We start from the raw sequence: 72,089 nt of genomic DNA, 5'->3' as shown, positions 1-72,089 counted from the left end.
TGAAAGGTTTACTTTCCTCTTAAAAAAAAAAAAAACTAGTCTACTCAAATTTATGGCTTCTAACTTGTGGTCCTCATCGAATTAAATCTAATTCCTCCATAATATATAAATTAATAATAATGCTATACTTACTTAAGTGAGATACTTAATTTATATCCCGATTGATGTGACAAATGACGTGTTGTTAGTTCAAGTTATAGATAATTATTAAGTCTTATTATTTTTAATTCAAATAAAAATATTTTTTTTATGACAGAGAAGTTGGAATACAATTATACTTATTCCAATTAAATAAGCATAACATCACTCATAAATTGATATGATAGAAGATATTGAATTTATATCCAAATACTATAAAAGGCCTATAGCATTAATTATTAATGGGAATAACATTAGCATACAAATTATAACTCTTTTTTATGCCAAAGACAATTCAGTGTTCATCGGTCAACGAATGTGTATTTGCAAACCTAGCCATTAAAAAAATTTACGTTGCATGAAGGTTTGGTTTTTGTTGCTGTAGGTGTTTCTACGTATGAAATAAAATTACAGTAATCACTAGTAAGCAATATATATGATTCACTACTCTCTAGAAAAAAGATCGATACTGATAAAATAACTAAAAAGTTGATGAAGCAGCACTTCAAGGGAGCATATAAGCCATAACCCACATCTCAAAAGCATCAACAAAAAGGCGAAGAATAAACTCAAGGGGACTTAATTATTTTATACGTACAAAATTGTATCAATATGAGTTTGTTGTACATGAATATGCTGTAGAGACTTTGACATGGAAGCACTTAAAAACAACAAAAATTAAATATTATCTGTCTTGTTATTTTTATTTTATTTTTTAATTATAGTCTGATAACAACTTAATTCTCTTTTCATCCATATAAGTAAAGTTCGAACTGAAGACATTTTGTACCACCCTAGCCCAAAAAAAAAAAAATTATTAATGGAGCATCTTTTGTAAAAGGAATTCAAATGAATAGATATTACTCTCAATAAACCCATTCAAAAGAGCTAGAAATCGATATCCTTAATTAGCAAACATACATTAACCAATTAGCTAGCTACCACCTTAAGGACAATACTCTGAATGAGACTTTGAAAAAACGAGTGGGATTCTTAAAAGAAAATTGTTATAAGATATTTTGAAAATTAAATAAAGAATAAATTAAGAAATGCACATACTTTTTTTTTTCCTTGTTAAAATGCACATGGACGTGAAAATAAGCAATTCATTATAAAACCAGCTGTTATATTGGCTCCTATCTATTGAACAAATTAAAGCCTTTTTAAATTGCTTGGTTGCTTCAATTCTGCAGTTAAAATTTTGATTATTTGCTTGTAAAAGTAAATTGATTATTGAATGTTTAATTTTGAGTAAAAAACCAAATAAAAGAAAAAAAAAAAAGAAAACATGTAAAAAGAAGGTTTTATGTTTACTTAGTGAGTTAGAGATTCAATAATGGTGAAAATTTTTTTTTAAAAAAAAATGAGTTCTACTTGGTATCAACAAAATTACAAGGGATCTCAACAGGAATAACTCCCCGAAAAATAGAAATGATAATATAGGATGATTATGGGCTTGAAGGTTGGTTCTTGCCTACCGTTCAGGGAATCTTCTTGAATTACACATGAAGTCCCTATATCGTTTAATTTTGTTGAAAATATTTCTTGAAATTTTGAAAATCTTCATAAACATCCTTCCCTCACAAGCAAACTTTGATCCCATTATCCTTCAAATTTGCAAAAAATGCAGTTCAATTCATCGCTTTCTTTAAAGAATGTGAATTTACTTCCTTGTAGTTAAGTTGTACAATAATCTTTTTCCTTTCACTTGATAAATGAGGTTGGCCATAAAAACGATTTAATAAATGATTAATTGAGGAATCCTAACATATTGACCCCTAACTTTATAGTTTAGTTCATTCATAGAGAACTGCATTATTTTTTTCCTTTTTCCCCCCTCTAGCTCTTATAAATCATGAACATGAATAAAATTCGTATAAATTTTATAAGTACGTAGTTGTCATATAAATACATGTTCTTGCATGGTTTAATCGAGCTTCTTTCTATATTATCGAATCAATTTGAATATATATTCCACTTAGTTAAAATATTTTTTTTAAGATCAAAATTTGACACAAAAAATTTAAAAAAATAACAGATTACTAGCACCAGTACTGGAAAAACATTGTTTGATTTCATCAAACTCTTATTTTGTTCAATTTTTTTTGAATTATCAATTAATATTGTATGTAGATTAAGTCAATTAAAAGCAGTTACTGAAACCTGAAAATGGAATCAGAGTATTTGCAAATAAAATAAGCAAAAAAAATAATGATCTCGCATGCATTCAAAACTTTAGAAAATTGAAAAATCTTGTACTTTATAGAACTATTTTGAAAATTGAAAATTGAAAAATCTTGTAATTTAAAAGCAGTTACTGAAACCTGTAACTTGTAAATGTAAAATGGCTACAACCATTTAAGGATCCATACTCAACGAACGAGTACTTATCTAATCAGAACTTTTAGGTATGCACTGAAATGATGCGATTGAGAATTTGTAAATTGGTGGTGTAACTGAAGGAGACTGCAGCTCGAAACTTTAGTGGTTCATCTTTGTTTATTACACATAATATTGAGTTTTTTTGATGAAAAAATATTTTAGGGTGGATGACGTTGTCAGAGTTGAATCCTGCACAATTTAGGTGAATTCCGGTAATGTCACATCCGCTGGCACAAGTGTTGTGTACTTCCACTTCAAAAGTTGGAATTCCACTTAGGTGGGGACACATAATTAAGAGTCATATAATTTAATAGAGTACATGTTATTAAGTCGTATGACTTTATAGTAAATTAAACATTGATTCTATTGAACTAATAGTGTGTCTGGATGAAAAGAAAATAAGGATGCACCCACCTGAGGATATACACACATAGAGTGATTTTGAAGACCGAAATTAAGTTCAAGATAAATTTATGGTTTCTTAATTGAGTTTATAACGTTGTAAAAGTTCATTTATGAATAAAAAATTTTCTTTTATATATATATATGAGTCATACCCACATTTGAAAGTTTACGAGGCAAAATGGGAAAGGTGATGTTTTGTACCGAATTTAGAGTTCCCGATTCGATTGATATCTCGTTGTATTGAAGACCTGAAACAAAATTTAAAAACAAAATTTTAAAAGATGAAGCCACCAAAAAAAAAAAAGTACTAACAAGATTCACATAAATAGCCAAATAATTATTGATTCATGTGCTTGTTATTAGCAATTCTAGAAGGAAAACAATTCTAATTATTAATAGATACCCAGTCATTTTGATGAGAAAGAATCAAAATCAATCCAATTGTCAATAATATAGGTGCACTCGAAAACAAAATTCTCATCTTCATAAGAATTTATAATATTTAGACAAACAACTGTAAGGCTTCAAGTTTTCAATCAAACGATTAAAACCGTCACACAAGGCTAAGTTTATTTTGTAAAATATATATTAGAAATTATTTACACATCAAATCGAGCCATTGGTATTACTTTTCGTGATCTATAAAATACTTTTAATATCATCAAAAAAGTAATTTTAAACACAATCTTAAAAGCATAGTTTTTATTAAGTATTTAGAAGTACAACAAAATAAATAATAATAACATTAACAAAAACAATACTAAAGTGAAAGAGTGTACATACCACAAATAAATACAAAAAAGAAAGCGAGAAAGAGAACGAGAGCAACCATTTGAAGCTTATGTATTGCCACTGCCAAAATCTTTAATTTTGCCACAAATTCTTCTAATTAATGGAGCATCTGGTTATGTATTAGAGCCATGCATGTCTGCCACAAATCAATTAATGCATAAATTAATTATAAAATAACTATTTTGAGTCGAAGAAAATTCTCCGTTTAGTTTCTAATATTAAATGCCTAATTTTTTGGTAATCTCATTACCGAAATCAATATGCACGTTTTGGGCAAAGAATATTTTTTTTCCCAGAGAATCTCGGAAGATAATACGGTTATGATCAACGATTTGATCTTTGTATTAAAGGAAACTTTCATAATTTGAAGATTCATATTCTCTTTTGTCTTGTTCTTCTCCTTTTGAGTTAAAATGATCGTTTAGAGAAGAGTGGGGTTATTTGTACTCCAAAAATTACTTTCAAATATTTTATCATTCTGCCTACTCATCTATTAAATTTAAAATTTTAATTTTTACTTTATATGCTCTTTATAAAAAATATCTTAACTTAAACCATTTAAATTAATTCACTCAAAATGCCAAGAAAACTGTTAAGCACCAAAAAAAAAAAAATACACTTAAAACAAATAGAGTCGAGTCACTCTATAAACAAATTCTTTAGCACAATTTTACTTATTAATCTTATTTATTAAAGAGTACCTTAAATATTGATTTTTGCAATCCCAAATTCTTTAAAACCAAGAAGCACGGATTTCTTTGCCTCCAATAACAATTTAGAAAAATAATCATTTCACAGAAGAAGCAGTAAGAAGATGCTGCCACATGTTGTAGCAGTTGATTTGGCTTCAGTTTCACCTTCCTCTCTCCATTCCGATTTTTCTTTTAATCAAAAGGTAAAAATATAACCCCCTTTCAAATACTTCAATTTTTTTTTCTTTGAAAAATTGAATGAGTCTCACAAATCTTGTTGTCACAATACTTTAAAATATTGATTTAGCACCTTATTCAAATCGTGGAAATAAATTTTTTAGGGATTATAGGTTGAACAATATGTGTGCTATATGCGCGTTTAAAGTAATTACATTATATTAGCTTATAAAATAAGAGTGTTCAAATAATTTTTAGAGTGAAAATAGTTAAGAAAGATTTAATTTTATACTTTAATTTCTATGATATTTTTCCATAACATTTAATTTTGCACATTAATTTCTATTTTTTTTCCATGTTCTCTCTTTCTGACGTTTTTTTCCCCCTTTTCTTGTTCCTTCTCCCATCCATCTTACCAGAGAAAATCCTATTTAATTTTGTACTCAATAAAAAATTCCTAAGCATGTTACTAATTTGAATAAACATATTTCAACTGCATTTTGCCCTTGAAAATGCTAAAAATATATAGAAAAAAATATAATTGAACACTATATCAAAAAAATATTTATATATTTTTAAATGTTGTGTTACGTTTATTTATTCTTATTTAAACATTCTTTTTGTTTGGGATGTTATTCCCTAAATCTTCATAACATCCAGATTAAATTACTGAGAAATACGAAAGCGGAAGCATACCTGAATCCATGGTGATTCGTAGTGGTTCTTGAGTATAGGAAATGGACTTCTAATCTTCTCTTTTCTCTTGAGTTTAGAATTCTCTCTGAGAGAATTAGAGAATTTCAGAGGATGATGAGAGATTGGGGACCATAACCCCTTTTTATATAAATATCGTGACTGTTGGTTTTCTTTAGAAAACCCAACAGTCACGTTATTTATGATAATTATTACTTCAGCCCCTCATTAAAGTGATGATTAAATTCTGGTATCTATGCATTTAATCCACAACAATTATACCCTTAACCATTTAATTAACTTCAAATAGATCACTTAATTCTTGGCTTATTAAATAATAGCACACACATTTTATTTATTTCATGTGTGGCCCCAAATATATTAGATTATATAAAATTAATCTAACAATCTCCCACTGGGCCACAAATGAAAACTGAAATGTGTTTAACTTAATGAGCTCATAAAATTACTATTATGTCCTTAGAGTATATCTGAACAATCTAGTTCAATAACCACATCGGTATAGGATCATAGCGGCCTTTGTTACATTAATTGTAACTCAACCATCCATGGTCACATATATCAATATAGTTACATGACATAGATCAATTGTGGATGCATAGCATGGAAATTACATGCAATGTGATCTAAACATGTCTATTCCCAACTGGTCCTAATTTACTTTATTGAGATCTAAACTGAAGTTAGTCTAACAAAGTGTAAGGAACTGAAATACTTTATTTCTGCAGAAAATAATCCGAATAATATAATCAAAATCTAAAAGTCACACTTAGTAATTATACAAACTCCCACTAAATCTGAATATCCTCAAGTAAAATCACACCCATACGAGCAGTGTGCTCATGAAAGACTTTAGGTGGTAATCCTTTAGTGAGCGGATCCGCTATCATGGAGTTTGTCCCAATGTGCTCTATAGATATTTGTCCACTTTGCACACTTTCCTTCACAACAAGGAACTTGATTTCAATGTGTTTTGACTTTGTAGAGCTCCTGTTGTTGTTGGAATATAAAACTGCTGACTTATTGTCACAAAATATCTTGAGCGGTCTTTCTACACCCTCTAGAATGCGCAGCCCAGTGACAAAATTACGCAGCCATATTCCTTGATTGGATGCCTCATAACATGCTACAAACTCTGCTGCCATAGTCGATGAAGCCACAAGTGTCTGCTTGGTAGATCTCCAAGAAATTGCTCCACCAGCCAACAGGTAAATATAGCCTGATGTGGGATCTTCTACTGTCTTGGCATCCAGCAAAATCAGAGTCGGAATACCCAATGATCTCTAACTGATCCGACCTCCTATATGTGAGCATGTACTCCTTTGTTCTCTGTAAGTACCTCATAACCCGTTTGGCTGCTTTCCAATGATCCATCCCGAGATTGCTCAAATATCTGCCCAACATGCCAACTATGAACGCAATATCTGGACGCGTACATACTTGAGCATACATAAGACTCCCTATAGCTGAAGGATAAGGAATCTTTTTCATTTCTTAGATTTCAAGATTGGTCTTAGGGCGTTGACTAAGGCTGAATTTATTTCCTTTGGCGATATGGGTGTCACCTGGTTTACTGTTTTGCATGCCAAACCTCTTCAAAACTTTATCGATATAGTTCCTTTGTTCCAATCCCAGAATACCCCGAGAACGATCTCGATGTATCTCAATTCCTAAAACAAAGGAAGCATCACCAAGATCTTTCATATCAAAATGTTTTGATAGAAAACTCTTGGTGTCGTGCAGTATGCCTATATCATTTGTGGCAAGCAATATGTCATCAACATATAAAACCAGGAATATATGTTTACTCCCATTGAACTTGTGATACACACATTCATCAATAACATTTGTCTCAAAACCATATGAGATAATTATTTGATAAAAATTAAAGTACCACTGACGAGAAGCTTGTTTGAGCCTATAGATGGATTTGGTTAGCTTACAAACCATTTTCTTTGGGTCTCCCAACACAAAGTTTTCTGGTTGTACCATATGAATTGTTTCCTCAATGTCACCATTAAGGAAAGCAGTCTTAACATCCATCTGATGTAACTCAAGATCAAAATGTGCAACAAGTGCCATAATTGTCCTAAAAGAGTCTTTCGTAGAAACCGGAGAGAAAATCTCTTTATAGTCAATTCCTTCCTTTTGAGTAAAGCCTTTAGCTACAAGACGTGCTTTATACCTTTCCACATTACCATTTGAATCCCTTTTGGTTTTAAATATCCATTTACAACCAATGGGCTTCGCACCGGAAGGTAATGAGATAAGTTCCCAAACTTTATTGTCTTGCATTAACTTATACTCTTCATTCATGGCTGCGATCCATTTATGAGAATTGAAGCTTTGCATGGCTTGATGAAAATTGATTGGGTCATCTTCCATCACTCCAGTTTCATCCTCATGTTCCTGAAGAAATACTATATAATCATCCGGAATAACATTTCTCCTTTCTCTTGTGGATCGTCTTAATTGCACAGGCTCTTGAGGTTGTTGAGTTTGTTCTTCAGGAACAATCATCTCATGTTGATTCTGGGGTTGAACAACATTGTCAGATGGTTAAGGATCCGAATTTACTTCATGATCAATGACAAGTATTAAAACTTGTACATTGTCAAAAGCAACAGTGGATCCCTCTTCCTCTTCAAAGACAATGTTTCTTACTGGATTTCTCCCCCTAAACTCAACATCCTCAAAGAATGTAGCAGTTCCCGTCTAAAAAATTAACCTTGTACTGGGATCATAAAACTTAAAACCCCTTGATCGCTCTGCATAGCCAACAAAGTAGCTGCTTACAATTTTGGAATCTAATTTCCTTTCATAAGGTCTATAAGGCCTCACTTCAGCTGGACATCCCCAAATATGTAAATGCTTTAGACTAGGCTTTCGACCCATCCAAAGTTCATAAGGTGTTTTAGCAGCCGCTTTAGTTGGCACTTGATTTAGGATATAAGCTGCTGTTTTTAGTGCTTCACCCCAGAGTGATTCCGGTAAAGTAGAATGACTAATCATACTCCTTACCATATCCTTAAGAGTGCGGTTTCATTTCTCAGATACACCATTCATGCTCGGCGATCCTAGCATAGTATATTAAGGGACAATTCCACATTCCTCTAGGTATTTAGCAAATGGTCCTTGACGTTGTTCACCTGAACCATCATATCTACCGTAGTATTCACCACCACGGTCAGACCTGACATTTTTAATCCTGTTGTTGAGTTGTAACTCAACTTCAGCTTTAAACGTTTTGAACACATCCAAAGACTGTGATTTTTCATGAATCAGGAATATATAGTCATATCTTGAATAGTCGTCTATGAATGTAATGAAATATTGTTGACCATTCCAAGTAGCTGTGGGGAATGGTCCACAGATGTCTGTATGAATTAATTCTAAGACGTCTGAAGTTCTGTAGGCTCCTAATTTCTTACTTTTAGTCTGTTTTCCCTTGATACACTCAATACAAACATCAGGGTCTGTAAAATCAAGAGATCCTAAAATCTCATCAGACACTAATCGCTCAATTCTAACTTTAGAGATGTGACCTAAGCGTTTGTGCTATAATGAGGCCGAATTTTCTTTCTCTAATTTACGCTTTGTACCTCTAGAACTAAAATGCAGGTTTTCATTATAACTTGAAACAATTTCTAGCAAATATAGATTGTTATAAGCATTAAGCAAACCGGTTCCAATAACATTAAAATTGATAGATAAACTAAATTGTCTGTTTACAAATGAACAAGAATAACCAGATTTGTCCAAAACAGAAACTGAAATCAAATTCCGTCTGAAAGACAGAACAATAAAAGTATCTAACAATCCAAATAATAACCAGTTTTCATAAGTAATCTAAAATGTCCAATTGCTTCAACTTCTACCATCTTGCCATTTCCTACATAAATGCATCTTTCAACATCACTTGGCGGCCGATAGCTTAGGCAACCCTGTAGTGAAACACAAATATGAGTAGTAGCACCTGAATCTATCCACCATGTGTTTCTTAGTACTGAAGCTAAATTAATTTCAGAACAAACCAAAGTAAGAAATGTACATTTCTTTACGCGCCATGCGTGAAATTTTTTACATTCCTTCTTCACATGTCCAGGCTTGCCGCAGAAGAAACAACCATGCTTGGCCTTTAGTTTCTTTGGCTTTGGACCCTTAGAAGCAGCAGCTTCACCTTTTTTCTTTCTTTTTCCCTTATCTTTAGAAGTGCTTACCACATGTGCATATTCGATTTTCTCTTACTTCAGTCTCTCTTCTTCTTGCACACAAAAGGAAATCAGTTCATTGAGATTCCACTTCTCTTTCTGACAGTTGTAACTGACTTTGAACTGATTAAATTGTGCTGGGAGAGAGATAAAGACCAAATGCACAACCAAATCATCAGATAGGTCGAGCCCTAATGCCTTAAGCTTAGAAGCAAGATGAGACATCTCCATGATGTACTCCCGAACGTTTCCCTTGCCTTTATACTTCATTGAAATCAAGCTTGCTAAATGCGTACCTATTTCAGTCTTATCGTTTTTTGTAAAACATTTCTGAATTTCGGTAAGAAACTCACTAGCACTTGTAACCTCATCAGTTATAGCACTCTTAAATACTTCTGGAACATCGCACTTCATGATCATAAGACTCATCCTGTTAGATCGATCCCACTTCTCATAGTACAACACATCCTCAGATGTACTATCATCAGTGAGTTCGTCCGGCTTAGGGTGTTTGAATGATAAGTCTAGATCCATGCAGCCTAAGAGAATCATCATATTCTCTTTCCAGTCCTTAAAATTAGTCCCATTTAGAACCGGGACACTATTCATATTTGCAGATATAGAAGTAGCAGACAGAAAAGCTGAATAGAGAACAAAAAATAAATAAATAAATAATGCTCACAACATTAAACAACTCAATTAATAATCTTTAAAAATTTAAAAGCAAATTATAACAATTCAAGATACCTAGCACAACATTAGTAACAAGTCTTTGGACTATAATACTAACTGTAAATGGTACTCTTGTTGCAATGATCAAATTTTGACAATAAATTATGTCAAGTAATGAACCTATCTTTGGATTAGTACATTACTCACATTAAGTTATCTTAATAATCGTCACAAATTTACCATCACAACTGTGTGTGCAATAAGGCCAAATATTAACCTTCCTTTGGGTTGATTAACATCCGCAGGAATTACACAAACACAAACATCTAACACCCCAAATAAACTAATCTACACAAGAGATATCACTATGGTGACTTCTTGCTTTAATTAGCATATCATCAATGTTAGACCAATAATTAACTTATGTTATAAATCATTTTAATTTAAAGATTATAAAACCAAAACCGAAATAATTAATAAAACTGAAACTGTGGCTAATCATAACAATTACAAAAATCCAAGCAAAATGATATTAATGAAATAATATCATTAAAATTGAAACCATGGAAGTAAAGCCACTACATACTTAAAGCGAATTATTGAAAACATAACCAATCCAGATCATAAAGCATGGCCATTCCAACTAAAATCAAATTTCAATTCAACTAAAAAAAATGAAATCGAAACATTAAAAATAATGGCCACCGTAACTGAGAATCAAAGCATGATTTTGAAATTGAATCCATGATTTCACGTGTTCAATCTACCAGTTTCGTTTCGTCATGAGTCCATCAAAACCAATTTTAATTATTCTCGATAATCGAATCATGCATTAACAGTTTGATTCAACTATAACCATTAATCAGAAATTAATAACTCAATAATCTAATCATGGATGGGGCTCTGATACCGCTTGTTATCCCCTAAATCTTCATAACATCCAGATTAAATTACTGAGAAATACGAAAGCAGAAGCATACCTGAATCCATGGTGATTCATAGTGGTTCTTGAGTGTAGGAGATGGACTTCCAATCTTCTCTTTTCTCTTGAGTTTAGAATTCTCTCTGAGAGGATTAGAGAATTTCAAAGGATGATGAGAGATTGGGGACCATAACCCCTTTTTATATAAATATCGTGACTGTTGGTTTTCTTTAGAAAACCCAACAGTCACGTTATTTATGATAATTATCTCTTCAGCCCCTCATTAAAGTGATGATTGAATTCTGGTATCTATGCATTTAATCCACAACAATTATACCCTTAACCATTTAATTAACTTCAAATAGATCACTTAATTCTTGGCTTATTAAATAATAGCACACACATTTTATTTATTTCATGTGTGGCCCTAAATATATTAGATTAATATAAAATTAATCTAACACGGGAATCATACAATGAGTACAACATAGCCAACAAAATACTCTGGAAACTATACCACAAAATACCCAAAAAATGTAGCTTCATTGTAAAATTCATTGAAATTATATCCTGACATCAACCAAGGGGAAAACAAAGTACCTATATTAGAAAGTTATTTTTGCCTAAAGCTATATATTTGTGCATTTGCTTCCCAAAAGTACCACGCAAACAGCATGCGTATATTACAATTTCAAGAATGTACGCAAAAGTATACGCAAAAGCATGTGTCAAGAATGCTTTCACATGAAATCATTTGACCTCTTTGATCATCGTACAATCAGTTATCCCCTGATTTATCATCTTCCTTCTCTGAAACGTTTTCCTTACCTCACCGTCATCTTCATCTTCCTCATCCTCATCTTCATTCGCCAAACAGTATCCTTGGCTGACCGTACACTTGCCGTACAATTTCAGCAGCATCGGCCATTGTATATCTTTCCTTGGTTGATCCTTTGTTACCCTGGAACTGAAGTTGAATTTGCATAAAACTTTGTTCAAAATGTCAAAAGAGCCATTGACATTGTCAAAAATGACCGCACCTAACCTGAAGATCATGTAAAGCTCCATAAACTGTCTGTGCCTGCATTGTTCATAGTAAAATCTTTTAGTTGGTCTGAGACTTACAAATTAATAATAAGGGATATGCAATCTGATCATCTCCATACCAACAATGAAATGCTTTAGCATTTTGTACAATCTCAAGCATAATAAGATATAATGCACATCCGTTACAAAACAAACACCAATGTCATAGACATACTTATGAGTCCAAAGAGTCCACCTTTGCAAATGTAGAAGAAAGAAAAATTTAGGGCCAACTCTCAATGCAATAAAGAACTGAAATATAGAAGCTTATGCAAATAATAAAAATCTGAAATTAACAAACTGCAAAGTGAAAGAAATTACTTGTACAGTTTACTTATTAGGTAGATATAACTACTAAAAAACCAAAGTTACCAAAACAATTAAGGTTGCTATTTCATACCAAAGAAACTCACATCCCGAAACTCATTGCCAACCAAAGCCATTGTTCGTTGAAAGGCTTCATTCTTCCTCTCGGCATCAGGTTCTATCGATCCAAATTCAATTAGTTTCCCCACCAAACAAATCTGAATAAAGATACGGGGACCGACGGTGACCAATGTAAACAGATGTGGTTATAGGCAATAACATATATCAAATTTGTCAAATCATTTGGTGTTAGAATGCCTACTGTTGAATTCAAGTTTTCTTTACACAAAGTCAGCAGCCAAAAGATTATAAGATAGAATGCACTGAAGAAGGATTGCTTTAAATACCTCGTTTTCTTTGTTCACTTTAATTCAGTGGCAGACTGCGATTGAGATACCAACCAGTCTCACAAATTGATTATAGGAATATTTAGAGACTACCATATATACTCCATTAGTAGAGAAAAGCTTGCAAGAAACGATATTTCGCACGGTGCCTTTGAAGAAGAGAACACGTGGCATCAGCCACTTGTTGTTTGATGAACGACAATCACCATCCTCAGCCGTGATAATTGAAATGCAAAGTTGAAAGTGATAGAAGCTCCATAAATAAAGTTTCTAAAGTGTTACTTCAATCAGTTTCTGTTATGAAACTGAATGGAAATTCAGCTTCATAAGTTACTTTATTAAGTGATGAATTTATGCGCACAAAATATACCATAAAAAGGTTGCACGAAAATGGAAACATAATCTAAGGTATGTCTGAATTTATAAGTAATAATTTAACTCCGAGAGTAATCAAACTATATTAATTACGAGCAACTTTCATGTGGTGCACCCTGTGGAAGTTACTTACCTCTATGGCCAAAGCAAACTATTTGATTCTATTAGAGATAGATGCCTTCACTTGCTCCTCTCTCTTTAATGACATCTATGTCCGGTGTCAAATTTGTATCAGAGCTTTGGGTTCTCAAAATTTATGGCTCAACGACATTGGCGTAATGCAAGAGTTGCAGAGCCTCCTGTTCGTGAGAGGGACTTGGGTGATATAGAAAGGGATGATCTTAAAAGACAAGTAGAATAGCTTCAGCAACAATTACAACACCTTGAAGGAACTCAAGAAGCTGCTCCTAATGGTAGTTTGGAAGAAGAAGGCTCAATCAATGACGGGGTAGATTATAATCCCTTCCATCAGGAACAAAGCTCCAATAGTGAATTTTCTTCTCGTTCTCGAATTCATAGGCATCGCGATTCTTATCAGCCTTTCGACTTCAAGGTCGAAATTCCTGAATTTGAAGGAAGAATGCAACCAGAAGAGTTTGTTGATTGGCTTAATACTGTTGAACGCATTTTTTAATACAGAGATGTGCCTAAAGATCGCAAAGTGAAACTCATTGCCATTAAACTTAAAAAGTATGCTTCTTTATGGTGGGAAAATCTTAAGAAGCAAAGGGAACGAGAGGGACGGAGAAAAATTGTTACTTGGGAGAAAATGAAAAAAGTGCTTAAGAGAAAAGTTTTGCCCGATAACTACACGCAAGATATCTACCTTAAGTTCCACAACTTCAAGCAAAAGGAATTGTCAGTGGAAGACTATACAGCAGAGTTCGACAACCTAATGATGAAGTGTGATTTGGTGGAGGCGGAATAGCACACGATCGCACGCTATCTGAGTGATTTAAAACTTGAGATTGGTAATGTGGTCCAGCTCCAACCATATTAGACTTATAGTGATGTATGCAGACTTGCTCTTAAGGTGGAAAAACAACAAAAAGATGCTCGTGGTGGGGGTATTCGGTTCACAATTCGTGATGTCAATCGAGGGAGTGGCTCTGTTTCTAAGCATAATTCTAGTTCGAATTCTACTGCAAAGAAAATTACGAGGAATTATATCGGGAAGGATCTAAACAACGAGCAAGTGGTTCGAATGCTAGTTCTCGTCAATGTTTTAAATGCCATGGTTATGGGCGCATTGCTTCTGAGTGTCCTAATCGTAGGGTGGTTGCCCTTGTTGAAGAGGAAAAAGATGATGAGGATGCGGAAGATCATGAAAATCCTATTGTCGAAAAGGATGTTGAAGATGGAGAAGTTACATATGTTGATAATGGAAACTCTCTAGTTATTCAAAAGAGTTTGAGTATTGTTTGTGAAGATGGAGAAGATTGGCTGAGAAAGAATATCTTTCACACCAGATGCACTTGTCATGGAAAGATATGTAATGTCATTATTGATAGTGGCAGTTTTGAGAATGTGGTAGCAACAAAAATGGTGAAGAAGTTGAAGCTCAAAACGGAGCAGCATCTTCAGCCTTATAAACTTTCTTGGCTTAAAAAAGGAAATGAGATAGAGGTAAACACACGATGCTTTATTTCATTTTCTATTGGGAATAAATATAAAGATGAAGTTTGGTGCGATGTTGTCCCTATGGATGCATGTCATTTGGTTTTGGGTCGTCCTTGGCAGTACGAAAGAAGGGTTGTTCATAATGGTTATAGGAATACTTATACTTTCATTAAAGATGGACGTAAAGTCATTTTGGGTCCTTCAAAGGTAGAGAAAAGTTCTAAACCTATCAGAGGAGTGGAAAATAATTTGTTGACTGTTTCAGATTGTAAAAAAGAATTGGAAATGGGCAGTGAAGTTTATGTGCTGGTGGTGTTTGAGGAAAATGAAGATAGTAATGAGTCGTCTTTGATTATGAAGTATTTTCTTGAAGAATTCTCAGGTGTTGTTCCAGAAGAATTACCACATGGCCTTCCTCCCATGAAGGACATTCAACATTGCATTGATCTTATTCCGGGTTCTGTACTACCAAATAAAGCGGCTTATCGAATGAATCCAAAGGATCACGAAGAATTACAGAGGCAAGTTGAAGAGCTTATAAGGAAAGGGTTGGTGAGAGAAAGAAAAAGTCCTTGTGTTGTTCCTGCCTTATTGGTACCAAAGAAATATGGGTCTTGGCATATGTGTGTTGACAGCAGAGCAGTGAATAAGATAACGATTAATTATCGTTTCCCTATTCCACACCTTGACAATCTTCTAGACCAGCTCTATGGTGCTACAATTTTTTCTAAGATCGATCTTCGAAGTGGCTATCATCAAATCAAAATAAGACCTGGTGACGAATGGAAAACGGCCTTCAAAACGAGCGATGGACTTTATGAATTGATGGTTATGCCATTTGGTCTATCAAATGCCCCAAGCACTTTCATGCGGCTGATGAACCACATTTTTAAGCCTCTGATTGGTAGATCTATTGTTGTGTATTTTGATGACATCCTTGTGTACAGCCAAGATGAAAAACAACACTTGGAGCATCTTCGCCAAGTCTTCGAGATTTTGAGAAATCAAAAGCTTCATGTCAACTTGAAAAAATGCAGGTTCTTCACTAATAGCCTTGTCTTTTTGGGTTATGTTGTATCGAAAGATGGAATTAAAATGGATACAAGCAAGGTGGTGGAGGCATTTTTTGAGCTGGCCAATTCCTAAGTGGCTACATGACATCCGAAGTTTTCATGGTCTTGCTTCTTTTTATCGATGATTTATTAAAGGGTTCAGTACAATTGTTGCTCCAGTAACTGAATGCTTAAAAAGAGAAGGTTTCAAATGGACTAAAGAGGCACAAGAGAGTTTTGAAATCATTAAGAGAAAGGTGACTAAAACGCCTATTCTTTCACTTTCAGATTTCGGCAAGGTGTTTGAAGTTGAGTGTGATGCCTCTAATACGGGAATTGGTGCTGTACTCAGCCAAGAAAGGAAACCAGTCGCTTTCTTTAGTGAAAAATTGAATGACTCCCGTAAAAAATACTCAACTTATGACGAAGAATTGTATGCTATTTGCCGAGTTTTGAACCATTGGAGTCAATATTTTCTTTCAAGGCCATTTATTCTCTTCTCCGACCATGAGGCACTAAAGTTTATCAATAGTTAGCAGAAGCTTAGTAGAAAACATGCCGGATAGGTGGCGTTTCTTCAAGCTTATAATTTTACCATCAAGCATAAATCGGGTGCTCAGAATGTTGTTGCTGATGCTTTAAGTCGAAAACATTCCTTGCTTTCTTTTATGCAAGTGAAGGTTGTAGGCTTTGAAATTTTAAAAGTGCTATACAAGGATGATTCTTTCTTTGGCAGGATTTGGAGAGAATGTGAGAATGGATCATACGAACAGTACCAATTGCATGATGGCTTTCTTTTCAAGGGGAATCGTTTATGTATTCCTCAGTGTTCTTTGCGGGAATCTATTATCATGGAGGCACATGGCAATACTGTTGGAGGTCACTTTGGAAGGGATAAGACGTTAGCTTGCTTGCAAGGTAATTTCTATTGGCCAAAGATGGATAAAGATGTTGTGCATCATGTGCAGAGGTGTATAACCTGTCATATTGCCAAAGCTCATGGTCAAAGCACAAGCCTATGCAATCTTTTACCAGTCCCTGAAGCTCCTTGGGAAAATGTTAGTCTAGACTTTGTTGTTGGGTTGCCAAGAACTCAAAGAAACAAAGACTTTGTCATGGTGGTGGTTGATTGATTCTCAAAAATGGCTCATTTTGTTCCGTGTAACAAGACATTAGATGCCTCTCATGTGGCTGATTTGTACTTCAAGGAGATTGTGAAGCTACTTGGAATTCTGAAAACCATTGTCTCTGATCGTGATTCAAAGTTTTTGAGTCACTTTTGGCGTACTCTTTGGAAGAAGTTGGGAACCACACTTAAATTCAGCTCTTCTCATCATCCTCAAACTGACGGTCAGACTGAAGTGACGAATCGAAGCTTGGGAAATCTCTTGAGAAGTTATGTGGGCAAGAACATTCGTCAATGGGATCTTATTTTGCCTCAGATTGAATTTGCTTACAATCACTTCATACATCAAACTATTGGTCTAAGTCCCTTTGAAGTAGTTTATCGCAAGAATCCAATCAGTCCTTTGGATTTGGCTCCACTTTTGACTGATCATCAATTTAGTGGAGAGGCTGAATAACGCTCTAAAAGTATCAAGAAGATGCATGAACAGGTTCGAGATAGAATATTGAAGCAAAATGAGAAGTATAAAATCTGCAGACAAGCATCGAAAACATGCTAAGTTTCAATAAGGAGATTTGGTTTGGGTTCATTTTAAAAAAGATCGTTTTCCACCTGGGAAGTATGCTAAGCTTAGGCCAAGGGCTGATGGACCATTTAAAGTGTTGCAACGCATTGGTGATAATGTTTATAAGATTGAGCTACCAGATGGCTATGGTGTTTCGTCAACATTCAACATATCAGACTTGTCTCCTTATCATGAAGAAAATGATCAAAACTCGAGGTCGAATTTTTTTCAACTAGGGAGATTAACGAAGGGGCGTTGGTAATGGTCCAGAAAGCTAGTTCATTTCAGGGAGTGAGCCCGAGAGAAGATTGTCACTTGGGTACAAAGTACTACGATTGAGTCAATTCACGGAATAGTCCTCTTCAACCCATTAATAGCTTAATCGAGAGTCTCGAAATGTCTCAAGTAGTCAAGTTCCCAAGCTTAGGTTAGATTTCCTAGTGAAAAATGTTGGAAAAGGGTGATAAGGTTTCAAGCTTGAATAGACGGCCAATGTCATTTGGAATAGCTTTTCAGGCGATGATCAATTATAAAATGGGAAAAAATGTATACATTGTAGGCTTATAGTATTTAAGTAATCTCACGTGCGACACTCGTATGACGCTGAGTAAGATGATTCATTACATAGAACTCTATCAAATTTATTGAATTCTACAAACTCACTACTATTTTAGTAGTGAAATTGTTAAAATCAAGATCAAGAACCAACAATTGAAGATTCAAAAATTAAAAGCATAGATGTGACTATAAACTAGAACCGGCCGAATAAGATTAGTACGCTTCTAAAAACACATCATCACTAGTTGTAGAAAGAAAATTACAATTGAGATCAATCTCCACAAGTGACTCTGCATTAGAAAATTATCTTGGGATGGAACCAGACAAAAGTTGTTACTATGGTGGGATTCTGCCAACGAAATAGTTATTACAAAAGTCCATTTGGTTAAACTTTCCAAGCGAAGAAGCCAATGGCCCAAAAAGCTATCTCATTTCAATAAAAAAATGTCAACATTAAAATTTATTTCAAGGTCAAGTGGAATGATCCCACAAAAAAAAAAATTAAATTCAAATTAAGGACTTGAAGACCTCTGAGATTCCCAATTCCTTTACATATAGGCCCCCATAGCAAATTGTTACTAAGAATGACCCTCTGCAGCAACAATGTTACCAATCTTCCCAAGAAGAGAACCTCTTAACAAATTACTAGATGCATAAAGCACCATCAGGTTCTCTGAGTTTTACTCTCCCATTTGCATTATACCTTTGAGATTACTGGACTGGAGATCAAGATACATCAATGGCTGGAATTGAACTAAAGAGATTACTATTATTAGAGAGAACTGACTGAGTAAGATTAATCCACTGGTCCAACAAATCTTCAATGGTACCTAACAGCAAATTCCTAATAAGATCAATCTCTAAAATTGACTCTGAATTAGAGAAGTCTCTTGTTACGCAACCAAACAACTTGGTTGTTGTTCAAACTGATATACTTCGACCTTGATTAACTTTTAACCTCTAGTGGGGGGATTCTACCAACTTGTTACTAAAAAGCCAAAGCGAGACCAATTGGTTCCACTTTCTAAGCCCAGAAGGCAAACAACGAGAAAGCTATTCAATTTAGCAGAATAACTCATCGAAAAAGTAAAACTAAGAGAAGATTTCTACTTAGGTCTAAGAAATGCAACTGAGAGGATTCACACAGTCGACGCAAAATAGTCATTTTCGACCCATTTTTAGATAAATCACTTGCCCTGAGATGTTTCAATTTCTCAAGCATACGTGTGAATAAAAATTATAATACAGCACCAAATATAATATAATTAAAAATTAATATAATATAGTATAACACCAAATATTATATAGTATTATTATAATACAGTGTTAATATAATATAATGTAATACATTATATCTATATTAAAATAATATAATACAGTATAATATAATATATAATATATTGTGTCAAACACACCCATAATAAAAAAGAAAAAGCCATAAGATATGATTTATCATTTGTTGGGGAGCTTAAGTGCATTTTTTTATTGTTGCAAGTTCATTACCAACAGCATTGTCAATACTATTTACTTTGCCGTACATGTTTTTGTGAGTGTAGCATTATCGAACACTAATTTAGATGGCAAAGAACCATTTTTTTTTTTTTTGTAGAAAACTTGTGATAATTTTTTATAACCAAACCGATAATAGAGCTGGACAGTGGAGGGCTTCGAAAGGTGAACAATACGGCAAAGTAAATAGTTGGGTCCGCCCATGTTTGGGGTACATTTAAATTTTTTATTTAATTCTTTTAGCAGGGTTTGAGGTATATTTAAAAGAAAAATTAATGGTCCAGAAGAGATTGAAGTCCCTCCTGAGCCTTAGGTGGGTCTGCCTATGTTTGGTACCCCTTGTTACATGAGGTTGCATTGTATTCCATGTTTGAGGCGCCAAATTGCTGTATTAGGTTGAATTATAATGCTGCAACTTGGCGCCAAAAGTCGGGCTTAACTAATGCCTTCCATTGTTTTAACTTTGTAATAATAACAAATAAATATAATTTTTTAATTTAGTATAATATAATAAAATATTTTTTATTTTTACATTATAATTATTAATATAAATTAATAAATTAATAATTTATTATTCAATAATATTATATTATATTATATTAAAAATATAACTAAATAACGTTTATTTAATTATATTATAATAATTAACATATAAAATTGATTAATCTTTAATAAGTTAATAAGGCTAATAATAAATACTTAAATAATATATGAAAGTAAAAATATAACAAACTATTGGATTAAATAGTTATATATAGTAATTAATGTATAAAAATCGATTACTACTCAACAATTTAATACAACTACTAATAAGTACTTAAGTAATAAAAATTATTACATTATTTAATTGTATTACAATAATTAAATCAATTTTTTAAAATAATTTAATATAACTAATAATAAATGTTTAACTATGAATAAATTTGAACAATATTAATTGAAAACTAATAATATAGTAGTTGCTGGATTTTTTTAGCACAATTCATTTGTTAGTGAATATACTACCACAATTGTATCACTTTATTATTTTTCAGTTATCTTGTGGTACATTTAAACTTTTATTCGATCATCCTAAAATGATTTTTGAACTAATTTTATAGATTTTAACTAATTATTTATGGTTTTATATTATTTAGAGATTATTTGATTAAATTATTTGCTTTAATCTTTATTTCACAGGTTGTATATTTAGAAAATACTGAAAAATATAAGCTTTAATTTTTAAGGCTATAAGCTTTAATTTTTATGAAGAATTATGATTTTTTAAAACATTTTTATTAAAAAAATAAATTTCTATTTCTTATTTTTCTAAGTAGTAATAAATATTATTTTCTAAATATATAATTTAAATTAATTACAAAAAAATTAATATAATATAGTGCAGCACTAATATAGTAAATTAAAAATTAATGCAGTATAGTGTAGCACCAAATATTATATAACATTATTATAATATAATGTTGATACAATACAATATAATATAATATGTTTGTATTAAAATAATATAATACAATATAATATAATACAGTGTGCTAAATACACTCATAATGAAAAGGAAAAAGGCATAAGATATGATTTGTCATTTGTTGGGGAGCTTAAGTGTATTTTTTTTGCTGTTGCAAGTTCACTGCCAGCAGCATTGTCAATACTACTTACTTTGCCGTACATGTTTTTGTGAGTGTGGCATTATCGAACACAAATTTAGACGGCAAAGAACCATTTTTTTTTTTGTAGAAAACTTGTGATGATTTTTCATAACCAAAACGGTAATAGAGCTGGACGGTGGAGGGCTTCGAAAGGTAAACAGTAGGGCAAAGGCATGGGCGTCAACTTTTGCTTTTTGAACCCATTAGAAGCACTTTTTATTAGCTTTTGCTTTTCTCCTTTAAGCACTGAAATAAGAGAAGCAAAAACAAAATCCCACCAAAAGCCAACGTACAAGAATCAATTCCACCAACCACATGGAACAGCAAGACTTAAGAATAAAAGAATAACCACACTCCAACAAAGATTTGGAGAATAAAATAAGGTGGGGCATGTTAGATGGCTTTGGTTCGTGTGACCGTCTCTCTCTCTCTCTCTATTTGTTTAGTTTATTTCATTTTTTTAATCAATTATTATCTTTGCTTCTGCTTAATCCATACATGTGTGTACACATCTCTCTAGGATAAAAAGAACGATGATTTTGATTTTGTTTGTTGGTTTTGGAGTTTTGGATTTGAAATCTCTGCTTTTGCTTTTTAGTGTGCTTACATAGTCCTTATAAGATAATTTCGCCCTACCCTTTACCCTTTTTGATAATTTTTAAATCATTTCTCTTACTTTTGAATTCTGAAAGTGATTAATTCTAATTATTGACCATCGTCCACTTGTTAAAGTATAAAAATACCATTTTTTTTAATATTTTTGTTGACTAAAGATTTCAACTCTAAAAAAATACTTTTTAAATTAACAAAAATAATAAAATAAAAATGAGGCAGTCCTTAAAATTCAAAAAACAAAATTGCCTTGGCCACACGCGGCCATGGATTTGACTCCCAGGTTGCCATGGCCGCACGCGGCCAAGGCTTTGGTTCTAAGCCACCGGGCTTTAAGTCTTTAATGAACCTATCAAGATGCAGACGCGCACCAGGAAAAAGGTTAAAAAAAAACTCATTGCTTTGACAAGGAATCTTAGTCTCTTCAAATATATCGGACCCAATCTTAGGCTCAGATACTCCCAAACTTTAAGGAGATTAGGCTCAAAAAAGTTCCTTAATTCATCGGTTATGGGTTTTAAGAAACATAGTTGCGCTAATTAAGAGCATCGAGAGCTAACTCGAATGGGTGAAAGGCCATGAACTGAAGGATTTTACTGAAGCAGTTCATATCAGAAATAGAGCTTCGAACAGCTTTCGTGCTTTGCCCCATTTGGTCGAGACCAAAAGCCAAAAACAGAGAGTATATTAGAAGCCGTCTCGTACAACAAATACAGAGCTATTGAAGCGGCTTGAATTATGAAACACTCAATGGAATAACTAAAACCAAAGCAATATGCTCGCCAGGTGTTGCAGTTACCATGGATTTAGTTCCCATGGCAGCGCATGACCATGGATGGATTTGGCTACCATGCCGCGCGTGACCATGGATTTGGCTACCATGGCTGTGCGTGGCCATGGGTTTGGTTTCTATGGCCACGTACGGTTAAGGGTTTGGTTGCCTTGGCTGCGCGTGGCTATGGGTTTGATTGTGTTGCTAGCGTACGGCCATAGATGGGACTGGGAGAGCAGCCAAAGGTTCGGTATTTATGGGTGCAAAATGGTATTTTTTTCATTTTTTATTTTAGAAAACTTAGAAATATTTAGGCCATTGAAAATTGGCCTATAAAGAGGTTTGATTTTTTTTTGGTTAATTGACTATTTTGAGAATATATAAATACCATTTTACCTTTTGACATTAAAAATAACTGAGATAATAATTTTTAGGGAGTAACTTGACGTATTTAAAAGTGAAGGGACAATTTTGAGATTGTCAATTCACGAGAGGTACGTGGAAATTAGTCCTTACTACTTATGTGTCTTTTAAACTTTACTTTTCTTTTTACCTTAGTTTTGTCAATGCTCATCCACATATAACATATGAATTTTAACCTTCAAGAAAATACTTTTATTTTATTTTCCCTTGATCTTTTTTTTATTTTGTTTTACCTTGAGCCGCATCAAGAAAAATAATTTTGCTTAACTAATCTGTATATTAAATAATACTATGATAGAAAACAAAAAAAAATTATTAATATCCTAAAATAAATATAGAATTTATGATTAAATTAGTTCAATAGAATTTACTCTAATTATTTTCAATACGATTACTCTGTTTCAGTTGAGGGCTGACTTTTTTCTTTGTTTAATTAAATTAAATGAATAATATTTTTTGTTTAATGATAGTTTAATATTGAATTACAAATTTTATGTTATTTTAACATGTGTTTGCTTTTTTCTATAATTTTATAACATCAATTTACTGCTCTTATATTAATTTACTTATTTAATATTCTATATACTAATTTATGTAATTTATAAAATTTATATTTATCTCAGTATTAATGCCATAATTTTAGTCATGGAACGGTAGAATTTTCCTTATTTTAAACATGATGTTTATATGCTGGATGGATCGTCTTCAAATGCAAGTCGTTTTCGTCTATATGCATAAATTAATGAATTTGTTCCCTTGTCTCGGTGCTTATATGTTGGATATATGTTCTTTCAGAATTGCGAGATTGAACATTGATTAAATGAGAAATAGAAAATTCACAATCTGACTTCGGTCTTGCTTGGTATTAAGGTGATTTTTTTAAAATTATTCTTGTTAAAAAAATTTGATTATGAAGTAAAAATTAATAATGTGTAGTAAATGTATTTTTAAATAATAATTTTTTAAAAATAGTAAAGATATTATAGATTTTTAATCATACAAGTTGTAGATCAAATTAGCTTAGTTTTCAAGTTATAGTAGCTAATATTTACCAAGTATACTCTAAATTATAGTTGTCTAACCTCAATATCAAGTAAGCTTTAATTGAGCCAAATCAAGTTGGAATTTCTAATTCGCCTCAGCTCTATTTGAAGTTTTAGTCAGATTGTAGTTTCAAATATCCCAACTCAATTGAACTATTTTGAATTCAATTTTACTCTAGACATCAGAGATGTCTAATAGGCTAGCTACACGTGGCATAGCATGAGCATGACACACATCCAAATAGCAACATAAGACACGAGTATATTTTGATAGGACACATGGCATGGCAGGTAGACACACGACTGAATTAGGGTAAGAATTTTAGGTACATGAACCTTAAAAGGACTGTATTAGTAGAAATATGCTAAAGCACGTTTTACTAGTAGGCTAACACATGGTTCACAAGGCATCAATAACATGCTGGTCAAAGTATATTAAAGTAAAACGTTATTTATGAAAATAAATTTAAAATTTTATAATTTTACAAATAACTTCAAATTGAATCTTTTAATGTATTTTATTAGCATAAGTTTTTCAAATTTATTTAATTCTCTATTTCATAAAAAATACTCTAATTGTTTTATGTTTATAATCTATTGATGATATCATGATTTTAATAAATAAAATTATATATACCATGATTTTATATATGTATGCATTAATATTATTTTGGACTATGATCTATGATTGATGATCCTATGGAGGTTCAAGTTAACAATTAAGTTAACCCTTTAAAAATTTATTATTATTTTTGTTGTTGTTTATTATAAAAAAGAATTCTAATACTGTAATATCTAAATTAATAATTAGTATTATATTCTCTTACTATTATTAGTTATTATTATTGAATATAGACTTTAATTTTAAAATAATTATACTGAATTTGACTAAAGATATGTTGACTTAAAAAAAATACATGGATTAAAAAAAAAGGCACTAACAGTTTGATGTCTCCATAAAAAATATATATATATATTTTACTTTTTTTCATACGAGCCTACTATGTCTAAACAAAAAATTTGGACATAGCATGACACGAATCACATGATTGATCATGCCGTGCCAACCCACATATCCTCATAGGCCTTCCTTTACCAACATGACCCTTGACCATCTCTAATTTAAACCAATCCAAACCGATCTACACCTACTCCATTGCATGTAATTATCTCATGAGTCATGACAATATATAAGTATACGGCGACATACACATAAAGCTCTGGCTACACTTCATTACGGTACGCTTCCAAGTTCCAAAGGCTGCTAGTGCTGCCATACTACAGTGATTATCCAATGAAGTTTCTTTTTCTATGAATACAAGTAAAATTGACTTAAAAAATTTCTTGCAACTTTTCTTTTTAGCTTATAGTAGTAAGCTATCTATAACTATCAAAGTCTAGTCTTTTCGTTCATATTGTCTACAGGAGGCATAACCACTCGTACAAGCGATTGTGACAGGCTCCACTTGACATTTGACAAGTGCATCTATAAGGCACAAAATTTTGTTAATTAATTAATATTAAAAATTTAAATTTTGTAAGTAAAAAAAATAACAAATAAAATCATATTAGGCTGTTATATAATATGATTTATAATAATTACAAATCACGTGTCCGAACATTTCAAGAGTCATATGGAGCATTTACGCCCGTATTTATGCATGTTAGTTTATTTCTTTGTTATAAGAAATAAGAAGAGTAAAATACTCCTTTTTTTAATTTTATTTATTAAAAGATAAAGAATCGTTAAATTTAAATTTATTTTTTTAATTCTAGAGTAAAATATTCATTGACAATAAATTAAATTTAATATAGTACATACTCCATTTTAACCTTTGTATTTTTAAATCTAAGGTTTCTTTCTCTTATTAAAAATATAGGAAATTTATCATTGATCCAACATTAAAATCAATTCATTTTTTTGTTTTTTAATATAATATAATTTAATTGTAAAATTGTCAATGAAAAAATTGAAATAATAGTTCTTTATAAGTAATCATTTAAATTACAATAGTCCCCTTCTCTTTGGCATAATTATTATATGAGCAGTTCTATTATTTTTGTTTGCCATGGGTACTTCTGTCATTTTATCATATAACACACTATTTGGCGCCAAAATGCAGCACCTTAGCCAACGGCGGCGTTTCAAGCTTGCAGGAGTGATGTTTATGGTAAAAGAGAGAGAATGAGTGTTTGCTTTGTACTCTCATTTTATCTGCTGTTTGTGTTGTAGTCTAATTTTCTCTATTATATTTTCACCTCTTCAACGTTTTCTTTTACCATCTGCAACTTCCATTTTGCTCCCTGGAAATGGCTAAGCTCCTGCTCTGTCTCATGGTTTTTTCTTTAAGTTTTGGAACTTTTACCGCCATTGATGAGCCAAAACAAGAAAGAAGAAGTCTTGTTCATTTCAAAAACTCCCTTCAAAATCCTCAAGTCCTTTCTGGATGGAACAAAACGACTCGACACTGTGACTGGTTTGGAGTGAAATGTAGACACAGCCGAGTCGTCTCCCTAGTTATCCAAACTCAGTCACTCAAAGGCCCTGTCTCTCCTTTCCTCTATAATCTTTCGAGCCTCAGAATCCTTGACCTCTCCAAAAACCTTCTCTTTGGTCAACTCTCTCCTCAAGTCTCCAACCTTAAACGTCTGAAAATGCTGTCTTTGGGTGAAAACCAGCTGTCCGGTTCTGTCCCGAGTCAACTCGGTTTGCTGACTCGGCTCGAAACTCTCTCGCTTCGTTCCAACTCTTTCACCGGGGAAATGCCATCTGAGCTTGGGGACATAAAACAGCTCAAGTCCCTCGATTTTTCCGGCAATGGCTTGAATGGAACATTTCCGAGTCGACTCGGTGACTTGACTCAGTTGCAGGACTTGGGCCTCAGTGACAATCTTCTCTCAGGTTCACTCCCTGTAAGTCTCTTCACAAATTTACAGTCTTTGAGTTATCTGGATGTTTCAAATAACTTACTGTCTGGTAACATTCCCCCTGAAATTGGCAACTTGAAAAAGCTTAGTGACCTTTATCTTGGCATAAACCAATTCACCGGGTCCATACCAGCTGAGCTTGGTAACTGTAGGAATTTGAAAGCAGTGGTGCTTTCTCTCAATGCATTATCTGGGTCGTTGCCTGAGCAGCTGGCCGAGCTACAAATTTTTACGTTTTCTGCTGGAATGAACCAACTTTCTGGACCATTGCCTTCTTGGCTGGGGAAGTGGAACCAAATGGACTCCCTCTGGCTGTATAATAACCAGTTTGTTGGCCGAATCCCACCAGAGATTGGAAATTGTTCTATGTTGAAGTGCATTAGTTTGAGCAATAACAAGCTTTCTGGTCCCATACCAAGAGAATTGTGTGATTCAGGATCCCTTGTGGAGATTAATCTTGATGGGAATATGCTTTCAGGAACTATTGAAGATGTTTTTGACAGGTGTACCAATCTGAGTGAGTTGGTACTCGTAAATAATCGCATATCTGGTTCCATACCGGAGTATATCTCGGAGCTGCCATTGAAGGTTCTTGATCTTCAATATAACAATTTCACTGGTGTAATACCAGTGAGTCTGTGGAACTCGGAGAACTTGATGGAGTTTAATGCAGCCAGTAATCTGTTAGAGGGTTCTCTTTCCTGGGAGATAGGTAATGCAGTTGCTTTGGAAGAGCTTGATCTTAGTAGCAATATGTTAACAGGGCAAATACCTAAGAAAATTGGGAATCTCACAAATATTCAAATTCTTAAGTTGAATTCAAATTTTTTTGATGGGATTATTCCAATGGAATTTGGAGACTGCATTTCACTTAACACATTGGACCTGGGAAACAACAATCTCAATGGGTCAATTCCAGAGAAGATTGCAGACCTGACTCAGCTGCAATTCTTAGATCTCTCTCATAATAATTTATCTGGGCCGATTCCTTCAAAGCCTTCATCCTATTTCCGTGAGGTCAGTATACCTTATTTAAGTTATAGCCAGAATCATGGAAAGTTTGATCTTTCATACAATACGTTGTCTGGTCCAATACCTGAAGAACTGGGGAGCTGTGTGGTTTTAGTATATCTTCTACTTAGCAATAACATGCTCTCTGGTAAGATTCCTGTATCACTCTCGAGACTAACAAACCTTACAACCTTGGACTTGTCTGAAAATCTGTTAACAGGCTCCATTCCACCAGAATTTGGTGACTCTCTCAAGCTTCAAGGCTTGTATTTGGGATACAACCAGCTTACGGGTTCCATCCCTGGAAGCCTAGGTCGTTTGAATGGTTTGATAAAGCTGAATTTGACAGCCAATAAGTTATCTGGCTCAGTGCCAACTAATTTTGGAAACTTGAATGGGCTTACGCACCTGGATTTAAGCTATAATGAGCTTGACGGTGAGCTTCCTTCGTCTTTGTCACACATTCTGGGAATTGAGGGGCTTTATGTTCAGTCCAACAAGCTTTCGGGTCCAGTGGATAAACTCTTTTTAAATTCAGTGGCCTGGAAGATTGCAATAATGAACTTGAGTAATAATTTCTTTGATGGGGGTTTGCCACAGTCTTTGAGTACCCTTTCATACTTAATGAGAATGGATTTTCATCTAAATAAGTTGACAGGAGAGATTCCTTCTGACCTTGGTAATCTTGTGCATCTGGAATACCTGGATTTTTCAAGGAACATGCTAGGTGGACATATTCCAGAGAAGATGTGTAGTTTGCCGAATCTGTTATACCTGAATTTGGCAGATAATAGATTGGAAGGTGAGGTGCCGAGAAGTGGTATTTGTCAGAACCTCTCAATAATGTCACTCACTGGGAACAAAGATCTCTGTGGGAAAATTATGGGTTCAGATTGCAAGATTTTGACCTTTGGTAAATTGGCCCTGGTTGGAATTGTTGTTGGCTCTGTTCTTGTCATTGCAATTATCGTCTCTGTGCTGTGGTGGTGGATTCAAAGAAGCAACAGGCAAAGTGATCCTGAGGAAACTAGAGAAAGCAAGCGAAATAGTATCTCTGATCAAAATAGAAAGAGTATCTCAGATCGCAGCAGCAGTGCGTTAATGGAGCATTTGAGCATCAATTTAGCCATGTTTGAACCAAGTCTCCAGAAATTAACTTATGATCAGATTGTTGCAGGCACCAACAAATTCTGCGAGGAAAATGTTATTGGAGGTGGTGGCTTTGGAACTGTATTCAAAGGTACTATGCCTGACGGGAAAACAGTGGCAGTCAAGAAGTTAAGCCAGGCTACAGGACAGGGTGACCGAGAATTTGCTGCTGAAATGGAAACCTTGGGCATGGTAAAGCACCAGAATCTTGTGGAGTTGCTTGGTTACTGCTCAGTTGATGAGGAGAAGCTACTTGTCTATGAGTACATGGTCAAGGGAAGCTTAGATGATTGGCTAAGAAATCAGGCTGCATCTCTTGATTGGGGTAAACGCTGCAAAATTGCAGGTGGTGCTGCTCGTGGGCTAGCATTTCTTCATCATGGCTTCCAACCTCATATTATCCACAGGGATATCAAAGCTAGCAACATCTTGCTTAATGATGATTTTGAAGCAAAAATTTCAGACTTTGGACTTGCTCGACTGATCAGCGATTGTGAGAGTCATGTTAGCACTGTTGTAGCGGGCACAATTGGCTATGTTCCCCCGGAGTATGGGGGAACTGGGAAGGCTACTGAAAGGGGTGATGTATATAGCTTTGGTGTCATCCTACTTGAATTAGTGACCGGAAAACAACCCACAGGACCTGAGTTTGAAGATAAAGATGGCGAGAATTTGGTCGATTGGGTGCTGCATATGATGAAGAATGAACAGGCTGATGAGGTTCTGGACCCTGCAGTGCTTAATGCAAATTCAAAGCCAACGATGCTTAAAATGTTGCAGATTGCCACTGGTTGCATCTCTAATGATCCTACTGTCAGGCCTACCATGCTTCATGTACTGGAGTTGATTGAAAATATCATAATGGATGAACCTCCAGAGGAGATTAAAATAGAAAGGGGAGAATCCTCTGGCACTAAGGATATATAGCTGAGGTAAGGTTGTGAGGGTTCCTGCAGCTAACCTAAACAAAATTTAGCTTCAAAATTTCTTGATTGTCAATCAAATTTGTTGCTTGGGAGCTTCGGCATTTTTGCAATTCCTCTGAAAGCTACAAAAGAAAGCTACTCACATATATTCCTTTTATCTGGCCATGTGCTGGAGTTTGCTTTTTAATAATGGATTTCTCTAAAGTTGTTCATTGGTACTTCGTGTTTTTTTTTTTTTTTTTCATGGCCTAGTTCTCTCACTGCTAACATGTGGGATTTTCATCTTCAAAAAATGCTGATGCTAGTTGGACTATTTGCTAAACGCTTTTAAAGCCTACTAATTTGAACTTAATTATAAATTATCTCAACAAAAGAATCCCTTAAAATAAACACTATTTGCTAAATCTTTTTATGCTGTTAAATCATGCAGGTTGCACATATGGATGTTATTTCGCCTCTAACAGAGTTGCATTCTGCTTTCGGTGGAGTGGATTGAACCTTAATATAAGCAAGTGGGAGGAAATGCAACAATTTCAAGTCCAAATGGACTATCTAAGTCAATAAAGGTAACTCTGAAAATATTTAACTTTGGGAATGTGGACTACTAATGTTGATGGAAATGTTACTATTACTCTTTTAGTGCAGCCAACTTGAGAAATGGCCATTAATGGTTTTGTTTATTCTGGCTCATCCTAGCCTGAATTGTGACACGATCAAATCAGGTGGAAGAAACATTTGTAATCAACATCAGGCAAGATCACATAAACCTGTTATGTCATATGGCCGATCAGATTTGTTAAACCAATGATATAGTTCTATCATAAGTGTATCACTTGTTGATTGATTCAATTGGAGAACTTCAAGTTACATATGCTTTGCAAATATTTCATTTCAGCATTTAGGATAAGATTTTTGATACTGTAGACTAATGCGTAACCATTGGGAGAATAGTAAACTGTATAAGATGAGCACGAAGATAACTGCACCCCCAGCAACAGCATACCTGGTAATTAAGACTATATATGGCAGCTTGCTCCTAGACTGACTTTATAGATGCTTTAGGTATTAATGGTGGTGACCTCAGTTCTGGGAGTAAAAGAAATTTAGGGTTGATTCAGGAGTAGGCAGAATATCAAGAAGAAGGAATGAACTTTTTATTAGAGAAGTATTGAAGGGTATTTCTTTATTAATTTTTTCAATTACTTGGTGGCCTTTTCATTTTATACATGTTTTATAGTGGAGTTGGGTTGGTAAATCAGTATTTCTTTCTCTTCATCTATTTTATTGTTGAGCTAGTGTGTGTGATTGGGTGATGATAAAAGTTAAATGATTCATTTTACTCGGTCACAAACAATTAGTCTATCAGGGATCTTACTAGTCATTATTACATTTTCAATGTTCTTGAACTAATGTTTAAAGTTATTTAGGCAAGATTCATTTTTACTAAGTGCAGACGATCAGGTACTTTTTGACTGTGGGGCAGTACATACAGATGCATCAACTCTAGACCACCTTGCCTAATTGGGGACTAATGAGGGGGAGCACTCGTTAGGGGGAGTCTGGAAGACAATGGATGGCTTCAGTTTATTCTGATGTTATTATCATTATATTTATCTGGATCTTCGAAATTTCTCAGAATGGAGAAAGTTGCTAAATTCAGACTCAGTTAGAAACTGTGCGGATGGACTGTACATGGGTAAATCATCTTTAGAGGTTATTTTCTGGTAGGCATTTATATTTTAGTGAGGCATAATTTGAGTTTTTTCTATTTCTATACATATTGAGTAAAACAAGACAGGACCTTGCTGCAGGGTGCATGAATTTATTGTACTTGGTTATTCTTGTTGTTTCCACTTATTCCCTTTAGATGCTGCTCCATCACTGGAGTCAATGGCTCTGTTCACAAACCATATCATCAAAAGATGTGTATTTCTTTTTGATAGTATGCTTCGTAACAGCTAATCGCTAGCTATTGATTCAATAAACATGTCTTTTAAGTTTTTAAGTTTTGAATCTCCTCTCATTTTTCATTGCAGGTGCAGTATGGAGAAGGCAGAAGCTAAGTGGTATGATCACAACTCTTCCAAAATTGGTAAGATTTTAAAAAAAGACCATTCTTTTACATTTAAATGTGTTAGTAGGTCAGGTTCATGTTTGTGTTCACCTATAGACATATGCCACTCATAATACCATTCTTTTGCTAGACCATTTTTCGTACATTATGAAATCGTGTACTGACAATTCCTGAGAATGCAAGAGTGCAAGGGTTCCCCGACTGCTATCAAATTTTGTTTCGAGCCTGTCAATGAGAGGTAGATGAAAAATGGGAACTCCTGTCAACATTCTTTGACTGCTGTAAGCAATTTCTGGTTTTCATTGGGATAAGTTTCCATTTTTCAGGAATAGAGAAGTAGGCAATGTTGTAGCAGTTCTTGTTGGTATTGCAATGGGACACACTTTGGTCTAGCTTGCAAGGAATAGTTGCTGCTGCTGATTAGTCTTTCAAGTTTCCAATTGGCTTCATAGCCATCTTCGACACTTTTAGTGGCTGCTGGGTTGTTTTGTGAATTGCAGAAAATGAGTGAGTGATACATCATTAAACAGAATCTTTAGAATCTGGCAGATCATGTTTGTAATTTTATTTCTTTTTTATTATCAGAAAACAAGAGTGACTCATTTCTTGGTTTTTATATTCTTAGATCAGATGTATAGAAAACTGATTAAATGATTGATGAAAGAACCGAAAAAATTAGAAAAAAAAAAATCCTGAACTTTTGTTTACAAGTGTTAAATGCAGCTTGAACACCTCACAAAATGCCAGAGCTTGAACGAGGAGCTGAAGCAAGTAAATGATAAACATCTCAGGAAAGAAGAAATGAGTTTGATTGTAGACTCCCATTTTTTTTCAAGCTAATTTTAATTATGAACTTGAATAGTAACTATGTAGGAACTTAGGAAAGTCATTGATTTGATTAACCCATATTATGCAACAAATATCAGAGACTCTGAGGCTCAAATTTGGGTAATAAGATACAAAGGAATAAAGGCATGCATTGCTCAAAATGTGGGTATTTTTGAATTTCTTAGAAGCTTGATGCTTGAAAAAGCCACAAAGTACGTTTGCTGATAATCATTTGATGCTTTTTTGGTAACACATATATTACCTCTTTGGTTCACAAAACATCATCTTAACATGTATGCTGTTCTCTCCACTCTTCAGGGCTTGTTTGGTCCATCAAGCTATAATTATTGGGATTTCAGTTAAGTAGTGAACCTTTATGTGTGGATGCCAGGAGTTTGTATAATTAAAACCCACGGTGACTTTGTTTGATCAGAAAAGCCTACTAAGTCTTTATCACATATCCCTTTACTTGTACTTGAAATCCATTTTCAGCTGTTATTAGCCTCCAGGGTCAAGTTATGATAATTTTGTGTCTTCTGTTGTGTTATGGGAATAATTATTGATTGGGTGAATTGCAGCGTTGATGAGCAGCACAAAGAGGCTGAGCAGCTTCGAGATTTGACATCAGCTCGGAATGTCGAAACACTAAAGCTGAAGATAATGAAACTAAGGAGAAGGAGATCCTTAAAAGAGAACTCTCTTCTTCTCAAGAGGGCTAGAATACAGGTATGTGAAGCTCGAGTCATTGTTTGATTCTTCTGCAGCTATTTGATCTCAAAACACATGGTAATTCTTCTTCATCTTCCGTTATCGTTTTTTCTAATTAGGGTTTAGATTATCAAACTAGTAAATTATCCTTCATTAAATTAAGCAGAAGTTTCTTTTTCTTTTTCTTTTTCCATCAAATTGTAATTGTCCTTCTTTAAATTTGTTTAGGTACCGAATTTGGCATTTCTTTTCCCAACTTTTCTTAGTGTCTGAGGTGAGTCCACTTCTCCACTCTGCATTTTCATATTTTTCGCGTCTGTTTGGTTGTTGAGAAAAGAAAAACAATTGAGCGAATTGAGTTTTACTTGTGTATCAGTAGCATCTCTCCATCTACATATTATATGTTTCAGTAATTAATAATGTTACATAGTTTTGAAGAATTTTGAGCAATATGCGTGTTTTCTTTTCACTGATGAAGCTGAATGGAAACACTTTGATGGATGTAGCCTTCGAAAGAACAATCTTTGGTTGGCAATGAGTCTCTGGATGTGAGTTTCTATGATATAAAATATCAAATTTAATTGTTTTGGTACCTTTGGTTTTTTAATAGTTATATCTAGGTAATAAATAAACTGGACAAGTAATTTCTTTCACTTCGCATTTGCTAATTTCAGATTTTTATTATTTGTATAATCTTTTATATTTCAGTTCTTAATTGTATTGGGAGTTAGCTCTAACTTTTTCTTTCTTCTATTTGATGTGCATGGTGTTGGTTTAGGTTCTTTGTCCGATATGGATGATTCGACTGCTACATTTGCAGAGGTGGACTCTTTAGACTTGTGAGTATGTCTATGACATTGATGCTTGTTTTATAACGAATATGCATTGCATCTTATAACGCTTGAGATTGTACAAAATGCTAATAAAACATTTCATTGTTGGTCTGGAGATGATCAGATTGCATATCCCTTGTCTCAGATGAACTAAAAGATATACCATGAACAATGCAGGCACAGATAGTTTATGGAGCTTTACATGATCTTCAGTTTAGGTGCAATCGTTCTTGACAATGTCAGCGGCACCTTTGACATTTGGAACAAGTTTTATGCCAATTCAACCTCAGGTCCAGGGTAAAAAACGATCAGCCTAGGAAAGATATAAAATGGCCGATGCTGCTGAAATTGTTAGGCAGGTTTACGATCAGCCAAGGATATTGTTTTGCCAAGGAAAGACATACAGATATGTATACTTTTACCCAAAAATAATTTTCTAATAGAGGTATTTTTTTCTTACTTTTGGTTAATGCCAGTATATAATTTCAACGAATTTTTCAATGAAGCTACATTTTGGGTATTTTGTGGTACAGTTTCCATAGTATTTTGTTGATTATGTTGTACTCCTTGTATGATTCTGAAACAAAAGGACGACTAAATAGTAACAAATAGAAGTAACGCAAAATTTAAAAATCCATATATTTTTGGCATTTTCAAGGGCAAAATGCAGTTGAGATATGTTTATACAATTAAGTAACATGCTTAATAATTTTTTATTAGTTACAAAACTACATAGGATTTTCTTTGGTAAGATGGATGGGAGAAACAACAGGAAAAGAAAATAATGTTAAAAAGAGAGAATATGGAAAAAAAATGAAATTAATGTGCAAAATTAAATGAATCTTTCTTTGATATATTCTTTTCATTAGGTTATATCATTACCATTTGTACGGTGGTGTGGATATTTGAACTCACCAAAATACTCTTTAATACTCATTTGCTCAATAAACCCACTATTAAAATCCAAAAATTAAGATTTTATTATATGCACACACCTAAATACCAATTACACTCCTCACATTATATTATTCTACTAAATAAACTCAAAAAATAATTAAGAGATACTTGACTTTATTATGGAGTATCCTAGAAGAGAATTCTACTCTAAGACTGAAGAATATAGGCCTTCAATTGGTTGGTTTTCCTGTTTGTTATTAGTTGAATCGAATTAAATATTTTTCAAGTTGTGTTCGAAACTAAACACAAAGCAAATATGTTTGATATTCTATTAAAAAACAAATTACACTTTAAGACTTAAAAATATAGATGGTTGATTATTGACATATTTTCAAATAATTTAAAATGAATTTAAAGAATAATTTTTTTATTAAATTATGTTAGTTTGTCTATATTTGTAATTTACATTCTAGGTACTTTAGTAATAAGATATTTTATAAAAAATTAGTTTGTAAAATATTTGAGTGGGTTCAAATATCTCATCCTTCTAATAGATGATCTTAATTAATGAGAGAACAAAAAGATTAAAAAAAATGCATGAATCTTAATTCATCGGCAGCAGCATTAGACTATGAAAGTTTCCGTTAATACAAAATCAAATCATCGATCATAATTATTGTCTACCGAGATTTTCTGGAAAATAAAAATAAAAATATTCTTTGCCCAAAACATGCACATTAATTTCGGTAATGAGATTACCAAATAAATAGGCATTTAATATTAGAAAATAAAAGGAGAATTTTCTTTTGACTCAAGAGGAATTTAATATTAGAAACTAAACGGAGAATTTTCTTTGACTCAACGTAGTTATTTTATAATTAATGCTTTAATTGACTTGTCGCATATATGCATGGCTATATACATAACCAGATGCTCTCTAGTTGTATGAATTTGTGGCAAAATTAAAGATTTTGGCAGTATGGCACTACAAAAGCTTCAAATGGTTGCCCTCGTTCTCTTTCTCGCTTTCTTTTTTGAATTTATTTGCGGTATGTTCTCTCTTTCACTTTAGTATTGTTTTTGTTAATGTTATTGTTATTTATTTTGTCATACTTTTGAATACTTATTAAAATTTACCCTTTTAAGATTGTGTTTAAAATTGTTTTTTTTACGTAATTAAAAGTGTTTTTATAGATCATGAAAAGTAATACCAATGGCTTGATTTGATGTGCGTATAATTTCTCTATATATATTACAAAATAAACTTTGCTTTGTGTGACGGTTTTAATAGTTTGATTGAAAACTTGAAGCTTTACAATTATTTGTCTAAATATTTTAAATTCTTATATATGAAGATGAGAATTTTGTTTTTGAGTGCACCCATATTGACAATTGGATTGATTTTGAGTGCACCCATTTTGATTGTTTCAGGTATACAATCAAACGAGATTTCAATCGAATCGGAAACACTGAATTCAATCCAAAACATCACCTTTCCCATTTTGCCTCGCAAACTCTTAGACGCTGGTATGAATCATATATGTATATATATTAAATTTTTTCAATTCAAAATTAAAATTTGAAACAAAAATTATGATGTCGTAAACAGATTTTACAATGTTATAAACTCATTTATGGTATTGTAAATCCTTCTTAAATTTTAGTTCAAGACTCTATATAGAGAGAGATAAAGGGAGAGAAATTATAAGGTTCTGGCGCCCTTATATATGTATTTTTTTATGTGAACAAGCTTTTAACCCATATGACTTTATAGTTAATTGAACAATAATTTTATTAAATCATATGACTTAATAATATGTCCACATTTAAAAAAATAGGAGGTCTGCACTCATGGGCGGACCCAATTAAGGCTCAGGAGGGGCTTCAGTCCCCTGGGCCATTAAATTTTCTTTCAAATGTACTCAAGCCCCTTTTGAAAAAGTTAGATAAAAAAATTTGGACACATATTTTATATGTTAAAAGATTTGTAGTTAAATGGTAAACGTGTTATTTGATGGTTTCAAAAGTTTGGTTCAAATTCCGTTAGCCACATTATTTTATTTTTTAAATATTTTGTGGAAACTACTTCGAAAAATAATATTTTCACATATTTAAAATACTACTTCGAAAAATGATATTTTCACGCATTTAAAAATAATAATTTATTACTATTATTAGTTAGAATTTAAAAAACATTAATAAAATTTGAGTTTATAAGATTTAAAATGTATTCAAGTGAACATTAAAAAAAATCTAAGTTAAATAAATTTTTTTAAGCTAAGCCCTCCTTATTTTAGTTTCTGGATCTGTCATTGCCAGCACTCAGAATGAATATATATATATATATATATGTATGTATGTATGTATATGTACATATAAAATAACTTTAGCAATATTTTTGTAACATCTTACAATACTATATTATACGGCTATACGTTGATTGTTAGAATGCTGATATTCGTATTTTAAAATGAGTGAAGTAATGCGCATCTCAAAGTTAATAATAATCTTTATATGCAGGAAAGTGTTCAAATAGCGATATTCAGATTTTAGAACAACAAATTTCGGCCCAGCCAAGTGGAATACCAACTTTTGAAGTGGACGTACACAACACTTGTGCCAGAGGATGCGAAATTACCAGAATTCACCTAAATTGTGTTGGATTCAGCTCTGACAGCGTCATTGATCCTAAAATATTTTTTCACCCAAAAAACTCAAAAATATGTGTCATAAACAACGACGAACCACTAAAGTTTCGAGCTGCAGTGTCCTTCACTTACACCACCAACTTCATGTACAAATTCTCAATCGCATCATTTCAGTGCATACCTGAATGATGTGATTAGGTGGGATAATTTTTAAAAACCTTCCTTGAGTTTTGGACTTATTGTAAGTAGATGACGAGAATCTGTTTATTTGTAAAAAATCCCCTACCGTCAGTTAATTTTAACATTGACCGTTAGTTGACTGTGCAAAGACAATATTGCCCTTAACAACAGTTTATAGACTGACATAACTAAAAAAAAAAAACTAAAATTGTTGGCGCGAAAAGCACAAATCTTAGTTTTTGACAATTTTATCCTTGTCATTTCTAAAGATTTACAATATCATAGATAAAGATTATGACTATTTCATTTTCAAGTTTTTAATTTTATCTTTCTTATAGGAACTTTAAGGAAATATCAATAATTTAAAGAGGATTTTTCAAGTTTTTAATTTTATCTTTCTTGTAGGAACTTTAAGAAAATATCAATAATTTAAAGAGGGTAAAATAGCCAACAATTTTAGTTTTTGTTTTAGTTATTTCCGTCTACAAACTGTTGTTAAGGGTAATATTGTTTTTGCACAGTCAACTAACGGTCAATGTTAAAATTAATTGACGGTAGAAAATTTTTTACAAATAAATAGATTCTCTCCATCTACTTGCAACAAGCCCAAACCTCAGGGGAAGTTTTTAAAAATTACCCTGATTAGGTGAGTACTTATTTGTTGGGTAGGCTCAAAATAGAAGTATGGGTCCTTAAATGGCGGTTGAAATTTTACAAGTTACTTTGCCGTGGCAATAAGATTTTTCAATTTTATAGAGTTTTGAATGCATGCGAGATTATTATTGTTGCTTATTCTATTTGCAAATATTCTAATTTAATTAATTTCTCAGTTCCATTTCAGGTTTCTGTAACTGCTTGTAATTGGCTTAACCCACATAAAATATTAATTGACAATTCAAAAAAAAAAATTGAACAAAATAACAGTTTGATGAGAACAAAAAATAATCGGCAAAATGTTTTTAAAAGGATCCAAATTGTTTTTAGAAGGATTTTTACTTAAACATTTTAAGAGATAAGATAGACTTCATATCTTGTGAATTATAGATTTCATATCTTGTGAATCTGAACGCTCTCAACTCAATATCCAACATGTTATTAAGAAAAGAGGAGCTTCAAATACCTTTGATCTTCCTTTTAAGGAGTGTTGAGGTATATGCATGCTTCTCCTTAGCCCCCTAGAGCACCCTTGGGCTCCCTTAAACACACAGCTTTCTAACTGATCCGGGTTCACCGCCCCCTATCATTAAATAAATTATAATGTCCCTCGATCCACACCACTAGAGTGAGCAAAAAATAGGCCGAAACATTGATTATTATAACTTATTTATATATGATTGATTAAGCCTAAATATATAGAACTTACAAATATACATCAAATTCAAAATAAAACTATAAGCATCCCATAGAATTTTTTTCGACTGAGTTGGAATGCAATATAAAGCAAGAAGAGTGTGTGAGCAAAAAGATCTACTTGGATAAGTTGACATGTTTTTCTCTCTCTTAAAATAACTTGTTTTTTTATTTTTACTCATAAGTTCGTGAGCAATATAGAAGACACGTTGACGTTGGTCTTGGACCTGAACAAGTTATCTTTAGTTCAAATAAAAGATGACAAATTATTATACAAGCAAATAAAAATTTTTCCATGATCAACTCTCTTATTATTATACAAGCAATTTACTATATGATTATATTTCTTTTTCTTGAATAGCACTTGTAATAATTCAATTTGATTTTTCTTTCAACGACGTTTATAGCATGATTCAGTCATGATAATTACAATGATTTTTTCCATGAGTGAATTTCAAAAATCTTTATGACACTCCTTTTGAATTCTATTCCTCAAAATACCCCATCTTTATTTATAAAATATGAACCCATAAATTAAGATCAATGGCTTTGTCACTAAATTTCATCCTAAAAAGAATATTTATTTTAAGTTTTTGTTTATAAATTCATACAAATCCTAAAATTTTAAATTATTTTTTTTCGCTACACAATTTCTATCTCCATAATTCTTAATTCTTAAAAGTTTCTAAAAAAATTCAATTAAAATTTAAAATATAAATATAAATTATGAAATGGAGATCTGGGTGTAGGAAGTTATTAAAATTAAATGTTTAATTGAATTTCATTGAAAAAAAAAGAGAATTAATTTATCTTTAATTATTTAAGTCATTTTAATTGAAGAATGGTTTGATAAGTAATTTAGAGGAGCATCAGAAGCCTACTCGTTTTTGTTTGTTTGTGTCCTCTTGGACATTGGTACCAAAGAAGCACAGGACATGAGGCAATTGTTGGAGACGAAGATGACCAGCTTGCTTAACTATGAAAAGGCCCAATAAGAAAGCGCAGGTGGAAAAGGACAAGCCCAATATTGCTTCTACTATTGACTCACAGCAAATATGGAATCTTCTTGAGCAAGACTTAACAAACGCACATTTATTAAATTTTATTTCTTTGATTTTATTCTTCCAAAATAATTGATAAAAAAGTAGCTAGGCTGAGAAAATATTGAATGTAAATTTAAAATAATAATAAATATCGTCATAAATTTACTGATTATATTTTCTAACTAAATAAGGTTATTTTTAAGTTTATATAATATATATGGGGATATATATGAAATTGTATGAAAGATAAATTTTTCTACGATTAAATTTTAAAATATATTTTAGGATTAAGTGATTTTACTAAAGAAATTTAAAAAAATTACTAAATATCATAATTAGCTTTATATTTCTTAAAATTACTTTTAAGTCTCCCAATAGTCAAAATAAGTTTTTAATTGTTGAAATAAATGGATAATATAAAATGCTTCTACTGGAAATAAATTTTTGTTGTTATTGTAGTTGTTATAAAACTTCATTTCTTGCCACATGCATTATACACTCATAAATCTCAACTTATAATGATTAAGGTGGAGTACAAAAACAAAAGCCTTTAGGACAAATTTGTTTGTTTTCATCTTTACAGCAAAACCCATTTTTAGATCGAAAATCCCTAATATAATTAGAATATTGAGTACGAGTAGGTGGGATCAATAATTCATGATTATGGAAAAATGAAATAAAAAGTGAACTACGGTAGCAATTAACACACACACACACACACATATATATATATAAAGAGAGAGAGAGAGAATATTTGAGCCATTGACTAACCATATGTAACAATCTAGAGGACGACTTAATTTAAATGAGACTTTCCGTTTGTTGTAAGAAAGAAATTATCACTACTACGAAATGAGTGTATAATCACGGTTTTAAACAACATAAGATAGCGGTTTTAAAACCATCATCTTAGGCCGCAACATTAAAAGAGATATGAACCATCATAAAAAATCTATTTATAATGACCAGTAATATCATTAATTTCATTAACCGTAGTCATTATTTGCCAATCTCCATTGGTTTTCAACAACGGTCATTAAAAAGTGACATTTAATGACAGTTATTAAAACTGTCATTAAAAAGTGACATTTAATGATGGTTATTTAGAAAACCGTCATTAAATATACATTTATAACAATAATTTGTTACAAAAACCATGGTTATTTACCTTATGTACATAATTTTTAATAACAGTTGTTGTAAATGTGTACTTTAATGACAGTTTATTGTAAGAATAGTCATATGAAACAACATTTAATGACAGTTCTTTTCAAATAGGAAAATTCTTGGTGTAGAGAAGTACGAGACAAAGACGAGAGAAACAATGAATAAAGGGGTAGAGAGAGAGTGAGTGGGTAGAGAGAGAGAGAGCAAAATTCTCTCGTCTTTTTCTCATGCTTCTCTCTCTCTAGCACTACTCTTTCAAATAATCGTCATCTTTGTTGTTGATTATTAAAAAAATAAATAAATAAATGTGGCAATTTTAAAACCATTTCAAGCCCCTATTTTAATTTTAATTTCCTATTAAATGCTTTACAATTATTTTTTAACAAATGTTTCATATACAAAAAGATAACTCTATGAAAAGCTTTAACAATAATCAAACTTTAACAATGTATACCAGTTAGTTTTACATAAAAAATTCCCACAACTCTTTAACATCTACTAATGAATTTATTAGCAACCAACAAGATTGGCACACATCTAATTTCTCATCAAGTCTTTAATTTCAAACAAATCTCACCACTGTCAGCAATCCACACCATTCTTACAAAGAATAAAGAAATTGTAAATATTTGGAATTGTAAAGGGCGAAAATGTCAAAAAAATAAAGTCAGTGGTTTACGCATCATAAGTTTCAGCCCTTGCACTTTAGTTGTGTCAGTCTATAAATTATTATTGGGGGTAATATTATCTTTTCAAAGTCAACAATTAATTAATGAAAATTTTAACTGACGGTAAGGAGTCTTTTACAAATAAAATAATTTTCACCATCCACTTACAACGGCCTCAAACCTCATGGAGGTTTTAAAAAATTACTAGGCAGGCAGAACCACAAGACAAAGGCTGCCATGTGGAACAATTAAGGAATAAAGCTAGCACTAGTCTCCAAGCACACAAATGTCACCGCAACCAAGAATACCAAAAATAACCTCAATTAAGGGGTGGGCCAATGAATAATGGCCAAGTGTTTGGATTTATCAAAATGATCCGTAGGCACACTCCAATAAAGTTCACGGGTAATTCCAAAATGGGTAAAAACTTTCCTTACTCATTTCTTCAACTTGTCATCTTCTAACTCTGGACTTTCACCATTGAAAGAACTTTAGGGTTTTTACAACGCTGAGGCCATTAAAATTACTACCCAACACTTGACTTGAGCATTAGAGTATGGTCATTGGCCACTGTTGGCTCTAACTCTAACCTCAGTTTACTCCATTTTTCCATGTTTCAAGGAGTTTGATGGTTCAAAGATTTAATCTTTGTTTCTCCCTCACTCACACTCCTCCCAATACTAAAACTAGCCTAGTTATCCTGCTGCCTCTTGTGAGAACATACCATAAACTTAGCACGGCAGCTTCAATTTCCTTTTCAAACAAATTTATTTGTTTTAACCAGATCCTCCCAAAATCTAGTTAAAACAAGTATTCCAATTTTTTCTTTCAAGTTAAATGTTTGCTAAGTCAATCAAGAAATTAATACCATTGGTCTCTCTTATCATATGGATAGTCTTTTGAATATCTTAATTTAGAATTTATGCACAGAAGGAAATAGGATCGAAGGATGGATGTGCTTTCGTTGGATCTCAGTATTAAAACTTTAAATTAAACAATTAATGGATCGGTTTTTTCCAAATTTTAAAATAAGTTACCAGCTTTGAAATTAAGTAGATTTGCTTTGGATCATACAATGTTCAAACAAATTTGAACGCGGTTAGTCAATTTTAATAACTAATTGATACGTGGCGTTGTTAGACCAGATCGATGCTACACAAAGTGAAGCCTTTGGACCCAGATCTGACTTAGAACAGATCAATAGCCCGCACGTTCGGGTTTCCAGCCGATATACCAAATCAGTTTTAGTTTACCAAATAGAGTTAAGTTGCTTTAAACGTGGTTGATTCTTTTTATTTGGCTATTATCAGATTTAGATTAGGTTCTTTTAAAGGTTTGGGTACATACACCGTACCAGATCCGGATCCCGGAAATGGTGCTCTGAAGGAATGGAGGGAGAAGAGAAGATTTACAACTGAGGATGGAGATCCGGTCTCTTTGCCTCAGAGGAATGTAGAATTTATATGGCAGATCTGATACAGATCAGTCTGCAAGCATGCTTTGAAAAAAAAAGTGCTTTGAAAATAAATTGCTGGAATTTAAATATGCATAAAATTAAATTGCAGAAAAGTAAATGCTTTAAAATAAATTGCGAAAATTTAAATTACATTAAACTTTAAAAATTTAAAGGACTGAATTTAAACATACATCTTTGCTTTCTGGCTTTACAAATTTTCAAATCTTTCCAGAAGGGAAGATTGAAAAACGGGAAGATTGAAGGTAAAGAACTAGTCTGATCACCCAAAGCTCTTGTGATAGAACTATTGTGTAAGCAGAAAACTTCTTTGGAACCCTTCGGAGAGGGAGAGAGGTTTTAGAGAGAAGGAAGAGAGAAGAAGAGAGAGAAGCTTTGAAGAGAGAAATGAAAACCTGAGGAGTCTAAGTCTTCCTCTCGGTTTATATACAAAATCTTTAAACTGTTCACTGTAGCGGGATTTTAAGTGCACAGTAAACTCTGGAAAGTTGCACTGTTCACTGTAGCGGGATTTTAAGTGCACAGTAACAATTGGATCGTAGCTTTGAATAGTAGACTCTTTGTAGAAAAATACAATACGGGTGAAGAGACATGTGCGCTCTCACTTGTGTCCAGGGGACCACCCGAAAATACATCTTTTTTTTTTTTTTTTTTTTTTTTTAAAGTAAATAATCAAATAATTATTTACAATGCTTTATCGGAGAGAAAATGCCGAAACAGTCATCTTCATTATCGTCTCCGAGAGAAATGAAAGGCTCTTCATCATCATCAACATCTTCATCTTCATCTTCAGAGGAATCTGCAGCTGAGGACTTTGATCGAGAGGCGAGGAGCTGTTCCATGGCTTTGAAATACTCATCTTCCGTTTTGGCGCTTGCCAAAAGAGACTGGGCTTTGGATTTTTGGGTTAGGAAGGTCTGTTGGGCTTTAGAGGCTTCCAAGGTTGGTTGTAGGAGGTTTTTAGAGGAGAGCCAATCTTTGATCATGTTGACAGTTAATTTGGACTGTTCATCAAATTTTGACCACCATTTGACTTTAAAGGTTCTTTGAAGGATGACTTGGGAATCTTGGTTGTGGAAACGTAGGTTCCACGAACAAACCCAAGGAAGAAAGAAATTTGCACAAAAGCAAAGAAAGGGGGGAAATCTTTTTTCTGAGACAGAGGGTAAATAATGGGCTTTGAAGAGGTTTAGGCAATTTGTAGCGTTTGGTGATAAGATTTGTGGAATTGGGCCAAAATGATTCCACCAATGTTGAAACCAATTTGGAAGGCTTTGAACGGTTATCTTTGTGTTGAAGAAAAATAACCAAGAGTGGGATTTTTTAGGGTTTTGGATAAAGAAGGTGTTATACCATGCTTGTTGGTAATCCCAGTAGGAAAAAGTCCGACAATGTGGTAAACGGGTTTCAAAATTTAGAGGGAAGGTTTTACAATTGTGGAGTAGGTCACCCCACTGATTTGGGCTCAATACTTTGAGGATTGTGGCCGTTGAATAAGCCGGTTCTGGATGGGCTTTGTCAAGAAAGAAATGTTTGAATTTAACTGATTCAGTTATTTCCAAAATGCTTTGATAATAAGACTGGGGTTTTGTCAAATCCCATGGTTTGAAAAACCAGCCTTTGGGAAAAAACTTTGAAATGCTTTGAAAAGGATCAGAATGGTAAAATCCATCTTCTAGAGAAAGAATGTTTTGAAAATGGGTTTTATCAAACCAATCGGAGGTTTTCTTTGAAGGTGTTGGCTGAGAAAGCACAATTTGGGAGGATGAGCTTTCAGCAGAGACAACAACATTTTGGGAAGAGGGTTTTGAAATTTCAATTTCTTTTTGGGGAGAAATTTGGCTCTGAGAAAGGTTTTGGAGGGCGAGCATGAGCTCAGGTGATTTTGTAATGGAACTCATCCATTGCTTTACTTGGTCATCAGAAGAAATAGATTTGTATTGGGCTCCATGTTCTTCAACCATTTCAATCCAAGATTTAATGGGCATGGCAGAAGAAAGTAATTTTTCTTTAGAAGGGGTTGACTGGGGTTCTTTGGAAGGTTCATGGGAACCAGTGACTTTGAGAACTGCTTTACCTTTATTCTTCTTTGGCGGCATTATCTGTTTTGAAGAAATTCCCGAGTTAGAAAATCAGGAACAGAATTTTTGTCACCTTTAATAAATTCAATATCAAAATCAAAAATACTTAAAATAGCTTGCCAACGTGCAAAAATTTGTTTTGATGCAATGTTTTGAACATCTTTTTCTAAAACATGTTTTGCAGCTTTGCAGTCAATTCTAAGTAAAAATTTTTGATTTAATAAATCACTTTGAAATTTTGTAATGCATAAAACAATGGAAAGGATTTCTTTTTTGATAGTAGAATAGTTTTTCTGGCAGTCATTCCAATGAGCAGAAACATATTGAACTATCTGTTCTTTATCATTATCCTTTTGTTTCAAAATTCCTCCATAACCTATGTCAGATGCATCGGTTTCAACAATTTTAGGTAATGCAGGATTTGCAAGAAATAAACAAGGAATGTTTTTTACAGATTGCTTTATTAATCTAACCACTTTGGTATGCTCTTCTGTCCATGCAACAGGATTCTTTTTTAACCTATCATGCAAAGGTTTAGACATCCTATTGATATTAGGGCAGAAATCAAGAACATAATTTAAACTACCAAGAAATCTTTGTAATTGGGTTTTGTCAAGAATTTTGTCTGGGAATTTATCCGCAAACAAAAGTGATCTCTCAATAGGGGTAATAGTGCCTTTGGAAATATGGTGACCAAGGAACCTGACTTTTGTTTGAAATAATGAAATCTTTGTACTTGAAAGAGCCAGGCCAGCCTTTTTTGTAACAAGATGAAAAGTCTTTAAATGTTTGAAGTGTTGATCAATACTTTGAGAAAAAATCAACACATCATCGATATAAACTATACAAAACTCGGAGTAGGGGTTATAAATGTCATTCATGATTCTTTGAAATTCCGAGGGTGCATTCTTTAAACCAAAGGGCATAACAGTCCATTCGTACTGTCCAAATGGAACAGTAAAAGCAGTTTTATAACGGTCTTTTGGATGAATTTGAATTTGCCAAAAACCAGACTTCATGTCAAATTTTGAAAAAATGAAAGCTGAACAGAGTTTTTGGAGCAAATCCTTTTTGTTAGGTATTGGGTACCTAATCCATTTTAAAGCTTTATTTAAGGGTTTGTAATTTATCACAAGTCTAGGTACGCCTCTTTCAATTTCAGAATTTTTATTAACATAAAAAGCGGCGCAAGACCAAGGTGATCTGGATTTTACAATGAGCTTTTTGTTAATAAGATCATTTATCTCATCTTTACAATGCTGTTCCAATTCCATATTCATTTGGATTGGACGAGCTTTGGTGGGTATTTGTTTTTCATCAAACGACTTTTCATAAGGCAAATCTACCAAATGTTGTTTCCTATCCCAAAAAGCAGATGGTAAATCGGCACATATTTCTCTTTCAATAAGGCTTTTGAAATCGGAAATTTTTCTTTGTATAAAATTACTTTGGAGTTGACTTTCAATTCTACGAAAATTTAAATCCTTTTTTAAACAAAATAAATCATCTTGTTTGGATTTAAGAATGGCATTAATTTTCTTTTGGTAAACAGAACAAGCTTTGACAATGTTTAGGTTTCTAGTTTTCGGTTTCTCAATAAACGGGAAAACAAGGTCTTTAGATTTTGCTTTAAAATATATACCATCATAGTTGACAGCATAAGGGGTAATAAGATTTATAAAAGGGGTTCCTAAAATGATAGCATGGTGAATATCATTTGTAAGAACAAAAGAAGTTTTAAATTCAATTTTATCATTGTAAACCGAGGCTTCAACTTTGGAACTAACATTCAATTTTGAATTATTAGCGACAGAAAGTCTTTCTTTTGTTTTTTCATGAAATCTTTTGGGGACGATATCTTCCCTAATGCAATTTAAATCAGCGCCAGTGTCAAAAAGGGCAATGGCGTCCATAGCAAAATCATCAGAAAAGATGAGAGTGACTTTAATTAAATACTTTCTTGTGGTGATTTGCTTTAAAACAAATAGAAAATCATTGGGTACAGACTCTATGTTTTCTACTTTAATATCCTCACCATCATCAGGATTGGATTCATTGTCTGAATTTTCTTGCAATTGTTTTTGTAAAAGAAGTTGGATAGTCTCAGAATCACTTTTTTGTTTTTCTTTTAAATCTCTGATTTCACATTTGATTTCTTTTATCTCTTTCTGAAGATCTTGGATATTAGGAACTGCCTTTTTTGTTTTCTTTTTATCCAAAATTTGAGTAAGATCATAAGAATTCTTCTTAATAATTGGAACCTTAGAAATCTCAGTTGAGGTTCCGGCTTTGTCAGAATCCATGGTTTTCAAAAGTTTATCAAGATATTCTTTTTGAAGTTTTGGATCTGAAATATGCTTTACAAGTTCAAGAAAAATTTCTTGGTCTTTAGTCAAAACATTGATTTTCTTTAAATAGGAATCCGAATCAGAATCGCTACTGCTAGATGCAGAGGTATCTGAGTCAAATAACTCATCGACCTGAAGAGGATCACTGTCTCCTGACATGGAAGACTCAGAGTCAGAAGACTCTACAAGAAGAGGGGCTATTTTGGAAAGGATGTCCTCATTGAGGTCAAGCTCTTGGAGTCTCTTGTTCATTCTACAAAACTTTGCAGTATGACCTTTCATACCACATTTGAAACAAGTGGCATCTTTGAAGTTGAATGAGGTTTTAGGTTTGGCTTTAAACTCTTTCTTTTTAGAGAAACTATGTTTCTTATAAGGCCTCGAAGGTTTCTTATAAGGAAGTTTTCTAAACTCGTGAAAGGGTTTCCTATGGCTTTTAGATTTGTAATATTTCTTGTAAGGTTTTGAAGAACACTTACCATTACAATCTTTGGAAGTAGAAGCTTTAAAGGGGTCATAATTGAATTGTTTACAAAAACCGCCTAATTCTTGCTTAGATCTCCTAAGCTCCTGCTTCAGACGTTTCTGTAATTTCAAATCTTGACAGATCTTTAAACCTTCTTTATTGACAAAACTGACTAGTTCACCATAAGTGAGCTCGTCATAAGAAATACGATTGTCATAGAGAGCTTTGATGGAATTTCTAACCTTTTCTCCCAATAGGGTAGGTAAACCTGCAAGGAATTTTTCCTTCCAAGTTACATGATTTGCATCATCTCTAAGGAAGAGTCTAGTAAAGAAAGTGGTTTTGTATTCTTGGAAATCACTGAGTTTCCTACATCTTAAGTTGTGTAGTAACTCGGCGTTTTTGTCTCTAAGGTGAGAAGGGTCACCTATGAAGTGAAGGGAAATGGTTAAAATCAGGGTAGCAACTGCATCCTGAATAGGGTTATTAAACTCATCAAGAATGGGAGCACCATTCTCATCAGTTTGGATGGCATTAAAAATGTCTAATTGCTGCAATTTAGTGAGAAGATGATCCCACCATCCTTTGAGTTGACCAGTAAAACCGGCAATTAGGATTTCTGCAATGGCTTTGTCAGAAGTTCCTGATTGGGTTTTATAGGCATTGGCTGCCATGGTCATTTGCTGCAATACACCTAAAATGTTATACTCTGACATTCCATCTATATTCCACTCATAGACAGAGGATGCATTATATCGAGCTTGATTTAATGCACTAGGCCTGTTGTCTATAGTCAAATCAGGTGGAGATTTGGAAGTAGGGATAGCAAGTTCCCAATGGATTTTATTGGCTTTAGAAACAGGTTCTTCGGTAAAGGCTTCTAAGTCAGAAGAGGCAATAGAAACCTGGTCTTGTTCTAATACTCCAATCTTGCTAGATTGAGGAGTATCAGGAGCTATTTGAACCTTACTAGATGAGGAAGAAGCAGCTTCTATCCTATCTAGTTGTTCTCTAATGGCTTTGGCAAAATCCGATTTTGATTCATGGACAAGCTTTTGGCTAATTTTCGAAACTTGGAAGGGTTTGAAAATAGGTTCCTTAAGCTTTTTATCAGAATCTGATTTTGAAGGGATAGGCTTTTGACTAGGAGAAACAGATATGGTTGACTGTTGAAATTGGTTTTCTATTCTAGTCAACTGTTTTCCTATAGTATTTAAGTTAGTACTGCAGAAATTATTCTGCTGAATAATACTACTTAAATTACTATCAGTATCATTTGGTTTAGGGATTTTATAAGGTGAAGCTCTAATGTCTATAGGAGGTTCGCCGTGGTCAACGGTTATACTCCGGAGAGGTGGATGCTCAGAATCGATTGTTCTATTACTATCGGAGAGTTTCCACTCAGTGGTCTTTTTCCTAATAGTAATAGGGTTTGACTCTTTGAAAGGGTAAGAAATGTTGTTATTAGAGGAATATATTTCGAACCAATCAAAAAAAAATATATGAACTTTATGAAGATCCACAAATTCATAATAAGATTGTTGGATTTCTTTTCTTTGGTTTAAAAAGTGTTTAAAAAACCAAAGTCTTTTTTCTTTGTTTAAATCAGAATAGAAATCATTATGTAAAAGAGTTTTATCCAATTCAAATTCTTTTTCGATGACATTAATGACATTTTCTGTGACAGCAGAAAATGTAGGGGATGTTGGAGGAGAAGGTTCCTTCTCTTCCTGACTTTGAATATGTTGACTGCTAGTGTAGATTGGATGTGGAACACTAGTGGTGTAATCAACTGATCGGATGGAGGTACTAGGTACATCTGAAGTAGAGAACCTAGGTTGACTTTGAAAAGGAAGATTTATTACTGAAGGGACTTTTGTAAATTTCTTTTCTAAGGAAGGAATACTTGAGCATGAAGCTTTATCAGAAAATCTGGATGAGGTAGATCTTCTGAACGATAGTTTGACTTTACCATCGGAATACTGAGTCACATTTTGCAACTCTGTATTGGGCTCGAGTTGTTTCGGAATCGCTGGTGGAGCGGCTCCTTCAAGGATCCATTCCTCTGGAAGATTTACATCTTTCCATTGGATTGGTTTGGGAATGACTGTGTTTGCTTTGGACAGATCAGTCTGCAAGAGAAGGGTTTCATCTCTTTTTGACTGGTATTTATGCTGTGTGCTAAATGCAGAAATCATGGCTTTGTAAGAAATTTTAAAAATTAATGCAACTGGGATGGATCCCTTAATCATATTATAATTATGGGTTTTAATTTGTAAAATCATGCTTTTTAAAATATTTTTGTCTTTAAGAGAAATTGTTATATTTGGATAACAATCAAAAGATATGGGACCTTTACATAGACTAGATTCAATACTACTTAGTAAAGAATCATCAAAAGAGATGAATCGACCATCTCTAAGGACAGCAAGGATAGAAGTATCCAAGCCTTCTTTGGTCAAAGGTTTTATTCCTACTTGGATTAAACCAATGTGAATATATTTGAAATTCTTTTCTTTTAATTTCTTTAAAGATTTCTCTGAAAACAAATAAATTGTTTCAAAAGGCTCTGAAAGAGTTATATCACGTTCTTCAGTTTTTATAATATAATCATGTTTTAAAAGATCGAGCATTTTTGTTTTGTAAATCTTTTCTTTGGAAATTTTTGGAAGTTCCCAACAATCAATTGCTTTATCAAAGTTCTCAATAATGAATTCCTCTGAACTCACAACATGCTTTGAATCACTAGTCTTCCCGGAAGAAGAGCTAGAAAAGGATGATGTTCTACAGTGTATAGGGTCCATGAGTAGAAACCTATGGTCTATCTATGGCTTTGTCAGAATGGCTACAGGTATGGGTTTACAGCCCTAAACGGATGTCCTTATCCTATGGCGGGACTTACTACCAGTAAAAATTCACCAAACAACAAAACTTCAAAATAAAACACAAGTTTTTTTTTTAAACACGAAACTATAAACTGCTTTACACTATCCTCCCCTTGGCTCTGATACCAGAAGGAAATATTCTTATATATATATTCTTATCAGAGATCTTCTTCTTTATGGTTCACCAATGGTGAAATTTTTTTAAATCAATGAGATATATCCAGTATTTAACGAAAATTGCAATGATCTCAGCAAGAATATTAGAATAACCCCCAAATAATAAAAAGGATGATTGTGGGCTTGAAGGCTGGTTCTTGCAACAAGTTGGGCTGGGTTATGCTCAGTCCACTGTCATGGAAGTGCTTCAAAGTAACATCCCTTGGAGAAGTTGGTTAAAGAATGTTTTGTGAGTTCTAGTTGACATTGTTAATTTTGTAGAAACTGTCTTGTAAGATATTAAAAATCTTCATAAAGCTTTTATAGACTTGTCATAGACCTTCCCTCACAATCAGACTCTGACCCCATTATATGACATATGGTAGTAAAATTCATTTTTACAAATGATAATTCTATTCATCCCTTTCTTTATATTTTCTAAAAGAAGATCTAATCATTTTTTTTTCCAATTTTACTCCCATATTTATGGGGAGATTCAAACATCTAATTATAGGCGATGATGATGATGAGAGAAAAAGAAAAAGAAAATAAAAATAACTAATATTAAAAAAATTTTTAGTAACAATAATTTAAAAAATAAATAGTATAATTAAAATGTGGAAGTAGATAAAACGATAAATTGGGGTTGTCAAATGTTATTTCTCAATTGGGCTATTTCTAATCCAATTTCGAAGCCCAGAACTGATTTTCGGGCTTGAATTGCCACTGTTGATAAGAAAATTACAAAAATGTCTTTTCCTTATTACTCTAATTACAGTTTTCTTGTACAATTTTTGAATGAATAAATCATATATCTTTAACTCCAAAAAAGTCTTATACATTCGAATTAATTGTAGTAAAAAGTGCACAAAATTGCTAATTTTTAATTTTCTTTTAAAAGGTGATATGTGAGAAAATAATAAGAAAGTTTATTATTTAAGTTTATACAAAAAAATTAAAAATGGATGAGGACATTGACAAAGGTGAGAATTTATTAGTAGAATCATATTGATTAGAATATAAAGTACTTGTGAGGATACAAAAAAATGTGAAAAACTTTGATAACTTGGCATGATTACAAGAGTCATTGGTGTAAGGAATTAGAGAAGAAAACTTATATGAGCCTCCAACGGCATTCATCCCATTAGCAATTATGCGGTGAATAAAATTTGATTGCTTGCTGCACTATAGTTTGTAAAACATATGAAAAAATTGATCTTATTAAGATGAGAATTTATTAGTAGAATTACATTGATTAGAATATAAAGTACTTGTGCGGATACAACAAATGTGAATAATGTTGACAACTTGTCATGATTACAAGAGTCATTGATTAGAATACAAAGTACTTGTGAGGATTGAAAAAGGAAAATTCTATATTGCAATTAATTAAATATCCCAGATTTTGTATTATTGAATCCATTTATTGTCTTAAGGCTCTCTCTCTCTCTCTCTCTCTCTCTCTCTCTCTCTCTCTCTCTCTCTCTCTCTCTCTCTATATATATATATATATATATTAACTCATCTCGTGTCATTGAGTTTTTGACTTTCTTTGTTTATTGCTACCATTGAAAAAAAAATTGATTCAATCAATCGACTTATTAATAATTGACCAACTTAATTTTATTTAATTGATCAATTTAATTTTCTTTCAGTAACATTTTTAGCATGATTCATTCGTGATATATATTTGCAACATTTTTTTTCTTATGTGTCCTTTGCTTCAATCCACTCATAATAAATCTTAAAATCATTGACCATCGTGATTTAACTATTATACTCTTTACTCAAAAAAAAAAAACTATTATACTCTGAAAACAATTTGAATAGAAATAACACTATGGATAATTCAATTTTACGGGTATTATCAGTTAACAATTTTGATCGTTTGCTTGTAAAAGTAAAATATGCATTTGTATATCTTGCTTTGCAATAAGAAAAAATGTTAAAAGGTACCCCAATTTTTTCTTTCAAGTTTCATGTTAATTATATGGTTGCTAAGTGAATTAAGAAATTAACATTATTGGCCTCTCTTGGAATATGGATGTCTTTTGAATTATCTTAATCTTAATTTAGAATTTATTCACACACACTATTAATAATTAGTTCTTTTTTTTTGTGATCAGTTATCTTCTTCCTTATGGTTCACCAATGGTGAAAAAATTTTAAATCAATGAGATAATCATTATATTAAAAAAAATATATTACGAGGGATCTCAACAAGAATATTAGAATAACTCCAAAATAATAAAAAGGATGTTTGTGGCTTGAAGACTGGGTTTCGCCACAAGTTGGACTAGTATATGCTCAGTCCATGGCCATAACATCCAATGAAAAGTTGATTAAATAATATTTTGTGAGTTCTAGTTGATGCTGTTAATTTTGTAGAAAATATTTCTTAAGATATTAAAAATCTTCATAAAGCTTTTATAGACCTTCCCTCACATGGTCCTTCTCGAAAAACTAGAACTCACAGTCAGACTTTGGCCTCATTATATGACATGTTAGTAAAATTTATTTTTGCAAATGATAATATTTGGAAATTGATGGATGAAGTAGACACGTAATTAAAGTGAAATTGTGAAATTAAAAAGTAATAAAACACAAAATTACACACGGATGTTAGAAATTATATGGTTCGGTTTTTAATTTATGTCTACAGGTGAAAACAAAAAAAAAATATTTTATTAGTAAAAAAAAATTACAGATATTATAATATTTTAACTTACTACCTAAAACTTTAATACACCCAAACTTTCAAATCACTAGTCTCTAAATGAAGAAGAAAACTTAAGAATTGGATGATACAAATGAGGGGATAACCCCTCCATTTATAACCATTAAATAGCTATTGTGCATGAAATATTTTATTAATTGTTTGTATTTTCCCTCTTCGGTGCGGCATCTTCTCTTTCTTCTTCCTCTTTGTTTTCCTTCCTTTTTGCGGTGGGGCACTAACGGTGCCCACCGCTAACCTTTTTGACAAATAATTCTATTCATCCCGGTCTTTATATTTTCTAAAAGAAGATCATATATATATCACTTATGTGGAGATTCAAACCTTCTAATTATAGGCGATTATGATGAGAGAGAAAGAAAAAGAAAATAAAAATAATTAATATTATAAGAATTTTTAATTACAGTAATTTAAAAATAAATAGTATAATTAAAAAGTGGAAGTAGATAAAACGATCAATTCAGGGTATCAAATGTTATTACTCCATTAGGCCATTTTTATTCTAGTTTCAATGCATAGAACAGATTTTGAGTTTCTTTTTCTTATTTTTCTTAATTACTAATGTTCACGATAAAATATACCAAAATATCTTTTTCTTATTCTTCAATTTCTTTCACTCAACTCTAACCACATTTTTCTTGTACAAAAATTTCAATGAATAAATCATAAGTAAAAAGTCATTTACATTTGAATTAATTATAGTTAAAAGTGGACAAAATTGCCAATCTGTAATTTTTTTTTTAAAGGTGATATGTGAAAAAATAATAAGAAAAAAAGTTTATTGTTTAAGCTTACACAGAAAATTAAAAATTGATGAGGACATTGATAAAGGTGAGAATTTATTAGTAGAATCACATTTATTAGAATATATATATATACACCACACTACTTGTGAGGATACAAAAAATGTGAAAAATGTTGGCAACTTGTCTTGAGTACAAGAGTCTTTGGTGTAAAGAGTTAGAGAAGAAAACCTATATGAGCCTCAAACAACATTCACCACATTGCCAATTACGTGGTGAATAAAATTGGATTGTTTGCTGCATTATAATTTGTAAATATATCAAAAATTTATCTGATAGGGCTAAGGAATCAATTATAAAATTAACAACATTGTATTCATTAAAAATTTCATAGCCTTAGATAATGTGATTTACTACGTGGGATTTATGAGTATACATTAGATAATTGACCGATCAATTATGTATTTATGAATTCAGCTAATAATTATTTCTTTACTCAAATCTTTCGTTTTATTCAAATGGAGAATGCATATCAGGAATGATCATCCAAAATGTGCTTTCAAATTGCAAAGAACAACATGTGAGTTACTGCTATTTATATTTTGATAATCTCATTAGATCATTCACGCCCAATAGTATTCTTGGACCAATGGGCTAAAAGCTCGTTTAGTCTCTATATTTTGAAGTTAGTGTCCGTTTAGTCCTTATATTTTTTAAAATATCTCAAAACATCCATACTATTAAATTATTGACACTCTTGTCATTCATTTTTGACTTATTTTTACAATATTACTCTATTACAATAACATTTTTTAGACATTATTAGAAAGAAAAACTTAAATTACCAGCTTAACACCAAAAAATAAAATAAAAACAAAAAATATATATATTAATTTTTGTGGAACACTCTGCTCAGGAGTTAAAATATTAATTTTTCTAAAATAATTGATAATTTAATTTTTTACAAAATTAATTTTTTTGGACACACATGAGTTTCAAGAAAAATTAATATATATCTTATTTTATTTTATTTTACTTTTGGGTTTAATTTGATAATCTAACTTTTTATTAATATCTAAAAAGAAACGCTACTGTAAGAGTATAATATTATAAAATCAAGCTAAAAAGAATAAAAAATAATGGCAAAAGTGTCAATATTTAACAATAGGGACGTTTTGAGGTATTTTTAAAAATATAGGGACTAAATAGGCACTAACCTTATAATATGGGGACTAAACTAGCTTTTACCCTGGACCAATGTTTAAGCTAATAGTTGGACTATTGACACCCCTCTAATCTCCTCATAAAATCACTTTTTAGTTATATTCATTTTATTTTCGAAAATGCCCCTTTTTTTATAAACACTTTTCTAAGTTCTCAATTTTCATTTGATTTGTTTACTGATAAAACTCAAAGTATTATTGTACTATTTTTTTCAATTTTATTATTACCCTACACACAAATTAAAAAAAGTGATATGGGTAATAAGTTTTTTAGTGTTAATCATTGGCTGAAATAACACATATTTCAAATTATAATTTCAAAGTAATTTGAAGTATAAAAATATTTAATCAATAAGGAATCAAAAGAGAAGACTAGATTATCCTAAATTTGTATAATTTATTTTAGTTAGATAGGAAGTAACATATATAATTTTTTTTAAAGGATTGATTATGAATTAAGTAATTTGTTGGAAAAAAATTTATATGTGTTTAATTTTCAATTGTTTTTAATTGTAATTTTATTTAAAGGGGGATTTTGTAAGAATAATGCAGGGGTGCCAATAGCTCGACTCTTAAGCTAATGTCCCTCTTATGGACAGGTAATCGTTTGGGCTTGCTTGAAGAGGGGGCTGCTGAGTCAAAGAAAGCCTGTTGGTCCATAGTGTGAATTAGTGGAGGCCCTCTCACATCAATACTAAGAGACAACTTGAGTTACTTTCAGAGAGAGAGAGAGAGAGAGAGAGAGAGAGACCCGAAAACCTAGTATATCGTGGGTCACCTTGGTGGTTCCCACTCTCTTCAAGCGTAGATATTCTTGTAGTCAAAAGAGTTCTTGTTATTCAAGGAACATGTGGAGATCTATGCTCCAAAGTATTTGAGAAATCCCTATAGTCCCTATTCCTTAAGAAAAGTAACACCACTTTGTTGGCTTTCAAAATTAACCACCAATGCCCTGATAATTTATGGTGCGTTTATTTTTCGGATTGGAGAATCAAAATCTGAAATCGGAATGATTGACGATGTTTACTTCACAAAAATGAAACAGGAATCAAAATCAGAATAGTGAGCCCCACCACTATTTGGGAATGGGGAATGAGAGATTGATTCTCATAGGGAGGTGGGAATCAATCTCTTATTCTTTGGAGTTCCCATTTTGCCCCCATTAACATTCAAATATTCCTAAAATACCCCTCTTTTAAATAAAAATAAAATATCTAAAATAAAAAAGTCAAATATATAATTATAATTAATTAGTTATTATATTATATTAATTAATATATTCATACATTATTAACAATAATTATTAATAATTATAATTTTTGAATAAATAATCACAATAATTAATACATTATTATTATTATAATTAATTAATTACTATACTATTATAATAATAAGTATTAATATAATTATTATAATTAATTCATATATTATCATTAATTAATTGATATAATTATTTCTATTAATTAATATAAATAATAATTATTAATAATGTATTTCTGCTACTCCTTGCTTGATCACTCTCTAATTTGTAAAAGGTACATTTTTTAGTTTTACTTATTTTATTTTATTTTTGGCTAGAATTTCATTAATAAATGGCCGATTGCTTTATTACGCAGAATTTTGAGCTGATAATATTGATTTTTGAAGTGGGCATGGTATCGGATCTGATTCCCTTGCTTGGTTGTATCAATAATTTTAATTTGCTTGTAATTGCAGACTTGTGCCAAAAACAAAGGGGGTTTATTTCTTCAAGTCTTCACATCATGCGGCTAGTGTAATAGATTGCCTGTTATTGCCCTTCTATTGGTGAGTTTTATTTGAATTTTAGAAAATTTTGGTTGATTTTGTTGGTTAAATGTTTCTGGATATTTGTTACTTTTCCACTTTAGCTTTATAGAATTGCTAGTTTTTCTGCTTAAAAATTCATGAATTTGACTTTTGAAGGTGTTGTGCTTAGAAGCTTCTGATTGAAATTTAAGGATTTTTACCAATGTGATTGTGTTTGTTGACTACTTATTGATTATTTTTATGTTTTCGTGGTATTGGTATTTGTTGAACTTATATTTTAGGTCAAATTTAGTGGATTCTGCTGGTTTATATGGAATTTAGAGGGAGTGAATGTGGTAGAGCAGAGTTAAGCTGAGTTGTGATGACTAGTTGACTACAATGTGATTAAAGAATTCTGCGTTTCAGTTAAATGGCAATCTGAATTTGGCGTTAAAATTTTAATTTGTGATTTGTTTAAATGGATTTTTCATTTAAACGGCAAACCATGGTTATCAAAATTAGATGGCTGGTTATATTAATCGGAATAGTATTAAAAAGTCCTTGTTTTATAAGAGTTTATGGGTGATGTCCATGGCTGACAAGATAACTAAAAGTTAATTTTTCATTAATATTCATAAAAATATATAACCACTTACACCTTTATAAATAAAAAAATAGTAATTATGGTAATTGTTTCAAACTTTCAATTGGGTGGCATGCACGTAGCTGTTATTCATCCATTTGCAGAGCACATAACGTACTTTGCACTATATGCAATACGAATGATTACGACACTGCAGTGAATATATAATTTTGGCTTGAAAACATTAAAAGTCATAATTGAATATAGTCCATTTCTATGTAATTGTTAACATTTTGACCTGTCCTAATATATAGTTTGTTTTAAAGTCTGTACTTTTTTTTTTAATTTTTAATTTTGATGCAGCTGCATGTGTGCTTTCTATTTTTCTATTTCTGGGGATGTGATGATATTTCTATTTACATATTTGTCTATAGATTCAATAAAGAATAAGATTATTGATTGTAGGTTCAACATTCAATACGTTGGGTTCTTTGTCCACACCGCACTTAATGGATAATGATGGCAATCACTCTCAAGGTGATTCAGCCGCTAGTGTTATACATGGTATGTTGCGACGTAGAAGAAGGTTTAGGTCAATCGTGCAGGAGCATTTTGAGAAAAAAAAATAATGGGATTGATAAGGTTGTGTGCATTTATTGCAATAATGCATTGGTAGCAAGGAGTACTGATGGAACAAAACACTTGCATGATCATTTGAAGAGATGTTAAGTGAAAAGGGAAATGGACGCCACTGAATCCCCACCGACAAAGAAAGCTACGGCAAAGAAAGCCCTTGTACAATCATTTATGTTGCACGATCATTTCTACGTACTCTTTGTGGAGGTATATGATTTACATTTACATTTTTATCTTTTTATTTATTTCATTTAATTAATAACTAACTTGATTTTGGTTTTTATTTCTTTTTTTTTAATTAGCTGTGGCATCTACCTCTCCGGCCTATGCCAAAATTCTTGATGAGGAACCAGAGATTGAAATAGATGTAGAGGCTGTAGAGGTAAATAATTTTAATTTATATTATTTTGTCAAGTATTTATTTGAAATTGTTAAAACATGTTTTTATTTTTTTATTTTTTGTTTATCTTGTTATAGGTTTATAAAGAATCTTAGCATGCGCATCAATGGTGATGGTTATGGAGAAGCTACTACATGTTTATGTTGAAGGCTCAACATTATTTTGATTTGTCTTGTAAAATTTGATTATTTGTAATTATGTTGAAACTTAGAATTATTATGTTTTCATTTATTTGGAGGTTGTTATAATGTGATCATTTATAATTTTATTTTTAAATTTGTGTTCAAAATTATAAATTTTTTGAAAAAAAAACCCGAATATTAAAAAATTATTCATTTAAAAAAAGTATTCTTTATTTTGTAATTAAAAATTAAATGGGGATGGGTTCCTGTTTTAATCCCCATTCAATTCGGAATTTTTTTGGGATATACCCAAACTATCCCCAATTAAAAATTTTTCGAATATGGGGCGAATTTGAGGATTGCTTATAAATCGGGTTCAGGTTAAGAGATCATGATCCCCATCCCGAACCCTCCCCATAGCTATCACTAATATCTACTAGGCTATCCTTATATTTGTATGTATGGTTATTTAGACTTCGAGTAGCGCATTGTGCCTGATCCTGATTGTAACAATAGTTGATAATAATAATACACTAATTTAAGAAAATAAAAAAGAAACAAAAAGAAAGAAACAAATACAAAATAGTCTTTGAGGTGATGTAACCTACACAATAAGCCACCAACTCTTCTAAGTTATACATCACCAATAAAAATAAATAAACTAAAAATACGTCGAAAAACAAGCTTCAAAAGTTCAAAAACCATATAGGTACTAAGATATCATTAAATCGAATATACAGAAACTTATTTTTGGCTGGGCAATGATTAAGCAATGGATTGTTGCCCAATTTAACAATAAAAAGACTTGGTATCACCGCCCGATTTTAAATTAATTTTAACAGAAAATGTTAATTTTGCAGTTTCAATAGACATAATTTCTGTACATGTATCAATATTGTAAAAAATTAATTGATGACTCCTCACATTTCCACTCATCAGATCTGTAGTTACCACTTCTTACAGCTAGCCAGTTCAACTCAATTCATGTCATCAACAGTTTTAATATGTTCTTTTAAACACCAACCATTTTGTGAACAACACCCAACCTCACCGCCACCCATGCCAAATTTTTTTTTTTCCATCAGCAACCGACCCGCATCCCTTGCTTTTCTATTGGTCAGTTTGCTCACTCAAGTTAATTAGTTTAAGTATTTACGTGCATATGTGTTTAGATTTTGATTAAATTATTTGAATATTTTGTTTAAATGACTCTTTTATGGTGTGATTTCAAGGCTAATTACAAACATGAACGTGGAAAAGTAATTAATTAAATTTATTACTCAGTTTTTGCATTCATATAGTGTTTCCAGAGTGAGAGATCCACATAGGATATCAATGTGTTAGTTGTTTTATTTTTATTTGCATTTTAATTTTTATTATCCCATACGTAATTATTAGTTGTTATATTGTATGTGACATCAAATTAATGCATTAAATTTCTATAGGATCGATCCATTGGACAGTCATTTAGCTAATTGATCTATTTTTATTGGTCCCTCCTTTCGCCTTAATTAAGTTTTGTCATATATTTTCCATATTGGAAATGGAAACTAGATTCAGAGATCCTTTCTTGTTTTGGTCTAAATAATGTTTTTGGTATGCAACATAATAAGGATGGTTGTAAGTTGTAACCGTGAGAGACAGCGTTTACAATAATGTAAAGAGATTGAGTCATGTCATGAAAGAACAAGAATTAATTGTGAGTTACTTTCTAATTGCATGCAATAGATGATGATTCTTTCGTGATGTGATCTTTTATCTAAATGAATATACTCACATAATTAGTAGTTAATAAAAAGGAATATTAAAAACCTAATGCTTTATGTGCAGCTAGCCACCATCATGCGGCAAACACACCATTGAAAAAAATACCGGTATGCAACGTGAGTTTGACTACAAACTTAATTAATTTAAGATAATATATAACTTATTTTCATTTTAAAACTGTCAGTTCAATTTGTTGTTCTCTTTCATTGAATGGGCACAGATCATGTACTGTGAAACGCTTGAGACTGTTTAATGGTTAGATGTACTTTTGGGCACATTCAATAAATCATGCATATATATACTAATTAAATGCATGGTGTAACCAATCCATGGACTTGTCATCGTGACCGGCAAAGGGAAAGAAAAAAAAAATATTCATCTTAATATATGTATAAATGTCATTATCCAAAAGTTCCAAAAATTGGCAAATGAAACGATAAACATATTCAATTAATTTCTAGGACAGTTTTAAGCCAGGCATGAATGCTTTGTTTTCATTGTGACGCCAATGGTGTTGCATATTGTATTGCTAATTTATTCGACGAAATGGAAATGTTAAAGGGTTTGTTGATGGAAGAAACTAAGTTTCTGAATAATTATAATTTTATTGAATAAGTCTGAATGAATAAACTAGTGTTTTGAGTTCCATTTATAACAAGCTTAAATATTGCGAATTTACCAAAATAAGAAAATTTGAAATATGATATGATACTTAAATTCTCCTAATCAAAATAAGAAATCTGAAACAAATGGTATCCAAGTCCAATTTCTAAAAAAAAAAGATAAAAATCCCAAAAGAATTAAAAAAAAAAAGGAAAAAAATCTTAAAACTGAAAAATAACTAGAAAAGAAATAAAATCTCAGCTCAAGCATAACCCAAAATGGCACTAGAATTTTTTTTTTTGGTACATCGAATTGCGAGCTTTGAAACGGTATATTATATGCTCATAACGGACACATGTAAATCAAGTTATACCGTCCAAAAGATACCTTACTCGCAACATGCAACCATCCAACATCATTATTTGTGGACTACTAAGAGTTTACTTAGTTGGATCACACGCCCTTCAGAGCTGAGTTGTTGAATATCTAATGATGCTAATGGATTTCTTTCTTTCTTTCTTTTTTATTTTTCCGCTTTCATTAGTTGTCCACTTGTCTTTGTATTTTTTCCTTTATTTTTGCTTGGTTGTGTTACCTTCTCGACTATTTTGAGGGGCTGATAAGGCTCTCTATGTTCACCTGATTTAGCACTCTAGTCCTGATTTTATGGTTTCGAATGTTAGGGTCTCTGAGCAGCTATCGGTGATATGTATGTGCGGTGGCTGGTCAAATATTTGAGTTCGGCCGCCACATTAGTTATACAAATGTATTATAATCAGTTAAGATTTTAACTTCGATATGCGTGGGGTTTTCATTTGTATGGCATCATCGTGGTGGGACCTAATAAATTTTAACTTCTATTTTATTTGACAGAGCGATTTAGATCTAATGCTAAGCTGATTTATACTCAACTCTATTTTTTATTTTATTTTTTATTTTTCTTACCAAACAGCCACTGATTTAGTATTTAGTAAGAATTAAGTTCAGTACTAAATCTTCATCTGAGGTAAACACAGCTGGAGAGCACGCATTAAGAAGAAGAAGGAAAGCAATTTTAAAACGGTACCCAGGAGACGAGAGGAAACGTGTGTGAGAAAAAGGAAAAGAAACAGAAAGTAAAGGGAGAAGAAACGAAATTTTAAGAGAGAGAAATTAACGCAAAAATGGAAATCTACTCACGCCTGCATATCAAATGAAATGAAAAAAAAATTAACATGTCTGAACTGACTGAACCATGAGATCTTAAATACCGATTCCCTTCAACTACACCAAAATTAAACAAGAAGTGATAAGCAATTAATGTGCCGATTGATATGAAATGAAATTAACAAAACTGAAAGAGCCGTGTCCTTTTAATTTGTATTCACACACCAATATCTACTATATATGAGTATCCCCTTCAATGAGTGCAAAAACATCCTTCATCTTTTATCTCTCGTCACTCTCTCTTCTTTTCTCTCAAAAAAATGTCTGAACTGAACCATTTGCTTGATCTCCTGAAAGAAGATGCTTATATGTGCTATGTCCTTTTAGCTACATCATTCGTAATTATATTATATATTAATTAATAATTTATAGTAATTAAAAATTATTATTGCTTTAAGCACATATATTATTTCATCTCTTGTTAAAATTATTTGCAGTTACATGCGTACGTTGCTTTTTAAAAATATAATATATATAAATTAAGTGTGGGCACTTTCATTTTTTCATACGAACATATTATTAAGCTATATGATTTAATATATTCATTGTTCACACACGAGAGAATAATTAAGTAATGTGACTTAGTAACGTTAATGAAAAAAAATGAAAAAATGAAAAAAAAATTAGGGAACCGTGCCTGATAATTTCCATACGCACACACATATGTATACATACATGCACACACAAATGCAGGTGAGTGTCCTATGTAGCAGTATTTCAATGTGGCCGCTGCACAAGCCTCCAGTTTGTCAACACGATGACAGATCCATTTGTTCCTCCGTATCTTGCAGCTCCTGCTACGCCTGGTGATAAAACAACGGGGAAGAAACAAAGGAGGACTGAAACGACCCGCCCAGAACTCTCAAGACAAGTCTATCCAATCTCATTAAAACTGAATAGATAATAATTTAATTAGTAAAGATTTTACCAAAAATTCAATAAAGTCCCCTTTATAAATATAACACTCCCAGTCCACAAATATATAAAATAAGCACTCCCAAAATAATTCATAATACAACGAACTCCAATAATCAACACCCTCAACAAAAATACTGAATTTTACTCAAGATACCTCCAGAATATCAAAAAATTATATTATAACTAATATTAATATACATTAGTTTATTCTCAATCCCAAAAGAATAATACAACAAAATTATATAATCCCAAAAAATAAGATGATCAGGATGTCCTAACAAAATCATCTATATTTTCTAACACCATCACGTTGGCCAAAATTTTAAAATATTTACAATTGCTGGGTCGATTTGGTGTACCTACAACCTCGTGTTAGGGGAGAAAATATAATAAAACGGGATGAGTATAAAACTCAATGAGTTCATTGAGTGAATAATAAGTTTTGAAGATATATTTTTACTTTAAAAGAAATAATCATATCATTTCCAAACACGATTTAATCAAACCATATGCGAGAAACCATTAATAAATCATTTAACATTTAAATCAGATTACTAATCTTAAAGAGCATATATAATATCGTACGTATTAACCATAGAAATCATATCACAATATCATATAAAATACACAAATATGAAATCATCACTAAACAAGTACTTAGGAGAATAACCTCGTTGTATTCAGACCTCAACGGACGGGTAATGATGTACTATCTAAGTACCGTTATGCCCCAGAGCTATATAGACAAGAAAGTGTCATCTCTTATCTTGTCATATATCTCATTATATATGTGCATACATAATCTAGTTCCCAAAGGACAAAACGCCTAAGTATACGGCCCAACGCCTCTATGTGTATCCAGACAGGCCCCAAAGGCCTGTATCTCATCTATATATGTATCATTATTATCATCCATCATATCACATGCATATGCCCCAAAAAGAAGAAACGTCCAACCACACGGCCAAAACCTCCACGTGTGTTCATATGGTCCCCAAAGGACTCATTATATCTATATCAATATAACCGGGAAAGGGTACTATCCAATAATTTTAAAACAATCTTTATACACATTCATATACCATTTAACCATACTTTAAATCATATTTTTCCTTTCATTAATACATTTGAATCCGCTTATCTTATACTATTTGGTTTTATTCAAAATCAACACCGAAAACTATTAACCAAACACTTTTTTAATAAAAATTCAATATGCGAAATAAAATCTATTTTGAGAAAATCATTAAATCCAAGTATTTAAATTGCTTGTTTAACAAGGGTTAGTTTTAGGGACCTCTCCTGAGGTTTAGAGTATTAACAATCTAATAGAAAGTATTCACATAATTACAGAGACCTCCCTTGACGTTAGTACTCCGTTAAGTGGACTGTTAGTTGACTGTTGAAATTCTAAAAATACCTTTACCGTCAAAATATATCTTTATTTACAGAATAAATCGATGGATAATAGAATTCACACCAAATACCCAATGGATAAAAAAATTATATGCATAATTAATTAATAAAAAAATTGTGAAGGATGGGCCAGGTTGGATATAAATGGAGAAGTGAGAAACCCAACCCCTGTCAGTCTTGGAAACAAAACCGTGATATGTAGACAATAAGCAAATAAACTTAATACATGACACAAAGCACTTGACACAGCTTAAATATCCCCCCAGAACACAGCCCCCTCTTTGAATGAATTTGTTTTGAAATTAGAATATACAAAATTATCTAGTCACCAGCCTAAATTCCAACTAAAGATGTTAGATGGGGGCAAATATTCTCTGGCGGCTGAGCCATACAGCTACAACAAGATCACAACAACGACGACAACAAGAAAGAAGAAGTGCAAGAATAAGAAGAGGTTCAGTGATGAACAGATCAGATCATTGGAACTCATGTTTGAAAACGAAGCAAGACTTGAGCCTCGAAAGAAGCTGTAGTTGGCCCCAAACTGAGCAATCACATTACAAAGCAAACTGAAACTCATCATTTATACTTCTGTACTACTTACGAAGCTCTTAGGTCATTACGCAATAGCTATTATCAGTCATTACCCAACTATTTTTTCTACTCAACACCAACAACCCTAAATAAAAACAACATCCAGCAAAATATTCATTAATTGAAATAGACCCATTGTTATGTTTAATCAACAAAATCGTAAGCCACTGATTCAATGAAGCAAGCTATATTTCGAAGACTAATGTCTTTTGCGATCCAATTCCAGTCGCAACAGACATTGGCCGTCGGTGATGCTCACTTTGTGGAAGCGTTAGACCACCGCACGATGTCATCTCGTGCATTAGATGCAAACAGATCAGTGATTACTTCTTCTCCAACGATGAAAATGAAATTGGGTTTTGTTTTGTAAGCTCTCCAACGATGAAAATGAAATTGGGTTTTGTTGTGTAAGCTCTCCAACGATTTGTGTAAGTTGTGTTTTTGAAGTGGAGTGCGTTTTCCGAAAAAATTTATTTTCATTTGTTTGTTGGATAACGATAGTCACTGGGTAATAGGGAGTTTATGTCTTTAGTTCTCGAAAATCCAAGCAAGTTTTGTTTGAATTTTGTTTTTGTTTAAATTTTGAATTTACTTTTACGTATTTACCCTTTATAATAGCATTATACGTATTTTTGTATTAACGTCGGGGGAGGTCCCTGTAATTACATGTATACTTTCTATCTGACTGTAAATACACTAAGCCTCAGGGAAGGTCCCTGAAAATAACACTGTTTAACAAACATGTATTACTATCATAATAAACTATGAAAATAAGTTTTGTATATTTCACTCACAGAAACAATGTTCAGACTCAGTTATCGTTCATGTCTCCAGATTGGTTCTCGCTCGCAAATCCTTCTAAATCAAGGAAGCGATATAATAATTTTTCGTAAATCGGAATTAGAGCTAAATTTATGCAATAAAGTCAAAACGAACATTTATCTATAATTTACAACTCCACGGCAATAAAATTACCAAAATATACTTGCATCCGTAAATTATTAAAATACTCCAAAATTATAAATCACTAAATTACCCTCGGAATCATAATTACAACCAATCCACAATTCCAGAACCGAAATTACAAAATTGACCTCAAAATGTGAAATTACCTAATTGCCCTCGCCGGTCAACGGTGACCGGTAATTCAACGGTGGCCGAGAAGCTCGGGTCTGATAGTTCCAACCACGCTGAGTCTAATAGTGCCGACGGTGAGCTCCCACGCACGGCAACAGCGGCAGATCGAGAAGCTGCAAGCTTTCCGGCGATCGTTCGCGGCCAAAAAGTAGTTTCAGATGGTGGGGTTGGTTGGAAAATGATGAGAGTGAGTTCAGGATCAAGATCCAGGCGGGGGCGTCACCAAAAACCGACGGAAGCGACGGCAAGAAAGGGTGGGTTTTACCGCGGCTTATCGAACTAAAAAGACAGAATTCTGGCTGTTAATCGGCGACAGTGATGGCTGGGATACGACGACCGGTCTTCAAGCTTCAGATTGGTATCTTCCTCGGCCGGTGAGGTGACCGGAAATCGGATATATATCCGGGTCGGGTTCGTAGGTTTGGGTCGGGTTTCGGGTCGGTTTTGATAGCTTCCTCTCTCACGTGTGAACATGCTCCCCCCTTTCTAGCTTCTTCTTTTATTTATTTTATTTTTTAACCACCTCTCTCTTTTTTTTTTTTTCACATAGGTTACAAGGACAGAGCATCTGGGTTGATAAATCATCAGTGTATAAATTAATCACCTTATTCGAATTTCCCAGATTATGTTTTCTGCTTAATTATTTAATTAGTACATATAGTATTAAATTTCATATTCATAAAGTTTGGTTCCATTGCACTCTATGCAATTTTAAAATTCTAACTGGACGTTATTTTTTTCTTTTTTTTGGGGGGGGGGGGTCATATTAATCCATAAGATAATTTTCGTGAATATTAATGAATTCATACTACTAATGAAGAACTAATCCTAGTAGTTTTTCAATGGTGTGTTCGTAGCATTGCGGTGGTGGCTGCACATAAAGCATTAGGTTTTTCATGCAACATAAATTTTGTTTCATATTTCACTTTGTCCCTGACTTTTTTATATTACTCATTATGAAAATCACTTCAATTGACTTCCATAATCCTAAAGAGTTTAAACGAAGACTCTTGAGACTTTTTCATGGTAAAAGGGGGAAAGGCCACCTACATGCTTGCTTAAAGGGAAATTTACAAAAAAAGCCAAAAAAATTAGGTATTTTTCAACTTTAACCCCTCAAAGTTTTTTCTTTCAACATTAGCCAAATCACCAAATTGTGGACGAAATTGCCCTCCTCATTCTCATGTTTCCCTCAAGCAAATTCCTCCCCCTCTCACCAAAATCTCATCACCGGAAGTTGTATAGATCGTCGGCGGCGGCGTAGATCGGCAGCGGAGGAAGTTGTCGGTGGCTGAAAGAAGCTAAATCACGTTGAAAATCTTCATAGATCTCCAAAATCAAAGAAAAAAATTGAAAACCCTAGGTGAGTTGTTATTGTCGTTCTTGTTGTTGGTGGTGTTTAATGGCGGTGGTGGGTGAGATGCATGTGGGAAATGGAAGGGAAGAGAAAGAGAAGAGAAAGGGAAGGGGAAGGAGAAGTGAAGGCACGCATCTCACGCGCGAGGCCGCGGCTGTCGCACGCGAGATGCGCGTGACGCTGCGGCTATCGCACGCGAGATGCGCGCGGCGTGCGCATCTCGCGCGCGACATGGCGCCTGTCGCATGCGAGATGCGCGCGGCATGCCCATCTCGTGCGCGCGGGATGAGCGTGCCGCGAGCATCTCGCGTGCGACAGGTACGGCATCGCGTGCGCGAGTTGCGCGCAGGACCGAGCGAGGGAAGCCAAGCGCTCGCAAATTGGGCGCAGGCTGGCACGCAGCTCGCGCGCGCAGGTTGGCACGCAGCTGCCTCGCACGCTCTTGGCTTCCCTCGCGCGCCTGTCGCACCAAGAGACAGTGCGTGGTGTTGCCTTTATTTTTTTTTCTTTTGTTCATAATTTTTTAACATGTAATACTTTTAACTTGTACCAGATAAATGGACAAATCAAAAATAGCATTGCCTGGACCGATGAAAGAACAGGGAATAATAAAGATACCTTACGTTGATCACTTCCCCGGGCGTATCACGAGTATGTGCAAATTAGATGTCGTTGTTAATGCCATCCGGGAAAAATTAACAAGGCAACAGTTGAAACTGTTCAAAGACAATATATTTGGGCATTTCCTACAGTGCCGGAGCTATCCGTTCAGTGGCGTAATTGTGCACAATATATTGCTTCTGCAAGTGTCCCATGGCGATGGAAATGACAAAGATGAGTTATGGTTTCAAGTTGGCGACCATTTGATACGGCTATCAATTGGAGAGTGGTGCCTAGTAACGGGACTTTGCTATGGCAAAAATGTATTCCTGACGAAGCATAAAACAATGCATAGGTTACTTAATAAGTACGTTAGAGGCAGGAATCGCGATATAAATCTTGGCCAGTTCGAGGAAAGATTTATGAACTTAGACTTCAAGACTATGGATGACACTGATGCGCTAAAAATCGTCATGTTTTACTTTGCTGATAGAGTACTACACGGAAGAAAAGATCATTGTCAAATCAATTTCAATTTGTTTAATGAGGTAGATGACATAAATCACTTTCGAAGTATTCTGTGGGGTCGTTTGTCATGGGAAACAATATATAAAAGCATTGATAATGCATTGAACGACAAAGCCAATAAATTTAAGAGGGCAAGCGTAGAAAATCCCTTGCATAGATTGAGAAATACAATTTTTACGGCTTTACGTCTACAGTGCATGTGAGTGAAGAATTTTTTTTATAACTTAGTTTTGTTATAATAAATATTTAATGACACGTTTTTTTACTTCATATCTTTCCTTGTTGAAGGCATGGATTTTTGAAGCGATTGGAGGACTACCATTACAGTGGATGGTGAAAATTAAGAGGAAGGGTCCTCGGATCGTGCGATGGAAGCCCGTGGCTTCTTCAAATATAAACTTTGGCGAAGTCTATTCATACCTCAACGATCGTCTTGTAAGTCATTTATATGTATGTCTGTATATAACTGTTACATAATATATGGTTATACTAATTGAAAATTTGGTAATCTATACGACAGGATGGCATTATTTTCCAAACCCTCAAATCGGATGCAAAGGAGAAAGCCACAAATTATTGGAAGAGTGTCGAGGATTACGTGCCATATTTGCCAAGTTGGGTCCGTAATATGGGTATCCTCTACAATATCATTGAAAACCGGATGCAAAGTAATTTATATGTTTTTTTTTTGTATTTACCGTTTTCTGTTTTACTTGGTGCAGCACCAGCCTTCAATCAACGCGCCATCCATAACAGGGCCAAACGAGGTGGATCCTGACACCACGAACCCAATAGGACTGCAGCAGAGTCCTGTTGAGGATGACGGTGCTGCCAACGACCATTATGAATCCGCACACGATTAAGAACACAGAAATGAGCTGGAGGTAACTTCTGTCGTCTAAACATTTACAATGCACATATACCTAATTCCGGCATTTTGTCATTACTTTTTTATTTTGTAATAATAGGCAAGGACTAAGTTCCGCAATGATTATTTCGTTCAACGACTAGATAAAATAGAGTTTTCCATTCATGAGTTGAGGTCGGAACTTCAGACTGGACACAGTTCCATTAATGAACTGAGGACATAACTTATGGCAGAACACAAAGAAGCACAACAATATAGAGCAGCGGTCATGGGGTTTATGGCTTCGTTTGGCGCGGGTGCTTCAAAGGGCGCGTATGGTGATTCTCCGTTTGGCCCCTCGCACACGGTGAACAAGTTTCATATGCTTTTGTTATGCTATTATGATTTCAAACCCGAAATTATGTTAATATGTTCATCTCCTCGAAACAACAGGCCCCAAATGGCTATGGTCCGAACGTTGATGCTGGCTATGGTACGCATACTGATGCTGGTAATGACGACGAGCACACCCCCATGTTCTTGTACAATCTATATGGGGACATAAGTGATGACAGTGTACAGATATTCACGGAGGTACCTCCTGGCGTTAGTAAGTTTGGGCGTCCGTACCGACCGTCGTATATATTTGGTAGTCCTTACTTCATTCCTCATTTCAAGAGAGTTAGGAATGTCAGGCCTCTACCCGCACTCAACATTACGGACTATGAAATTGATGAAAGATCGAGTATGGATATGAATCAGCTCAGGGGACTAGAAGACTCAAGGCTATGTGAGGAGTTTGATCAGTGGTTTGCCGGCAACATTTCCGTGGATCGGCCCGTCCAACAATCTCGAAATTTCTTTGAAATACTCATGGGCA

The 72,089-nt window shown here is 33.0% G+C and overlaps 2 protein-coding genes across 10 annotated transcripts; both read left to right on the top strand.

The window, feature by feature from the left end:
- Positions 1-13,535: 13,535 nt before the first annotated feature.
- Positions 13,536-17,084, top strand: LOC127898849 (uncharacterized). The gene is made up of 7 exons (XM_052431340.1): positions 13,536-13,631; positions 13,752-13,873; positions 13,919-14,182; positions 14,300-14,346; positions 14,430-16,004; positions 16,108-16,384; positions 16,688-17,084. The coding sequence occupies exons 1-7, from the start codon at positions 13,536-13,538 to the stop codon at positions 17,082-17,084; spliced, it is 2,778 nt and encodes a 925-aa protein (XP_052287300.1).
- Positions 17,085-26,526: 9,442 nt separating this feature from the next.
- Positions 26,527-35,180, top strand: LOC102624153 (leucine-rich repeat receptor protein kinase EMS1-like). 9 transcript variants are annotated; one of them, XM_052444147.1, is made up of 12 exons: positions 26,527-30,225; positions 30,650-30,785; positions 31,673-31,943; positions 32,256-32,311; positions 32,424-32,531; positions 32,620-32,800; positions 33,017-33,479; positions 33,700-33,847; positions 34,058-34,103; positions 34,308-34,377; positions 34,608-34,668; positions 34,840-35,180. In XM_052444147.1, the coding sequence occupies exon 1, from the start codon at positions 26,540-26,542 to the stop codon at positions 30,218-30,220; it is 3,681 nt and encodes a 1,226-aa protein (XP_052300107.1). In that variant the 5' UTR covers positions 26,527-26,539; the 3' UTR covers positions 30,221-30,225; positions 30,650-30,785; positions 31,673-31,943; positions 32,256-32,311; positions 32,424-32,531; positions 32,620-32,800; positions 33,017-33,479; positions 33,700-33,847; positions 34,058-34,103; positions 34,308-34,377; positions 34,608-34,668; positions 34,840-35,180. The 9 variants fall into 9 exon arrangements, with proteins under 9 accessions (XP_052300107.1, XP_052300114.1, XP_052300108.1 ...); XM_052444154.1 differs by having other exon boundaries at positions 31,673-31,915; positions 32,477-32,531; positions 33,017-33,847; XM_052444148.1 differs by having other exon boundaries at positions 31,673-31,915; positions 33,017-33,847.
- Positions 35,181-72,089: the final 36,909 nt, after the last annotated feature.

Source organism: Citrus sinensis, chromosome 7 (assembly GCF_022201045.2).
Source record: "Citrus sinensis cultivar Valencia sweet orange chromosome 7, DVS_A1.0, whole genome shotgun sequence".
Lineage (NCBI taxonomy): Eukaryota > Viridiplantae > Streptophyta > Magnoliopsida > Sapindales > Rutaceae > Citrus > Citrus sinensis.
The sequence above is the reverse complement of the archived record's forward strand: the minus strand, read 5'-3'. Positions and strand labels throughout refer to the sequence as shown.

Bases quoted from the DNA above. Each gene is read 5' to 3' on its own strand.
- LOC127898849 (XM_052431340.1), top strand. From the start codon at position 13,536: ATGGCTCAACGACATTGGCGTAATGCAAGAGTTGCAGAGCCTCCTGTT. The intron at 14,347-14,429 runs GTATTCGGTTCA...TCTACTGCAAAG, and splicing joins AAAAGATGCTCGTGGTGGGG to AAAATTACGAGGAATTATAT. The intron at 16,385-16,687 runs GTATGCTATTTG...TTTCTTTGGCAG, and splicing joins TCAACTTATGACGAAGAATT to GATTTGGAGAGAATGTGAGA.
- LOC102624153 (XM_052444154.1), top strand. From the start codon at position 26,540: ATGGTTTTTTCTTTAAGTTTTGGAACTTTTACCGCCATTGATGAGCCA.